The sequence below is a fragment of the Syzygium oleosum genome, unplaced genomic scaffold, assembly GCF_021117445.2.
Source record: "Syzygium oleosum isolate NSW1041296 unplaced genomic scaffold, Sole_v2.1 Sole_v2.01, whole genome shotgun sequence".
Taxonomy (NCBI): Eukaryota; Viridiplantae; Streptophyta; class Magnoliopsida; order Myrtales; family Myrtaceae; genus Syzygium; species Syzygium oleosum.
The window spans coordinates 11,620,306-11,691,929 of record NW_026607485.1 but is presented as its reverse complement, the minus strand read 5'-3'; the positions used below and the strand labels follow the sequence as shown (position 1 = coordinate 11,691,929).

General features: G+C 41.2%; 4 protein-coding genes and 1 pseudogene across 6 annotated transcripts in view; 3 read left to right on the top strand and 2 right to left on the bottom strand.

Annotated features, from left to right (window-relative positions):
- Positions 1-1,064: 1,064 nt before the first annotated feature.
- Positions 1,065-3,302, bottom strand: LOC115688956 (transcription factor MYB13-like; annotated as a pseudogene).
- Positions 3,303-30,600: 27,298 nt separating this feature from the next.
- On the top strand, positions 30,601-34,651 carry LOC115688957 (actin-depolymerizing factor). Its single transcript, XM_030614923.2, has 3 exons — positions 30,601-30,850; positions 31,474-31,739; positions 34,155-34,651. The coding sequence occupies exons 1-3, from the start codon at positions 30,836-30,838 to the stop codon at positions 34,303-34,305; spliced, it is 432 nt and encodes a 143-aa protein (XP_030470783.1). The 5' UTR covers positions 30,601-30,835; the 3' UTR covers positions 34,306-34,651.
- Positions 34,652-38,686: 4,035 nt separating this feature from the next.
- LOC115688944 (phosphoenolpyruvate carboxylase kinase 2-like) lies at positions 38,687-39,986 on the bottom strand. Of its 2 annotated transcripts, XM_030614906.2 has the most exons (3): positions 39,145-39,986; positions 38,984-39,025; positions 38,687-38,861 (listed from the first exon to the last, which is right to left on the bottom strand). In XM_030614906.2, exons 1-2 carry the CDS (start codon positions 39,956-39,958, stop codon positions 38,997-38,999), a joined length of 843 nt encoding a protein of 280 aa, XP_030470766.1. In that variant the 5' UTR covers positions 39,959-39,986; the 3' UTR covers positions 38,687-38,861; positions 38,984-38,996. The 2 variants fall into 2 exon arrangements, with proteins under 2 accessions (XP_030470766.1, XP_030470765.1); XM_030614905.2 differs by lacking the exon at positions 38,984-39,025 and having other exon boundaries at positions 39,145-39,984.
- A 7,937-nt stretch (positions 39,987-47,923) lies between these two features.
- LOC130137850 (phosphoenolpyruvate carboxylase kinase 2-like) lies at positions 47,924-49,520 on the top strand. Its single transcript, XM_056310331.1, has 2 exons — positions 47,924-48,748; positions 49,163-49,520. The coding sequence occupies exons 1-2, from the start codon at positions 47,926-47,928 to the stop codon at positions 49,222-49,224; spliced, it is 885 nt and encodes a 294-aa protein (XP_056166306.1). The 5' UTR covers positions 47,924-47,925; the 3' UTR covers positions 49,225-49,520.
- Positions 49,521-68,435: 18,915 nt separating this feature from the next.
- The window catches only part of LOC115663322 (phosphoenolpyruvate carboxylase kinase 2-like), a 21,253-nt gene continuing 18,064 nt past the window's right edge, over positions 68,436-71,624 (top strand). Inside the window, exons 1-2 of one of the 2 annotated variants that reach the window (XM_056310585.1) lie at positions 68,439-69,297; positions 69,712-70,069. In XM_056310585.1, coding sequence (XP_056166560.1) covers positions 68,472-69,297; positions 69,712-69,773 — 888 coding nt within the window. In that variant the 5' untranslated portion in view covers positions 68,439-68,471 and the 3' untranslated portion in view covers positions 69,774-70,069. Of the gene's footprint in view, positions 69,298-69,711; positions 70,070-71,624 lie in introns of those variants that run through there. The other variant, XM_056310594.1, reaches the window with a different exon arrangement.

Below are 71,624 nucleotides of genomic sequence, written 5' to 3'. Positions count from 1 at the left end.
GCGGCGCCGTTTAGGATGAGAGAGAGAGAGAGAGAGAGAGAGAGAGAGAGAGTGGTTGAGGGAAGAGATCAGGGCGAGCTCCATCGTCTCCTCCTTCTGGCGACGATGGTGGTGTCACAGTCGCTACTAGCCTAAGCGAACGAACTCGTGATAGTCAACGCATTTTGCTAAAGCATATGCTGTTTGGTTGACCTCCACTGGGCCAACCATTTGTAAAAACACTTATACAATTGACTTTGTATTATTTTGACAGCCGCAAATAATACGAATAATTTATATATACATGTATATAATGCAAAAATTCCCTTACCATTATTATCTTAAAAGGTGGGAAGGGGCGATTAACGCTAGCGACTCTCTCCGAGCAAAACCTAAAAGACCAACACCCATTAGAAAATGTCAGATTATGCAATAGTTATCATGTATCACTCGTGGCTCGAAAATTCGAGATTGGTGAGCCCGTTACCATAGGCCCCACCAATATTGCAGTAGCAGAAAATTTCTCAATACGAAGTATGTAGTAATAACTAGGTAACGTAGCGCAAGTCATTCAAATATTCGTCTACGACGCTAGCTAAATGAAGAGTGGGATTAACAATTTTCAATACACCTCGAAAATTGAGGAATTGCCCATTTTAACAAAGTCGCTTACTTCAGCTAGCAAATTTCACATTTCCTAAACACATTTAATAAGGCTTAACAAGGACCCAATTGACACTCTTCAACATTTTCCTTGTATTAAAGCGTGCTCCTATAGCAAATTGTTAGTCAACCACGCAAGGAAATTGTTAATGTTGTTTTTTTTCCGATGTAGCCACGTGTTCGGAAATCCAACCTTAATGTTGTGAATACGCGTGACAATAAGCGTCTCTTAGACATGGTTAACATGAACCGATAATCATTTCAATTAGGGGGAGGAGATAAAAAGAGGCAGGATCGTCCTTAATTTATGTTCCTAAACCACCAAGATAATCACGAATAAGAGGCTGGCAGACTTTCTTTTTGCGCCTAAGGTTGGCATAATTGTTTGGGAGATTGAGATACGCGAGGCGACTCTTCATGAATTCGAGAGATCAATATGCAAATTTTCCACATACTTTTCTCCTCTCACGCACTATTTTTCTATGCAGTCTTTTACTTTTAATTTGTTAATGTCAAACTATATATATCTTGCAATATCCTATGTCGCTTCATTCTAACTTCTACACAACACGACACCTACGTAGACATGCTCCGACAAATCCACACCTTGGTCCAATTCGAATCCATCGAGTCTCGTCAAAATAGAGATGACGAGATCATTTCTTCCCTTTGGACTCCAAGCAGACTCTCTTGCTTCCGACCGCCGCGGAGGTGGGGTGGCGCTGAACCGGTCGTACGTAAATCTCGTCCCTCGTGCTTATTAATCTCTGGGAACAGCAGTTCTTCTGGACCTCCAGCTCTCGCCAAAAGATCGTACCAGAAATAGTTGGTGCCGTCGTCGATCATCGAATTGCTATCACCGCCCCACAGTTCAAATCGATCCGTTACGTCCCATGGGAATTCAAATTGTTGCGCTTCATTGGCGTGGCCAAAACCTGATGGCATGCCTTCGAATTCAGGCCAAAAGTGCGAGTCGTTAATAGTTTCGTCCAAGGGACATTTGACTTGCTGAGCTTGATCGTCACTGCTAATTAATCCTGCGAAATCCGATGGCAAGCTGACAAAGGAATCAGTCAAGATAGGATCCGACCAGAAATCCAGGACGGATTCGACGGACTCGGTCAGGTTTTGATTAATAACGAGGACATCGCGGTTGTAGTTCGGTTCCACAGTGGCCATCACGGGGCCGTGGTGTAAGAAATTTCGCTAGAAGATCGTGGAGGCGATGATGTACGAGCATACAGCGGGCTCTCGAATCCGGGCGGTCTCGAGCAGTTCGAATCTTCTGGTTCCGGTGGGTCATTGACGGTGCTGGAATTGATGGATAAGGCGTTCGTGGTGGCAGGGGTGGTGGAGGCGGTGCTCGGGTGGTGGTTGGCTTGTTTCTGTTTGACTCTCTTCTTCAGGTGGGTGTGCCAGACGTTTTTTATCTCGTTGTCTGTACGTCCAGGCAATTTTGCTGCAATCGCTGACCACCTAAAACAATTTATACACAGAGAATCTGGTTTTAGACATCCTTAGAACAGCGAGCGTGTTCACGCTCATGCTGACGAACTGAGAATGATGCGATAAACTTTTGTTAGGAACAACTTATTTAATTTAAATATACTTCCTAGATTCTCTACTGCTGATGTACCTTTGATCCCTTCACACCCAAAACAAAGATGTTCAACACCCGTGTAGCTTTAATCTTAGAACGTGACATATCGAGTGAACAAGCTACTAGGAAAATGGTTTTCATGTTTTTTCGACTTTTTTATGATAGAGAAGCTCCCTTTATATAGAGGAAAACCTCGGATCCCTACTAAAAAAAGAAGAAGGGCCATAATATTCTTCAATTATCCATTTGGTTGGTGAGTTACTCATTATGGACATCATCACCGATGTACAAATTTAGTTAAATAGAAATGCACGTTTGATGTCAATATCAGTAACCCACAAATTAAAAAGCCGAGGAAAAATGCAATAAGTGCTCGATATTGTTAGAGATTTCTTTTTTCCCTGTAGTTGATTAAGAGTCCTGTGTTAATTTGTGGGTACATAATGTGAAATAATGAGTACCTATTTCCCAGCATTTCATGCAACTTAATGATGGAATCGTCTTCGTCGGAGCTGAAGTGGCCCCTCTTTATGTCTGGCCTCAAGTAGTTGGTGCACCGAAGCCTGCAACTCTTCCCACATCTCAATAGTCCTAAACGAATGACCAATAAAAGACAAAAAGAAAAGAGAACACTTTGAATGAGATTGATGAACATGTCCATTAATCAACTGTAATCCCAACACACGAATGGAAACAGTCCATGCAGGAGACATTCAGAGCACAGCTGCTAACGAACGGTCAAAGCGTGCATGCATGAGCATGGGACCCCACGCACGGGACTGTTTCTCGTATAGCCACCAAGTAGTTTCGCGAAAGGAGAAGCTCCTGATCGAATTCATGCGAATGCGTGCGAGCGTTTTAATTACCAGCGTGCTTGGGAAGAGCTCGCCAATTAGGGTGGCCATTTTTTTGGACGTAGGAGATGAGTATTTGGTCTTCTTCAGGTGTCCATGGCCCTTTCTTCAGTCCTTCCCTCCAACAGCACGAAGATCTCACCATCCTCTCTCTCTCTCTCTCTCTCTCTCTCTCTCTCTCTCTCTCTCTCTCTCTCTCTCTCTCTCTCGAACACACAGTCACTCGCTCAAGAACCCTAGGAGTGCTTTGGGAGGCTGAGGATGGGTATTTATGCACTTTTCCATGGAGTGGCACGTAGGGGCAGAAGTTTGAAATGTCCAAGCACACGACTAATGGCACAGGTGCTTTGATGGCAGTTTCCTAGAAAATTTATGTGTATGGTGAGGAGTTTCTGTCTGGGATAGTGGGCCCTTGCCGCGCAATGTTTGTTTGATCCGTATCCATTCGTTTGGGTTCATCTCGGCCATTGATCTGTAAATCCTATATGTGAGGTTCGTGTGCGACCATGATGGAATTGGTCATGCAGATCTGGGTTCAGACTATTCTTTCCTCAGGCTACGCACATGCTCAAAAGTGAAATTAAAGACGAGACGAATTTAGCAAGTGCATTCGAGACATTTATTATGTAAATTTAAAGGGAAATATCGATCTCTACATTAGAACCAACATTGTGTTGGGAAAACCTCCTATGATGTTTTGAAGTTGATAAAAACATCTTCTTGTATCAAATATTCGATAAATGCAAATGTTGTCTTGTCTCAGTTTGAACCAAAGCAAGGAAAGCTCTATCGTCATTGATATAACCTGGAGTATGAAGTAAAAGATTGATGATGGCCGAAAGGACTTTAATGGAGGTGAACAAGTCAAGGAACGAGAACTTCATGAGGACTTGGAGGTATCATGACAAGGTGAATAGCTTATACAGTCATGGTCATACTGAGGAAGATATTATGGAAACCATCATGCAACTGTACTACTGGCCAGAAGACTTGATAGAGTCATGCATTGCTGATAGAAGCAGCTCACTATATCACATGAGAGGAACATGTGTATTATATAATTGCGAATTCTAATTTGAAGAATCAGACATTTCGTTGACTATAATGCAAAAGTCTTTTGGAATATTGACAGCTATTCACATGCCTGCAATTCTGTAGACAAACATAAGAAGGGAAATTTAATCCGTTGTTGATAAAATTGCTAAGAAGGATAATGTCCTAATATAAGCAGGTTTATTTGTGGAACAATATTGTCACTAAGAAGATTTGATTGTATGGACGATCAGATCTCCCCGTGACTATGGAGTGTATCTTCAACGGCTAAATTGATCATCTTAAAGATTTTCCTATTGCTTGTGAGGATCTTGACAACTATATAAGAAGACCAACATACGCTGAGGAAGATATGATTCGCAAGAACATTGACAATTTGAGAAAGCCTTATTCTCTAAAATACACATATTTTTATTGCTGAGCAAGTAGTTCATTGTTACCGAGAGTCATTCATTGATTGTACTGTGACAAGTGTACAAATGTTGTAGTGGTGCGTGGAAATTAATAGTATGATCTACTAGTTTTGGGTAAAAGTTGCACGAGCTACGTTATAACTTCTTAAGGAATTACTAGTATAATCAAGTCTATCGGTGTCTGTTAGTTTGAGAGAATGGACGTGGGTTTAATCAAAGTCGAACCACTATAAAGATTTACTTAGGGAAAAGTGTCAGAAAAGTCCTAAACCTATTGCATTGGTGTCAATTTAGTCATAAATCCTATAATTGTGCCAATTTAGTGCTAAACTTTTTGACCTAGAGCCAATTCAGTCATTCAAGCTAATTTTAGCTGGATATTGCTGACATAGACGCAGGCCGGCGCTGACGTAGATAATTTTTAATAATATTTTAATATGTTTTCGAATTATTTTTTTCTCTTTTTCCTTTTTTTTTCTTTTTTTTCTTTTCTTCTTCCTCTAGCAGGTCGGCGACAGGCCAAAGACGAGGGCCGATGAGATCGACCTCACCTGCCGTCCACCATGGCAAGGCTCGCCCTCACTAGGGGCGGGCAAAGCTCAATCTCGCCAGGGGCAGACGAAGCTCGGCCTCGCCAGTGGTCGACGAGGGTTGACCTCGCTTGCCATTGGCGAGGCCGAGCCTCACCTGCCCCTAGCGAGGTCGAGTCTCGCTCAGCCATGGTGAGGCTCGACCTCACCGGCCCTTGCCTCTAGCCGGTTGCCAGTCGGCGACCCGCTAAAGGAAGAAAAAAATAAAAAAAAAAGAAAGAAAAAAATAAAAAAAATTCGAAAAAAATATTAAAATATTATTAAAATTTTTCCATGTCAATATTGGTCGGTCGGTGTCCGCGTTAGCAATATCCAAAAAAAAATTAGCCGAAAGAACTGAATTGGCTCTAGGTCAAAATGTTTAGGACTAAATTGGCACAATTAAAAGATTTATGACTAAATTGGCGCCAATGCAATAGGTTTATGATTTTTCAGACACTTTTCTCACAAATCTTATATCTCTCTCTATTTATTTATTTCCATATTTGTTTGATAGAAGCATACTGCACTTATTCGCTTGCTCTTGCATAAATTAAATTGTTGATGTATTAATATAATTGATTTTAATAATTCCACAAAATCTGTCAAGTTTAATTAGATAACCTATTCACCCCCTCTAAGTTATATCTCTAGCCATAACACAACTCACGTCATAAGGAAATCCAGTGGATTGAAAACTGTACATTTTACTTATTTTGTTATAATAAGTGTAGTGAAGGAGCAATACTTGCACGATCCCGATGCACATGAGCCCAGATGATCTAAGCCAGTGCAAGATATCTCATGAATCTCTATGTAATTAGGCAAACGTGTACTTTTAGGTTAAAAGAAAAGGTGTTTTCCAGACATCTTACAATGATGCGAGAAAACCCTGATCTCTCTTTATCAAAAACCAAGACTAGGGCTGAACAATCTGTTCTATTTGTTTCTGTCCTTGAACATGTCTATTGCTGGACCAACGAGGGTATCAAATCACTTGAAAAAAGGTGACAACCCGTGCTGCACGAGAAGACATGTGAGGAAGGGACAAATTATTTGTTTGCAAGTACTTTCCGTTTAAGTTTGAAACTCTCGCTTCTTATTGATCAACTTTTTCAATGTCACTATCTCGTTGCCAATCGTCCTAGATAACATTTTCTGCATGTCAATGTATAGAGGAATCTAGCATAACCTTATGTGCATTCATCTCCCAAGTAGAACAACATCACGGGCCAATGAATCTGGTCAAATTGAATGGACCATTCGTGTTCACCATCTACAAACAAATGTCCCATCTACAAATTTAGTTGTATAGTCTTTGTCGACAGTGCCAAACTCATGCCCGAAATTCGGTTGGACGAATATAAAATCAATCATTGAGTATCCACTGTCGTTAGGCATGTGAGGTCTGATTTCAAGATAATCATTTGTCACGTTGAATTCATGGAAAGTCATAGAGATTCAACGAAAGAAAATGAAATGAGATTGCAAAGAATATAATAAAATGACCTCGCTATGATATGAATGATAGTTCAGCCATACCCGATATTGCTAAATAAATTAGTGAGCAATGAAGAATATTAGGTGATGACATATGCTCGGTTGAAGTAGCCCAAAATGATCTTGACATTAAAAACTAACAGTCACGCATTATAAAAGACAATAAAATAGGGGAAATTACCAAAAAAGTCCTAAACATATTGCAAATATGCCAATTTAGTCATAAACCTTTTTCATTTGGTCAATTTAGTCCTAAACCTTTTGAAAATTTATCAATATAGTCCTTCCGGCCAATTTTGGCCGGAAATCGCTGACATGGATACCAGCCGTTCTGCATGGCATCGTCGGCGCTAACATGGACAAATTTTTAATATTTTTTCTAAATTTCTTTTGAATTTTTATAATTTTTTTCTTTTTCTTTTTTCTTCCCTTTCCTTTTTTTATTCCTTCATCCTCTATGGTCGTCGGCTGGTGAGGCTCCCCCTTGCTCGTCGAGCGAGACTTGCCCTTGTAGGGTGGAGGTTGCCTCGCCGGTATCGAGTGAGGCTCGCCCTTACTAGAGGCCGGCAAGGGTCGGCCTCGCTTACTTCAGGCAAGGCTCAACAAAGGCTTCGGGTGACCTCTATCGAGCCTCACCTGAAGCTAGTGAGGCCGACCCTTGCCAAATTTGGCGAGGGCGAGCAACGCTCGAGCAGGCGAAGTCGACCCTCGCTAGATACTAGCGAGGCAACCTCGCCCTTGCAAGGGAGAGCCTCGCTCGGTGGGCGAGGTCGACCCTCACTGGCCCTCGTTTGTGGTCGGTCGCCCGCCATCGAGGAGGCCGGTGACCACAGAGGATGAAGGAAAAAAAGAAAGAAAATGAAAGAAAAGAAAAAAAAAATATAGAAAAAAATAATAAAAAATTACAAAAATTGTCCATGTCAGAGCCGGCAGTGCCGTGTAGGAATGGCCAGTGTCTATGTCAGCGATTTCCAGCCATAATTAGCCGGATGGACTATGTTGACAAATTTTCAAAAGATTTAGGATTAAATTGGCTAAATAAAAAGGTTTATGACTGAATTGACACAATTGTAATAGGTTTAGGACTTTTTGGATAATTATCCGTAATAAAACATACAGTGAACCAAACAAAAGTAGATGTTATCATTAATCAACACTATATAAATTTATTCTGTGGACGACATGATAGATATTATCAATCATTACGTAGAAAATGTCTTGATTCTATCATGAGATCTATAAATTAGAGTATTTTATGATATACTGTCGTGACCGACCTCCGATTTTTAACATAAAAAGGGGGTCTCACCTGGTACACGCTGAGTCTAGGTCTGGGATTTAACTCGAGTTCTCCCAAGCCCATATCATATCACGACTTAGGGTTTAGGTTTTTAACGTTTTTTTTTATATCAAAAAGTCACCACAAATCGGTTTGGGGTGGGTCGATTAGGCACCCAAGTAAAGTGACGGGAGAATCACTCTACTTTTACGAACCAAAAATTAAATGAGTTCGGCAACTTGATTACACTAGTTGGGTAACTAATGCCCTTTCGATACCTTTTTACCCTGTTCATTTAGAAAATATTTATCAGGCAGTTTGGATTGATTTTAGGACCTATCTCCTAACATGTGAGGTGATCAAACGAGTGCACAATCATTAATGATTAACGGTCAAGATAGATATGCAGCCTAAGGTTCTAACTCTAACTAAGGCAACAACATTCAAAGCACAATAATTTATACAATTATATCTCAATTAAGACCAACATGTATAATAAAACAACAGTAGTAAAAATAACACGCAAAATATTACCGTATAGCCCTATAAACTTATCCGATTTAAACACAATCATTAATCAAATAATTCATATAATTTAAAGAAATATTCAAAAATACCGATTTCTAAACTATTTCCTAATTTTAAAAGAAGAATAAAAAAATATATTTTTATTTTTTTAAAAAAAATATTAATATAATAATCATCGGGTCGGGTCGGTTCCCGCATGCAAGAGAACGCGGGGACACCGGCCGAGCGGGATTTGGTCTCCCGCCGGCTGACTCAGACCAACTTTGGCTTGAATTTCACCACTAAGGACCACCACGAAGCCCTCATAGCCACCTATCTCGCCGTCCGGCCCATCCGCTTGCCGGCCGGTGACCAAAACCAAACCTGCTTCATTAAGGCATTTCAACAAACACATGGGACAAAAACGAGAGATTTTGACCTACTTCGAAGCTCCGGCGTCATCTGTCAGCTTGGACTTACCTTTGGCGACGATGTACGGGATACGGGGAACGACGGTATGGGCCGGGATTCGTACAAAACGGCCGGCGTGAGTCCCGACCAGACCGTGCTAAAAAACAGGGGAAAACAAGGAGTTAATAGGACCGGGAGAGCTCACCAGTTAGAGGCGCGCCTGGGATGGGTTTCTGGTTGATCCACAGGCAATGACGGGGCTGTTGATGTCCCTTGGCGACATGTAAGTGCTCAAATCTCTCTTTTTAGCTCTCGGTATCTCTCGATATCTCTCTGATCTCTCTACTTTGCTCACTGTGCTCTGTTCGCAACCGCTCCTCTCCTCTCTCTTCTCCGGCTTTTATAGGGGATGTCAGCCACCTGCCCCGTCCCAAAAGTCGCGGCCTTAATGGCCTTGCGCCGACCATAGCCTGCGCCACGACTTTGGTGGCCATCCTAAGCCAATGTAGGGAGGGAAAGTCTTGCACCTCTGCTTTTTGACTTCCATGGTCACCGAGAGGGGAAGAGGAGAGAGAGAGAGACCGGGAAAGGGAGAGGGATGGGACTGGCCATCAATGCCCTCCCTTTGCTGCTCCCTTACCTGCCGAAGACTTTGTTTGATGGGGACGGCGAGGCCTCTCGATCGTCTGTCGGCTCGACGGTTAGAAACAAAGCCGGCCAGAGGACGGAAGGGGGAAGAAAGGAAGGAAGGAGAGGCCGGGCCGGGGGGGAGGGGGAGAAGAAAGGAGTGGGCTGGGCCAAGCCCAGCTCTCGCGAGAGGAAAGGAAAAGAGGGGGAGAGGGCCAGTCCTGCGAAGGGAAAAAAAAGAAGGTCGGGCCGGTCCGGCCCAATCCGAAATTTTTTCTTAAAAGTTTTTTTAAATTGTTTTTATAATAATTATTTTTGAAAGTTAATTAAGATATGCTCTAATAGGCCTTATTAATGCAAATGTACCTAATGTCCATATGCAATGTAATTAGATAAAAATATTTTTTTGTTTTAGGAACTAAAAATTAATTCCTAAATTTTGCATAATTAATTTTGGGTAAATTCATAAAAATAGGTGTCAACAGCTGCCCCTCTTTAAAAGTGAGCTCGCAGAGGTTGCATTCAAAAATAAAATGACACCTAATTTTGGTCCATGCATGCTCAATGAATGTTATTTTTAGCGGGACCATGGGTCCCATTTTTTAATGATGAGATATAAGATGATGCATGCTAAAGTAAATAAAAACATACCTAAGGTCATTTACCTTGCCAGGAGACTAGAGTAATTCCAGATAGTTGATATTGTATGTCTAGGATCCGAACCTATCTTCGATCGCTTTGACGGGGAAGATCGTTTGTCCAGGACTCGAACTTATCTTCGGTCGCCTCAATGGGATTTTGTTTGTCTAGAACCTGAACCTATCTTCAGTCGCCTTGACGGGGTTTTGCTTTGTCGAAGTACCTGCATCTTATCAAAGGTACCTGAAAAGGCTTGATGTGAATAGAGGGGGTCAATCCCATGTTTAGGGGGGATACATAACAATCGTAGGTACCTGGTGAACAGAGGGGTCAGTCCAATGTTTGAGAGGTACCATAACAATTGTCGGTGCATAGTGAATAGAGGGGTCAGTCAAATATTCGAGAGGTACCATAATAATCGTAGGTACGTGGTGAACAGAGGAGTCAGTCCAATGCTCGAGGGGTACCATAACAATCGTAGGTACTCGGATTTTTGGAACCGAACATGGGTAGAAAATACTTACCTAGACACGTTCTTGCCTCTTAAGGGCATGTCTCCTGTCAGACAAGTTTTCGTGCAAAGAGCATATGCATTCATCGAAGAAATAGACAATTAAGGCTATTCTAGAACACATACATCTTTTGAAATATCTTAATTGCATCTCACGTAATGAAAAATGCTTTTCTTTTTCAAAAAACACCTGATTTACCTTCCGGGTGGTTTGAAAAGAGTTTTGATGAAATATATGGGATTTCTTACCCGAAGGTTTGATAAATCATCTGCTAAATAACCGACTTTTCTCAGGACACATCACTAGGGTTGGTAAAGAGGGCTTTTCCGATGCCCGAATTTTCGTGGCGTACCACTGGGGAGTAAGGAAAACTTCGGAACACGAAAACATGCCGTGTCAATTCCACTTGTGGAACGGGAGCGCCAGTTTGGTATCTGAACTTTTTTGGGATACACTGCTGGAGAATAAGAAGGGACCTGAGTCACAAAATGACGTTAAGTCAATGAAGGGACACAGGCCATAGAAGCATGCTGTGTCGATCCTGTTGAGGGGACTTTAAGCTGCGGAAGCAGTGTCCATGAAAAGGGGAACTCCAGGCTGCCGGGGCATGTCGTGTTGTTCTGCTGGGGAGAATATTTGAGAGTTTTTGGGACATCTTTGGAGATACTCCAAAGGTCAGACGCTTTTTGAGTCTTTGATGACATTTTACCTGTCAAAGATGATTAGAGCAAATATGCATGCCTTCATAAAGGATATAGACAAGTTAGGCTATTCCAGAATGCGCATTTTGAAAGCTCATGATTTTGCCATGTTTGCATCGCCACATATCTACCGAGGGTAATTATCAATTGAGATAATTTCGCTCATAAGGTGGACTTTTCAAGATGCTAAATGAGGAGCCTTCAGTTAGAAAGGACTTTCCACTCGCTTTCATTAAAAAATGGATTGTTTGTCCCGACTATTAATGTGGGAATATTGTAAACACTCAATCCGACCGTCATCACATCAACAAGGGTCCGATTTTCTCGTAAGCGGTACGATATTACCAATCTGAGAGGTCTTTATCAAGGTCATAATGCAGGCTTGGTCAATGGCTTAACAAAGGAGACTGTCCGAGTCAAGGTCATGAAAGAAAATATTCTGCAATCATCTCCGGGTTTACAAGTCAAGAACCTGCAAAATGAGATAGAAGCGGTCTTGTTCGCACTTCCTCGAGCGATATTTATAAACATTTGAAATTCTAGGGATAAGGACACTAGGAGTGCCATAACTTTCGTATGACGCTCACTTGAATGCCATAACTTTTTTTTGGCTCACTTGAGTGCCATATTGGAGTAAAATAGATTATTTGAGTGCCACTTCCGGCGAAAATAGATCACCTGAGTGCCATTTTTGGCAAATGAGCTGACGTGGATTTTTAATTAATTTTTCATCCGACATGAATTTTTTTAATGTTATTTTATTGATTTTTTTAATTTTTATTTTTCTTTATCTTTTTAGTTTTATTTTTCTTTCTTATTTTTCTTTTTTTTTTCAAGTTTGGTGAGGCCGCCTCACCTGCGGCCGCTAAGGCTCTCGCCAAATCTAGCGAGGTCGCCTCACCCGCGGTCACGAACGCCCTTGGCGAGGCCATTGCAGCCTCACCGGCCACGGGTGCGGCGGCGAAGGCTCTCGCCAGATCTGGTGAGGCCGCCTCGCCCGTGGTCGCGAAAGCCCTTGGCGAGGCCATCGCGGCCTCGTCGGCGCGGGCAAGGTGGCGAGGACCTCGCCCACAGCGGTGAAGGTTTTCGTCAGATCTGGCGAGGCCGCCTCGCCTGCGGTCGGCGAGACGGCCTTCGCGGCCTTGTCCACTGCCGGCGAGGCCGCGACGGCCTCGCCCACTGCCGGCGAGGCCGTAACTGCCTCGCCAGGGCCTTCGCGACCAAGGGCATGGCGGCCCTCGCCCAATCTGGGCGAGGCCTTCACAGCTGGCGAGGGTCGTTGGTGACCCTCGCCGGAATTGAAATTTTTTTTTGCAAAAATAAAATATAAAAAAATTCAAAAAAATATATTAAAATATTGTCCACGTCAGCTCAGGCGAAGCCATATCAGCTCCGACGAAGCCACGTCAGATTTTCTGGCTGCCAAATGGCATTCGGCACTCGAGTGATCACTTTTTTAAATTTTTGGCACTCAAGTGAACCAAAAAAAAATTATGGCACTCAAGTAAGCACCGTACAAAAGCTAAGGCACTTCTAGTGTCCTTATCCCGAAATTCTACGTTAATTCAAGCGCCCTAGTCAGGAGAGACGTCATGAGGGACGTAACGTAGGCTTGGCTCATAGGTTGAGAAACGAAAGGATCGTTAGGTTCAAAAATGTGTGTAAGGGTGAGAGTTGGTGATGATCTCGGCATTGTCACCAATCTTTTTCTCCACCGTTAGGATCCTCTTGAAAATTCCCCGGGGTAATTTCAAGCTCTTTTTTCTTGGACTTTTGTCTAACAATTGCGAATTCGCTTAGGGATACAAGTTCCTTTGCTTTTTGTCTATGGGCATTGACCTTACTTTTACCAGGTACACTGCTTTTTTATGCCCATAGTTTTCAATTTTTCGGTTTTTTTTTAATTACGTGCGTTAGCCTTGCTTTTATCAGGCACTTTTCTTTTTTCACACCCTTAATTTTCATTAATTCATTTTATCATTTTTTGCTGTTCTTTTTGTGTTGTCAGGAACTAACCTAGACAAGTTTGAACAAAAGAATATTATTAGGCTCTTGGGGTCTTTTTCTTCATTCGGTACTCCGGACCACGATGCTCGAACTGTGGTGGCCTTCACCTTGCCCTAATATAGGGGATGATCACCAACTGGGTTCGTACGAAATAAAATCGCCGGCTCAATTGGGTTAGCAAGGGATATAAGTGCACGTAATAGAAGAAAAATTGTTCTTCATCATTCTAGGGCACTTAAATCATCGTGAGAGTTCATTTGTAATAATAACATTTGAAGATTGATGCAAGTGAGAGTAAGAAAAATTTTATCCATTTTTCTCACATCGTGCTGCCGACTTATCTCCAGTTGCCCTAGTATAGGGTGGTTCATGACAGGGATGATTTGAAAGGAACCTCCAAGTATATGGGCTCAAAATGGTTAAGCAAAGGATCAGTGGTAGTATATGGGGCAGAGAAATGAACTACCTTTCGTCACTTTGGCTACCATACCTTATGCGAGAAATCCCTTTACCTTGCAGACATGTAATCTTTTCACTCATCTCGCCGGAGATCAGTACATGGAGATGTGCATGGACTAAGGATTGCCTTTCGTCATCTTGACACATCTCGTTCAGCATACCTGAGCAATTCAACACCATTTGTCGAATTGTCAAAATTTTCACATGAAATTGATGAATTAAACAGGTAAAATTACTGTGCAAAATTCTTTTCCAAAAGACATGCGATGCATTTGGGGGAGGATTAAGCATCTATTCGCTTTAAATTGATTCCTCTTTCTTTGATTCTTTCTACTCTTATGAAAAGAGTTTTAAGGGAAAGAGATACTTACCTGTGTTGCAGTGGCGGCGAGGCAAACCTGCAAGGCAATAAGAGAGACCATGTTAATAAACGACTCTCTGAAAGACATAAATTGGGAACGATACAACATTATCCTTTATCTCCCTTCATTTGAGTTTAAGCTAATGACTCCTTGAGTTTTTCTCGAATGTCGACAATTCCTATTGAGAATAGCATGAGCCGATGTTAGCGATGAAATGACCGAGGGTAAATTGAGAACGATAGCAAATTACCCTTCCTACATTTTGTCCTCAAAACTAGTAGAGTCTTTTCTTTTGAAACTCCTTTCATGGTTGGTCTTGAAGTTCAAATGAAATCCTCTATAGCTAAGGGTGCTCCCAATTAGGCGGTCTTATTCTTGGCGCATGCTGTGTCAATGCGGTTCCGGCACGTTGATGAGCTTCTAAGAAATCCTTTGATTCTTGACCGCACATGGCATGTGCAATTGCTTGCATAGGGATCTTCGCAGCAAAGCTAATTTCTATTTTAAATGTCTTTCACTGATATGGACGTGACTACTGTCGAGACTTCTATGGTTGTCAGAATCGGACTTGACGCCACTTTGTCATATGCAATGTCCTTCCCAGTTAAACTCGCTACCAGGGGTACCCTTATCAATAACTTTTCTGCCAATTCCCTTGTTATCAACGGGGATATAGAAGTTATTTCAAGGGTTATACCTCTTCACGGCATCAAAGTTGACCGGGTTGGAGAATTGACGTCCATCCATCTCGGTCAGAATCAAAGCCCCTTCAGGGAGTGCCTTTTTCACGACATAGGGACTCTTGTAGTTTGGAGTGAACTTTCTCAGGACAAGATCGCTTGCTTCGAAGTGTCTTGGGTGGACCTTCCGATTGAACGACCTGGCTACCCTTTGTTGATAGTATTGGCCATGACAAAGAGCCTTCAGCTGCTTTTTGTCAATCATATTCAACTGCTCCAGTCTTTGCTACTTCCACTATGCATCAAACAGTTTTACTTGGGATAATACTTGCAGCGATGGGATTTCTACTTCAACAGGCAGGACTGCTTCCATGCCGTATATCAATGAAAAAAGGGTTGCCCCGGTAGAAGTCCAAATTGATGTTCGATATGCCATTAATGCAAAAGGTAATCTTTAATGCTAATCTTGGTAGTTCTCAACAGTTTTGGCTAAGATTTTCTTGATGTTTTTGTTGGCCGCCTCAATAGCTCCGTTTATTTGGGGACGGTAAGGAGATGAATTCAAATGATGGATCTTGAATTCACTGAATAAATCATCAATAAGTTTGTTATTTAGATTCATCACATTATTTGTAACAATGGCCTCAGGGATGCTATAGCGGGCGATTATGTCGCACCTGATGAATTTTGCCACGTTTCGGGCGGTGACGTTGGTATATGATGTGACTTCGATCCACTTGGAGAAATAATCAATCGTAACCAAGATGAACCGATGCCCATTTGATGCTTTCGGATTAATCGGGCCGATCACATCGATGCCCTACATTGAAAATGGCTATGACTCAGATAACTGATGTAATTTAGTTGGAGGGGCATTTATCCTGTCTCTGTGGATCTGACAACGGTAACAATTTCGAACGTGTCGAATGTCTCCGTAGATCTGACAACGGTAATAATTTTGAATGTGTCGAATGCAATTGCTTTCTAGAGAAAGCCAGTAATAACCCAATCTTGTTATTTTCCTGGCAAATATATGTCCATTCATATATGGACCGCATACCCCTTCATGCAATTCTTGCATAATTCGCGTTGCTTCAGTTGCGTCCACATATCTTAGTAAAATAGAATCATAGGACCTCTTGTATAAGTTCTCACCACTGACAGAGAATTTCGTCGCCATCTTCATTATGTATATCCTGTCCGCAGGGGTAATCCCTTCAGGGAACTGCTGCTTCTTGATGTAGTTCATGATATCGTAATACCATGATTTACCATCGGGTTCCTCGGTCACAACCATGCAATGGGCCGGTCTGGTCAGGACTTCAATCTTCAGAGGTTCTATTTCTAAACCATTGGTGACCTGCAACATAGATGATAGGGTAGCCAATGCATCGGCGAATTGGTTATGAGATCTAGATAGGTAGTCAAACGAGATCTTGTTGAATTTCATCACCAATTCTTCCAAATAGTCATGATAGGGTACTAGCTTAGCATTCCTAGTCTTCCATTCACCCACAGTCTGGAGGATGATTAAGGCAGAATCACAAAACACTTTTAGTTTGGTTATTTTCATGCCAATTACTACTTGCAAACCGAGAATACACGATTCATATTCGGCTATATTGTTGGTGTAGGGAAACATCAATTTCGCGGCTACAGGATAATGTTGCCCATATAGGGATATCAAGATTGCCCCGGTGCCAGAGCCAAACAGGTTTACTGCTCCATCGAAGAACATGGTCCACGTATGTTCTTTTGCCGATAAAATGCGATCATCTGGGAGATCATCTTCATGTGTTTCTCCATGACATTCAGCTAGCATATCAGCGATCACTCGACCTTTCACTGATTTCTGCGATGATGTTTGGATGTCGAATTCCGAAATTAGAATCTACCATTTAGCTAATGTTCCCACCAACGCCGGCCAATTAAGCAAATATCGGATGGGGTCATTTACGAGAAACATTTGGTGGTGCAAAGTATATTGCCGGAGCCTATGTAACACCCACACCAATGCGACACACTTTTTTTTTTATTCGGAATAATTCTGTTCCGAAATGGTGAATTTTTAACTCAAATAATAGATAGCCCGTTCTTTTCCATCGTAGTGGTTGCTCTGGGCCAACAGGGCTCCCAACGATTCACTATGGGTCGTGAGATAGAGAGTTAGAGGATGTCCTGAGACTGGCGAAACTAGTACTGGAGGATTCATCAAATATTATTTCAGTTTTTCAAACGCTTCCCGACAGTCTTCATCCCAGCTGATTTGAGCATCTTTCTTGAGAAGTTTGAAGGAGGGTCGTGCAGTGTTAGGTGTAACTTGAACTCTCGTAGCCGGCTGAATAACTTCTTCAGGGCTTCAACGTTGTCTTTTCTGTATTTAGTCTTGGCGATCATGTCATCGACATAGACTTCAATTTCTTTGTGCATCATGTCATGGAAAAGAGTGACCATAGCATGTTGGTATATTGCTCCGGCATTCTTCAAATCAAAAGGCATGACCCTGTAGTGGAAGGTCCCCCATGGAGTGATGAACGCCGTCTTTTTCTTGTCTTCGTCATTCATCCTTATCTGGTTGTACTTAGAGAATCCATCCATGAAAAAGAATAATTCGAATCTAGCAGTGCTATCCACAAGGACATCTATGTGGGGGAGTAGAAAGTCGTCCTTCGGACTGGCCTTGTTCAAGTCACGGTAATTAACACAAACTCGAATCCGACCATCTTTCTTCTTCACTGGCACGATGTTTGCTACCCAATCAGGATATTGCGAAACCTCGATGAACTCTACTTTCAAGAGCTTCATCACTTCTTTTTCAATTTTTTTTCGACAGTTCGGGTTTGGTTCTTCGTAACCTTTTCTTCTTAGGAGGCATGTCGAGATTGGTAAGCAAACTGTGCTCGACAATCCAAGGGTCTAGACTTGGCATATCAGAATAAGACCACACGAAGACGTCTTGATAATCTTTAAGGAGAGCGATCAGATGTGTGGCCTTCTCTTCGAGGAGGTTGGCCCCGATCTTCACTTCTTTTGGATCGTCAGTACCACCCAAATTGATGGTAACAGTGTCCTTGATTGTAAGGGGATTGATTTTTTGATATTGCTCCCAATTTCTTCGGATTTCAGTAGGATCATCATTTGAATCGTCAGAATCGCTACTGCCAGCATCTACGGCATCCGGCTGGACCATACTAACTCCCTCGCAAGTCGCGAGATTATGCCTGGAATACAGGGTAGATTGATCAGAAAAACAAATGGGGTTACGAGCATATATATCTTTCCATTGTTCTTTCTCTTAAAACATTTTTGAAAGAAATAGTGAAATGCCTTTGATTTTCGAAAAGTTTAGAAACGACGAAGTATGAGGTAGCTCAGGCCTCAGAATACTTTTCTTTACGCGGCTGATATCATCAACGGCCGGTTTGGGATACTACATCACGCCTTCAAAACATTATTTATTTACAACCCATGGATTTACAATCTCAGGAGAAGGAGAGTTCAAAAAGACATTTTTTCAAGTAGAAACGACGACAAAAAAAAAAAACAAAATACAAGGAGAACCCCTTTTCCAAGGATTTATGCAAAAAGGGGGAGAGAAATTCTACTCAAGCGGGCTTCAACCATTCTCTCCACTAGTCCTTCGTTTATCGCGCTGACGAAGAAATTTTCAAAAGTATCATTCTAGAAGTCCGACTCATTGCCTCCTCCCTTCACTACTGTCAACCGGTCCATGCCACCTCATTCATCCACGATATTATTCTGCTGCTCGTCAAAAAAGTTTGACGGTATCTGGTAGTTGACGTAGAAGTCATACCCACCACTGAGCTCGCCCAGGGTATCCATGATTGCCTTCCCTTTGCGTGCTCTCTCAGCAAGTTCAGGGGTGGTGACACGAATGCTAGGCACCACCAAGAAGTCGTTCCTACCATAGCACAACCAGGGAGCACGGAAAGTAAATGCCCCAACATCCAATAAGTCTTGGGTTTTATTTTTAAGGGCGCTACAAACATCTAGTGAGTGATCAACTTCTCCCGAGTGATAGTCACATGACAGGGTGGGATCATAATTGACGAAGTACTCAGGAGTAGCATGTCTTGACTTCCTTGTGATCATCCTCTTTAGCAAAAGGACAGAAAATATCACATCCATAAATTTGGGGACTGGGGAGTACTATCGCACGTCGCCTTGCCACTGTAGGAGTTGGATATCCTACCATGTCGTGTCAGAAAGGACTCTCAATGGTGGGCTTTCTTCAGGACCATTCACCTGGGTAACCTTTTCTTGATTGGGAAGCGACAACGATATGTCAGGGATTTAGGCAGTGATATCCATCAAGGATATGAGCAAATTTCGCAATTCGTCTACCTGATACTACAAACATTCAAACCAATCAATTGGGTTTCTACTTGTTTCTGGGGTCGAGTCTTCGTGAATGTCACCTACGAAGATATCGTCAAATAGGATAATCTACTCGTCTAGGTTTTTCTGTCGACCGATAGCAACATTTACGGGAAGTGTCGAGGAGCTTGGGTGACTTGAGCATTCGACATGATGTTTGAACCTATCGTCGGGTTGTCTTGAGAAGTTGAGACAGTTTTCTTCATCCTACAATAATCTAGCAGGCGGCGTGAAAGTTTCTTGAATATGGGGAAGCAGCAAGTTAGCTCGGCCCAATCCGTGCCCCTTATTGACCTGTAAGTTTCTTTCGCAATATCCTAGACTAGAGGTATGGTGATTCCTGGCGGCTTGGATAGGCTCTCGGATGCCCCGGCCTTCTTTGCCGAGTCCTCAGTCTAAGGTGAAGCCATTCCCTACTATAACCTTTCCTACCGTGATTGCAGCTTTTGATATATTGGGGGCAGGGGTCGAAGCTCCTCGATACCCGTGTACAGTCGACACGAGTTCGATAGACTAATAACTGGATTTCACTTTGCCATTTGATTCGACATACGGGATTGCAGTTTCCTAATAGATTTGATGGTCTTCTTCACTGAGGATTGTAACTAGTTTTCCATTAGCTATAAACTTCACGCTTTAGTGAAGGCTCGAGAGCACGGCTCCAGCAGAGTGAATCCAAGGACGACCCAGCATAAAGTTAAATGTTGTGAGGATGTCCATTACCTAAAACAAAATGCTGAACATGGTTAGGCCAATCTGGATATCGAGGTCGGTCTCATCGACGGTGTCTTTCTTCATCCCGTCAAATGCTCAGACGGATGTTTTGGAGGCACGGAGCTTAGACGGGTCTATATTGAGATGGTGCAAGGTTGCTAACGGGCAAATATTCAAAGCAGACCCATTATCGATCAAGACTTGAGCCACATGGGAGTTCTTACATATAACAGAGATGTAGAGACCCTTGATATGCCCCCTACCCTCGGTAGGGAATTCATCGTCCGAGAATGCTATCTGGTCCTTCAATAGGATGGACCATACGAATTCCTCTAATTTGCCATGCTCAATCGTTTTAGGGACGTTTACTTCGTTGAGCACTTTCATCATAGATTTTTTATGCTTCGCGGATGTTTGAAATAGTTTTAGCAAAGAAATATAAGCGAGCAACTTGCGTAGTTGACCCACCAAGTTGTATTCACTGGCTTTGATGATGGCCATAAATTCCTTGGCTTCTTCGTCAGTAACTGGCTTCAGAGGCTACGCATAAGCTTGGGCATATGTTCGTCCTGACCTTGTGACTAGGTCAATGTCCAGTTCGTAGGACCATGGGACTGCCTTGTCATTCTCGTACTAATAAGGCTCAGGTATCTCGATCACTATGTGCTCCTCAGTTAGGGCAACTTCAATCGTCAGTTCCTCCTCGTTATCTGGGTTGTCAGCCAAAGGCTCGCTCACAGGTGTGGGGATAGATTCACTTGTTTCAGAATTCAATGCCGGGAGTTCTTCATCCCAGTCAATGATAACTTGGGAGATGGTGGTCACTATGCCGGTATGGTCGGCATACACAATCAGGCATGCTTGCGTCATCTTAGCAACTTTTTCCTTTATCAGGGCCAGGGGCAGTACCTTATTAGCATGATAGTATCTTGCTTTCACTATACCGTTATAAACGTCAGTATTGTATACCCTTACGTTCTTGATTTGACTAGTGTCAAAACTAAATATGGCATTAATTTTGTTCTCATGCTCCAGTAACGGGTTATTCTGGACATTTGTCTTGGATGTTTGAAACGAGAAAGCCTTGGTGTCCAGCAAGTTCTGTACTCGGTGCTTGAAGGTATAACAATCGTTCGTCGAATGTGCTACCTCACCTATGTGATAGTCACATTTATTAGACGAATCGTAGTTCGGGAAGCTCTCTGAGTTGAGCCGATTCGGCTCGGTGGAGAGAAAATTTTTCTTGCGAAGTATGGCCAGGACCTGAGAAAGGGATTTAGGTAATGGAGTGAACTGCCTTTTCTTATATCGCTTTAGGGGCTGATAGCTTGAGGTCGGCTACTGCTCACCGCTCACTTGAACTGTCGAGGGAGGATGAACGGTCTGGGTGTACGCGATGTTCCCGTCTGTCAAGGGCTCCTTCTCCTTCCTCATGCTGAGTCTCTTGCTTGTGGAGGTGGGGTCCGTGAACCACCCGTCGCACAATCCCATCTCAATTCGTTTGCCTACTGGAACAAGCCGATTAAGGGACTCAACAGTGGCATCAACCAGGCGGTGTCCATATTCATATGGGAGAGATTTAATGAATAGCTTCATTTGTTCATGGTCAGTAAGTTCTGGGGTGACCTAGGCGGCCAAGTTCCTCTATCTGGTGGCATATTATCTGGTGGCATATTCTTTGAACAACTCACTTTTCTTCTTCTCAGTTTCGAGGTCATCACGAGAAAATGTGACGTCAAGGTTGAATTGGTACTGTTTAAGGAATGCATCAGCGACGTCATCCCAAGATTTGAAGGAATTTATATCTTTTGACATATAGCATGTCAAAGCTGGTCCTGTCAAGCCGGCAAAGCGCCGGCAAATCAGAGCTCGGTTGTGACCTCCCTCCCTGAGTTCAGTTGAGTTCATCGTATGTAAAGGCCTGAAACTCGAGCTCGGCCGATTGATCCAAAAGTGCTCCGACGAAGTTGAGACCACCAGCTTGGAGTCCAAGTGTTGAGGAAGAATTCCACAGTCGCCGATTAGCTCGAAAACTACGATTTGACCTCATTTGAAGAAGGTAAAATCAGTTTATGCTCACAGTTTAGCAAAAATTCCAGAATAGGTTTTGAGCTTAATCGTGCATGTTTCTTTGTGATTTTTCAACTATAGATGCTTAAAACATGTTCTGATCACATTTTCATTGTTTGATTTCATTTTGAATGATTAAATCTTCATAAACCAAGTCGGCCGACCATTGATGACCCTCGCCGGAAACCCTGAGCGTCGCCGGAGTGCCTCCTGCAGCCAATGGCCGCTCAAGTTAGTAGTCTCTCACCTTGATTGATGTTTTGATGATGTTTTGGATCGATTTAGACGGCTAGGGTGTTCTGTAGCTTGATCTGTGCAAAAGATGGGGTTGATTGAATCAGTGATGGTTTAGGATATTTGGTCGGTTTTTCGCCGACCGGCGATGGTCCGGCGATGAATCAGTAAGTTGAGGCTGATAGGAGGTGGCATGAACTATACATAGAACTAATCGAAATTGTAAAAGGTCGTCGGAGGCTCACCGGCGGTCTTGATAATGATCAAAACCAAATCATGCTCACCAAGTGTTCAGTGAAATGCCAAAGAGAAGATAGGCCAAATAGCGCCGTTTTGGCATTGTGCTCACCGGGGCGCTGGCTGGCGCTGGTACCGGCCGGTTCGACTTGGTCGAACCGGCCTAAACCAGTCCGGTCCGGTTCAACCCTTGGTGAAATTTTTTTAAAAAAAATAAATAAAGAAATGAAAAATTAGAAAATCAAATAAAAATCCTAAAAAATTCTAAAAAATAGTAAAAAAAATAGAAAATTAATAAAAAAAACTCGAAAATTCAATAAAAATTTCAAAAAATTCAAAATTTTATCAGAAATTCAGAAAACTTAATAAAAATTGAAAAATTTCTAAAAAATCATAAAAATTCAAAAAAATTTGAGAAAATTTACAAAAATATGAAAAATTCAGGAAAATTTTAAAAAAATTGGAAAATCCGAAAATCTATAAAAAAATTTAAAAATTTCAGAAAATAAAAAAATCTGACTTCGGGAAAGAAAAAAAAGAAATTCTAAAAAAAAAGAATAAAAAATCAAAAATTTCAAAAATTCACATAATGACCCAAAAATATTGTGGCCAACTTTTGCAAGTGTAATTAGAATTTTTAGAGGTGCCTATACGGCATTTTTAGAAAAACCCTAAAACAGCACACATCATTGAATGAATATGCCTTTAGGGCTTTACTAGGCTTTTGGTGCTTTGAATTGGTTTTCATTTTAGAGACCCAAATTAGGATTGTATTGTTTGTTTGCAATTGATTGTGTTGCTTATATTGATTGATTGATTGAATTCCCGCGATTAGGATGGTTAGAATTAGTGGATAGACCTCGGAAACTCGTGTGGCACGTTAAACACATCATATCGTTTTAGATACCGAAAGGGCGTTAGAGATCTCAATTTGAGATCATTAGCGTAACCAAGTCCCCTTACTCAGAATTTCTGGTTCGCAGAATTGTGGTATTTCTCCCATACCTCGATTAGGTTTCTAGTCAATCTATCAATAATGACTAGTGGCGACTCCAAATCAAAACTCAGACTAAATAAAAAGATAAAAAAAAAAATCACAACCCACTGTCACATGAGGTATAGTTTGAGAGCGGCCCCTGTTTGTCTAGTGATGGGATGTATGTGGGACGTTTGAGCGAAATATCTGCATCGGACCTTAGTAGCTCATTTGGGGACAGTTTCCCCATTCATGACAAATGGAAGTACCTCCTTAGCGTGCCAAAAGCGCGGTGCGACAGTACAGAAACATATCGTTCCCTTCGTCTCCTATTTTCTTTCCTCCTCCTCCTCGATCAGCCTTTTAAATTATGAGCCTGTAATCGAATTGCAAAAGTTATAATTATATTCCTCGGTACTTCATTATGTATTTTTTTATTGACTGTTATGGTATTTTTTGCAGTTGATCAAGCCAGCCAATGTAACCTCGAGAACCACTCAATGAGCATGGAGCCATGCCCGACATTCCATGGTGCAGTTTTGCTGGATGCGCATCAACGGATGATTTTATTACGAGCATTTATGGGTATTAGTTGAGTCGAGAAAAAAAAACATTTTCATAAGTGCCTTTTGATGCTGAATCTGCTGATGAGTGTTGGGAGCTCGCAACAAAAGTCTGATACCTTCCGCTTGGGGAGATTACTAAGAGAAAGCCTAAGTACGGGCTTGTTAAAATATTCAATTGGAGACATCTTCACTAAAAAACTTAAGTCAAATGAGTTATGGGCCAACTATGGTATATTAACTGTTTTACACCACACAAATTCTCCGATGTGGGATTTCTTTAATACAACTAACACATGCATTCTAACAATCTCTCATTTATGTGTGAGTTCAGTGTCAGGTCTGCTCCCTCTTAGTCCTTATATAGCAAAAGCCTAATACCTTTTGCTTGGGGAGATCGTCAAGAGGGAGTCCAACCTCAAGCCTGCTAAATTCACCAGTTGGATCCACATTCACTCAAAAGTTTAAGCCAATGAGTTATGAGCTAATTATGATAAATTAATAGTTTTACATCACACCAGTTCTTCAATGAACAATTTTTTTTAACACAATTCACAAATGCATCCTAATAATGATACTCCTCTGATTTGGATAATTCATGTGGTTGATCGGGTCGGGTTGTAACATCCTCAATTTCAGTCCTTGGGAAATGGCTATGATTTAAGTTTGGTAGTTTTCCAATTGGAACCAATTTTTACTCTTGTTCTGGAAAATCCAATTTCGGATCCTTTGTACTCCTTCGTTTTGTTATTTTTGTGGAGACTTTTTTGATTAGAATTTACAAACACTTCCTTCTTGAAAGTTTCTCTAAACATCTTGAAGTTTTACATACTTTAATTTCATAATTTTTGGACTTGATATGAGTAGTACGACAGCCTAATTTCCAGACCGTGTAAAACTGCCCAGAATGGGTATTTCGGTGATGTTCACACTTTCTTTATTTTATACAAGCTTTTCTGGGCCGATTTTGGAAAAGTTTCCTTCACAAAAGTTGTTGAGAACTTCTTTTTCTATAACATATATAAATTTGGAAATTTTTAGAGATGATTTGGATTCTGGAAAGAGCTTACTTTGAGAAACAAGAATTCTGTTCCAGCGAACTATTTTTAGTCTGTCTTTGAGCTACTAAAAATGGTGTTTACAGAAAGATTCAGATTTTGTGTTCTTCATGAGAAATGTTTTTTAAGGCCTTATTTATGACATGTTCAAATTTAAGAATTTTCGGAGTCTATTTACTATGTTTTCAAGTCCAATTTCGTGAATAGTGTAAAATTATCCGGTTTTGTCAGATTTCAAATATTCATCAATTTCTATGTGAGAACGTTGGAATCTCGACTTAATGTCTTCTGGTGATTTAATGTGTTCATTCTGAGCTTTCAAATGAGTTATGCTAAGCTTTAATTGGAGGTCAGCCAAGGGAGAAATGCCGAGAGAGAGGAGAGTCGACCAAGAGGAGAGAATAGCCGAGAGAGAGGGGGAAGGACCGAGAGAAAGAGAGAGGAGAAGAGATTTAGGCCATTAATTGCTTAGATTTTGCTAGATCTCCTCATCATTTTATTTTGGTCTATGTTCATTAATGCCATTAAATGGCCCTTGACTTAGAAGCCCTATTCATGATGACAAGCCTTAATTAGTTGGACTTTGGAGGCACCATCATCATGACATGCATTAATGGCCATTATTACTCTTGACTTTGAGGCCCTTAATAATGAAAAGCTTTAATGGCCTTGAGTAGGGAGCAAGAAAGAACTTCTATAAATAGGAGAAGACACCACCTGTATGGCCACCCTCAAGCTCTCTCACGTCACTCTCTCCATTCTCACGCCATCACCGTCTTCTTCTCATTTCACGCCCAAGAAAGAGAGACCCACCGAATCTTCCCTTTCTTTGTTCGGCCAAACAAGAAAGCTCACGCCCAAGAACAGATCGAGATCCCACCTTCCACGAGCTCAAGACACGTGACGAAGATCACCCGAGATTCGCCGAGACTCCCGTGTTCCTTTCTTGTTCTAGTTCTATTTCATAGAGTAAGTAAACTTCCTAATATTGGGAAAGGAAGTTGTGATGCATTGTGACACGGTTTGCTTGGATCATTTCTCGATCATTTGGTTGGTCGTAGTTGGTTCAATCCCTTGATTTGACCATGTTTCATGTTTGATGTTTGTCTTGAGCTAGAACCGAAATTTGGCTGGTAAAGTGCACACGCTATAGCCATGCGTGGTGTTCTCTTGTATGAACTTTGCTATTGATCTGCCATTGATGCGGGTGCGGTAAGAGCCGACTTATGTTAACGGCGATCCCCTCATCCTCGCTTGATATTAGTAGGTTTACTTGCTGAGTCTCCCCGACTCATCCCTCGTTGTTTCCTTTTCAGGTCCGAAGAATGGCGTCTCCCCTGACCCGGTTCGACAACCCCGTGAAAATGAGAGCCGAAGTGCTCACCGTGATAGATGCTCGAGAAGGTCGAGCCTACTGCCGGATCACGACGTATGTGATGGTTGATGAGGGCCTAACGGACTTGGTGCCTCACCCGTACGTAGCATGGCATGGCTACACTGATGGAGAATGGGTTGGACCCCTACGTGGATTCAATTGACCTTTTGGCGGTGTAGGTGGGCCGGCTCTGGGGCATGCCACAGGTGGGGTGTGGATCGGCCATGCGGATGGGAAGCGGGGAGGAGATGTGGATGGAGTTAGAAGCGAGAAGATGAAGTAGAGGGAATAGGATAACCCAAGCCGAGTTTTGCTATTCATAGTCAGCTAGGAACGGATGAGCCTCTAGAATATGCGTGTGAAATATGTGTTGTTTGCCATGGCCCGAAGGGCTTGTTAAAATATGTTTGCATGCGCTGTAAACATAAGGTTTGCTCATGATGCTGCTTATCTAAATTCCGTTGTTGTTCTGAATGTGATTGTCTCGAAATTATGTTTCCGCTTGTGTGTAAAGAAAGATAACAATGAATAGGACGTCACGTTAATGACCCCGAGGTGAGGGTGTTACACGGGCCGACTTGATGAGCCTAGGCTCGTTTTGATTTAACCCAAATTTGCAAATCACCGAGCTTTCTAGCTGAAATTCCAAAAGCAAAAAATCATTTAAGGGCTCAATCTATTTTTAGCCCACCACATTAGGTAAATCATGACCCTTCTTTATACGGAACCTTCTGGTGAACAATTTATGGCATCAGATTTCAACGGCCCATGATCTTCCAAATTTAGGCCCATTGCCAAATTATGGGTACTTTCTCACCCAATAATTTCTGATGATGAATGATTGGAAATTTTGTTTTTTTGGCAATTTCTGAAAAGTCAATGCACAAAGTCAATCTCCTCTTTGCATCTGCTAGAAATGATCGTTGGCTTGATGATTTTCTTTTGAGAAAAGGGTCTGGTGGGTTTTGATCGGAGGAGATTCAATACAGGTGACATTTCGCTTGCAAATCAAAGAAAAAGTATCGTGTATATAAACTCAAAACTATTCCAAGAAGAACAAAAAAGAATAATGTAATTTAAATTCCACGTTTAACGTGCGTTTGGTAACCATTTTATTCCCAGAAATAATTTCTGAGTTACCAAACGCACCCTTAAAATCTTAAAATGACGACCCAACAAAATCACGCTGGCCTAGCCTTTTCACTCCTAATTGATTTCTAAAAAGTCCATACATTCTTATGGCAATTTAATATAATTTCCTTAAATAACTTAGGTCACATTGTTTTCTTTCTTTATTTTGAAAATTTTCATTTTTCTACGCAAATTGATAATGTGAAGCAACATCCTATGCTTAACGTCATATCCACGTAATCAGAACTCTATCATTCTTTTAAGGAAAAAGACTACCAAAAACCTCAAACTATGCCACCTGTGATACATTCACCCTGAACTTTTTTTTGTGACACCAAAAACTCTAAACCATGCTATTTGTGACACATTTATGTACTTTAGTCCATGGGCATTTTCGTCTTTTTTGCTTTTTCTTTTTTTTTTTCCTTTCCGACGAAGGTGGCCCTTGCCGACGTCTGGCGAGGGTGGCCCTTGCTAGATCCGGCGAGGGCCGCCCTCGCCGGCGTCGGGCGAGGGTCGCCTCGCCTGGGCGAGCGAGGGTGGCCCTCGCCCGACTCAAGCGAGGGTGACCCTCGCCGGCGTTGGGCGAGGGTCGCCCTTGCCAGATCCGGTGAGGGCCGCCCTCGCCTGAGTCGGGCGAGGGTCGCCTCGCCTGGACGAGTGAGGACGGCCCTCGCCCAACTCAGGCGAGGGCAACCCTCGCCCGATGCCGGCGAGGGCCACCCTCGCCGGAACGGAAAAAAAAAAAAAGCAAAAAAGACGAAAATGCCCATGGACTAAAGTACGTTGGAGTAAATATGTCACAAATAGCATAGTTTGAGGTTTTTGATGGCACAAAAAAAAGTTCAAGGTAAATGTGTCACATGTGGCATAGTTTGGAGTTTTTGGTGGTCTTTTCCATTCTTTTAAAGGTAATCTTAACTCCCTTTTCGAGTTAACTTAGAACTCAACAAATGTCTTTCGCGAATATTACTCAACATAAACTTACATGTTTCGATTAGATGCAATGAAACAAATTCAAAATGTTGTGAAATCATTTTTTTATGGAGCTCTCATATAAAAAGTCCCTTCCAATACTGTTAGCAGTTATGATTACGTCACGTCAGTCGTGACCAAATTCCACCCAAATACATGCTCAATAATGTGATTTTCATGAAACAAAAATTTAGCAGTAATAAAAAAAAATAGAAAAAATTACAAATGAGGGCTTGAAGTGTCGTCATTTTCTTAAATAAAAGCTTAAAATAAACATTGTCTTAAATAAGGATTTGAAGTGGCAATCTCAATCTCAAAAAATGGACTAACCTCCCTGAAGTCAAGGGCATTTTCATCTTTTAATTTTTTAATTTTTGATTTTGATTTTTTGTTTTTCCTTTTGTGTTTTTTTTTTCCATAAAAAAGCTCAAAAAAAGAAGCTATAGTTAAAAGAAAGAAGAAAAAAACAAAGGGGGATGCTTGGCAGTGGCCGCCACCTCATTGCCGGTGGGGTGGCGGCCATGGCCGATGGGTTCGTCGGTGCCTCATGAGGCCGACGACCCTCGCCAGAACCGAGAGGGTCAGGCAACCCTCTCTCCTCGGCCTCTGCCTCACGCTAGTAAAGAATACAGTACTAACTCACTTCTTGGCCTTCTTCACTGGCGTCTTCACGCTCTTCGGCCTCTTCACTGGTGTATTCTTTAGCTTCACGTTGGTAACCTTTTTCACAGCTTTCTTCCTAGGCATCGCCTTTGCCGTGGGCTTCAACTTCAGTTTCTTTGTTGCCTTTCTCTTCACGCCCACCGTAGCTTTCGGCTTCGTAGCTGATTTAGGCGTGGCGGCAGCAGCAACCTTCACCTTGGGAGCTGCTGCCTTCAACCCAAAAAAAAAAAGCCCTATCCCAACCTCGTCCCCAAGCTCTTACTTGCTCCCAAAGAATTTTGAGAACCCGAAGCTCTTTTAGAGGGCGGTCACCCGCCCCTTGGCCTCTGCCTCACTCCCTTTCGGGCACGCGAGGGGCGGCTTTAATGTGCTTTGTCAGCGACAACAAGGGAATGGCCGCTTGACGAACGCCGGAGCAGCAATGAGGAGTAGCGGAATATGAGAGTCAAGAAAGAAATTCAAAATTTTGAAAGCGTTTGCTAGGGAGGTTTGCTGTTCTTCTTTGGAAAGAGGAGAGAGAATATGTGAAAGAAATAAATGTGTGGAGAGGATAAGAGAGAGAGCATGGGGGGCTAGGGCTAGTGTATGTAGGCTAGCAAAAGAGAGAAATTTATTTTTTGTGCTTCAATTTGTTTGCTGGCAAGTCTTACAGCTCCACGTGTCGCTTCCCGAATGGTTGGGGACCATGCTGACGTGGAGTGTCGCTTCCCGAATGGTTGGGGACCATGCTGACGTGGAGTGCTTGGACCACCCAACATTTCCTCCTCACTCACACACACTTTGGACTTTACTTTTCATCTCTGTCTTTATTCCTAATCATCCCAAATTAGTCCTCTGTTCTTTTCAATAATCTAGGGGCATGAGCGTAACGATCCGATTACTCAGATGCTCATGAAACACCCTGCAACCACCATTAATCGGTTAGTTTCGGGCCTTTGATCTAAGCAGGTGAATTTGAACCAATTACGCCGATCATGGAGATTAAGCTGGCCGGAATACAAATTTAATTTTCATGTGTCCTTTTTATTTGTCCCTAATCATGAACTTCTTTTCAGAATTTGATGCCAACCAATCGCAAATTTCCACGTCAAATTGCTCCCACAACAATACAACAAGAACTTTTACTCATTTCAACTCCAACTCATCTTCGACAAAAAAAAAAAAAAACTCCAACTCATCCATTCTACCAATAAAAAAAAAAAACTCCATCATCTCTTCCGATGCAAGAGATCGATCCAACGGCTTAGGCTGAACCGGCGATTCTGGTCCGACCGCACTGGATACGCACCCTGCCTTACATTTGTCCCCGAAAAGAATGTCGACACGACACGACAGGTCGTACCCTCTCCTTTTCCTTTGAAAAAACTCGAATCTCGCGCTTCTCCCCTTTCCTCACCTGCACACCACCACCACCCACCACCGTCCAACGAATATATCTCTTTCGCCTTTTCTTGTTTTCCAGTTGGTTGATGATGATCGAAAAAAATCCTTCCTTTCGATAATTTCTCCTCTTCCCAGTTGCTGATTTTCCTCCCCATTTTTCCTCCATACGCTCCCTGCCCCGCCCCCCCCCCGACTCTCTCTCTCTCTCTCTCTCTCTCTAGCTACAGTGTGGTAGGAGCAGCCATGTCGTTCAGAGGGGTAAGCTCTCTGTTTTCGCCGATTCTTTTGATTATGCATGCCTTGCTCTCTTCGCTATGTTGGTTTCTCTTGTTAGATCTAGTTCGTTTGGTTCTTTAAATTTGTAAGCTGCTCTTTGTTTCGTTTTGTCTTGGGTTTTGCTTTGGTTTGGACTTGTGCTACGATCCCGTGGAGCATGACTTTGCCGGGCTGTGTCCTGATCTTGTTGATTTGAGTCTGGGAGTGTCAGTCGGCTTCTGAACTTTGTTGGGAAAAATCGTTTTAGCTTGGAATAGCCTTCTTTTTTCAGAAGAAGAGATTCCCTTTGGGTAGCATGGAAGGTGTCTTTAAATCGAGGGGCTCTTGCGCTGTTTATCTCATTATCGTTAGGTTATAATGTTCTTGTTCACTTTGTCTGCGTGAACTCTGTAAAAGCTGAAAAAAGATGCTGTGAAAGCCGTGACGGTTGCTGCTAGAACCATCAGTAAGACGATTTCTATGCATTTGCATGTACATTGGTTTGGACTTATCTTTCAGGATCGTGGTCTTGTTAGGATTATAAGGAAGATATTTCGGTATCTTGTACGGAGTTTTTGTTAGATGGCTATTGAAGAGGGGAAAAACTAATAATTTGTGTTGATCAGACAAATGCTTCGTCTGGAATGGGTGTTGCTGAACACAGCAAGACAACTTATCTGGAACTGCAGAGGAAGAAGGTTCACCGCTATGTGATTTTTAAGATCGATGAGAAGAAAAAAGAGGTTGTGGTTGAGAAGACTGGGGGTCCAGCTGAAAGCTATGAAGATTTCACCTCCTCTTTGCCAGAGAATGACTGCCGATATGCTGTCTATGACTTTGACTTTGTAACTTCTGAAAACTGTCAAAAGAGCAAGATCTTTTTCATTGCGTGGTGAGTTTCTTCCAGCTGCTTATTTGAAATGTCATGGATGACCTACTTCCATGACCGTGCATTCACTGCATTACCCTTCCAGCCTTTTCCCTGTGCCACAATCACAATACATGGTCTTAGGTCATTTGTTTTTTGGACTGAAAGTGCTGAAAATTTATGCACATGTTCATTCCTGCGTGGGTTGTCTAAGCATTTAAATAATTGTCTCTCAAGCATTTTTCTTGTCTGGATTTGTTGGCTCATACGCTGGTCTGCTTTGTGCCTGCATAGGTGTTAGAGATTTCAGATTTTTTGCTCAATCAAATATTATTTATGAATCAGTGCATCTTAATTGGTGTAAATTTCTTTTGGACAACATTCTGAGTGTGGAAGAAATTATTTGGGTTTGTAATCTCATTCAATTTTTCTTGCTTGCTTTGTAAGATACATTCTTGTCAAACTAATATAATTTATTAGTCTCGATTTGTATGGGTCTCATACTAGCTTTTTCTTGATTATGTTTTTAAATGCTGAATGACATATGTAAATGTGGTACTTTTAGCTTAGGTTTGCCCTATGCATCTAAAGATTCTAAACCATGCGGATTACAATTTTTTCTTGATGAGCATCACAAGTATAACAGTCAGCTCTATCAAGCTAGGAGCACTCCATGCTTATCACCTTTGTGGGTTTGCCCCTCTTTATCCATGGTGCTGCATGGTTGAATTCCTTAATTTTGGTTTAGGTGGTTCCAATTATTTTGTGTTGTCATTCTTCTGTGCACGGACAGGGGCATGCATGGGGGGTCTTTCCAATGAAGAGGATGTTTCTTTGTTTCGAGTAGACTTCAATTCTTGTGTGTTGGAGGGATGTAGGTGACACAATGCCTTTAGATTCTCTCTGCTTCTCTGATCTGTGTTCTTTCTGAAGAATAGCATAGAGCATTTTATGGTTTCCAGTCAAATGCTTTGTCCAATGATATGGGGTTATAATGGGAGGTTCCTTCCCAAGCTAATAGTTCGTTATCAGTTGAAATGCCGTATTTCTTCCCTGTGGTGGCCTAGGTTTTGCTAGTTACTAAGGACTTCACTCCATTTCCTCTTTCTTCGGTGTACATTGAAGGAAGATTTGATACTAGATAGAGGGTAATTGTCTGAGAACAACTATTTAGTGGGAAAATACTTGGTTGTTTTTCTTGTTGTTAGATGTGTTTGTTAATAGTGCCTTGCTCTGGTATGTATAGTGTTTTTCAAAGTAAGTGTTCTATTCTTGGTTTTGGAATTAGAATGGTCTAGCTATGCACTGATTAGGTCTGGCTTTGAAAAGAATAGGAAAAGAAGCTCTTTTGGAGGAGAAGATATCTTTATTTTTATTCTCTTGAAAATCTAACATACCTTGCTTGAGGCATTTCTTTATCCAAATAGGATTGCGCATAAAATTTTTATTTTAGAGTGCATATACTTGTAATAAATTAAGAAAGACTGATAAAGATGTGTTACTTTTGTATAATGTAGAACTGTAACCATCCTAAATTCGAACTGTACTAGGATGATGTTAAGTACCTTTGTTTGCCACAGGCAACATATGCAGAACCCAGGTCAGACAGAAATCACAAGCGCATTTACCCATAGGAGGCAGACTTGGGCACCCATGTTTAAACCTTGCTTGAAGCACTTTTGATTTGGAAATTATTTTCTCCCACTGGAATAAATTATTTAGAAAAATAGCACTGTAAATCTTGCTGAGCTTGGTCTAGTGAAATGTGGTGTGGTGCATCATGGGGAACATCATTGGTTCAAACCACCTCACAAACCACCATTTTCCCCCCCTAGTTTTCCTTATGTTAGAACTGGATTGACACAGTTGAACCGAGTTAATGCCGGTCGATCCTATTTTTGACCACTTCACTTCACTGGTCAAAATCAGATGGGATTTCACATTAGTTCCCGCAAATAGTAGGACCAGCTGGTTTAGTCGAGGTTTTTAGACAGCGGCTTACTCAGGTGTCAGAATTATTTCTTCATAATTTGTAGTTATTTTGGTTTGGCAGTGTCGATCTGTTTTTACAGTCGATTTACTATGTTCTCTTCTGGAAAATACTGTTCAACCGTTTCACTTCTAGATTGGCCAAAATCCATTATGTTTCTACATTGATCATTTTTCAATGACTGCCTTCTGAGCAGTTTTATCGTGTTGCATATGCATCTGATGCCATATGCATGCTTTCTGTAATAACATGTGCTCGCGGCAGTTTTTTTGGCAATTATCTTTCCCTTGTTCTGTTTTCTTTTTCAGAATATTTTGACATTCTTGCCTTTGGATTCTGGTCAGAGCAGAATTGTCATTAATGTCTTGGACCCTTTCTATGATGCCATGTACATAATTTATATCATAAACATTGCCGGTCGATACTAAAAGTCTGCCTTTTTCATTTAGGTCCCCTTCTGTGTCTCGTATTCGCGCCAAGATGCTGTATGCAACGTCCAAGGACAGGTTCCGAAGGGAGCTCGAGGGCATCCATTACGAGATCCAAGCAACCGACCCTACCGAGATGGATCTCGAAGTTATCAGAGAACGGGCAAACTAGGGGTCGCTTTACTCTCGTGCAAAAGAAAGAAAAGCCATGGTCTATTGTTTACTATTTGCGACCCATAGTTTCTGATCATGTGCGATATCTCTCCGACACTAAAAGTATATGTAAGACAAACAACTAACTCTCTAAATAATCGGCGCCTGAGAAGACTGACGAGGAGCTGCTCCACGATACATCCCAAGTTACGGGGAATGCGAGCTTCTGTAGCTGTGATGCTGCTCGGGTGAAAATTGCTTCTCGAGTGAAAATTGGTTGTGCGATATAATATTGATGGCAAGTGATATGACTTTGCTTGATGTTGATGCAAATGAAATGCTACATTGTCATCAGCTTTGTTTTAGGTTTCTAGTGATGATTACTGGCACTCCTAGAAACTATAGTTTCCTCAATGAAAGACATGCAACATCTCCAGCCACCATTCATCACTGATTCCAGCAAACACTAAGCTCATTTGTCACGTTGGTGGATTCTCATGCCAAGTTAAGCAGTAGATCTTCTCAAAGATATTCATGCTAAAAGAAATGGCAATGGAACCTTTCCAAGAAAAAAGATGGTTCAAATGTGTAACTTCGAAATGAAGATGATACTTCGCAATAGAAAGTTACCGTGCGACCTCGCCATTTACGTCGAAAGCGCCAACTAGTAGTGTGGGTGCCCTCCCGATAGTTGATAGTTGGAGTAACAACGAGAGATGAATCTTCTCCTAGACATTGTATGTGTATCGATGATAACGATGCTAATTCAGGATTTTCGCATACGAGATTGACCCCAAAGCTTGAAGCTCGAGATACATTTTGAACAAGTCTGGGACGGTCGGATTACGGTGTTTGCGTAGTCAAATAGATCTGCAGCGCCTGATCTCACGTGTTAGTGCGACAGTCTTCAATTTTCTGCATCCCGCAAGGTGAAGTGATCACTTGAACCTATCGAAAAGCCACCGCAACGCATGGTTGCAACTTGCAATTCGACTCTTGACCAAGTTTTCTTCGAGAAAGGGGCTACGTTCTTGGTTTTTGTCTTCTAAGGTCACCGCTGGATAAGCTCCCACGAACGACAGGACCGACCCGCATCATTTTGTCGTCTTGGCTGCGACCAGAAGGCGTAATGAATGATCACCCAACTTTTGTCCTTGGACAGGCGATACGATAGCAACCCGATCAGGATGATCTATGGAAAGATTTCATGCCAAGAAGACCATGCGTCTCTTTCTATCTCTCTCTAGATTGATTATTTGAAAATTTGGTAGGAGGCAGGCCATGCAAGGAGTGAGAAAGCAAAGGACCCATCAATATTCAATACCAACGCTTGATAGCTGATACCATCAGTTTCAATCTACGTCCCTATCCAAGAAAGATAAGTTAAACCGCACTTTGAATCCGGACGAGGCCTGCCAATTAAGTTCCTACCTAATTTTCTTCGGTTCCACTCACGCTATTGATAGGTCATCCCACCGTTATTTTTTTAAGTATGTTTTGCCAAACGAAAGTATCACGAATTAAACAAGAGAAACCCACCATTAGATACGAAACACAAACCGGACATATATATGTTTAGACACACGTGAACCCACATCTTTTTTTCTTATGTTTTTTTTAAATATAGAGGCATGGGATAGAAGGCCGGTTACCTATAGACCCATCATCTTGCAATTTGCATGCAGTGGTCGAGATTTGAACGACTACGAATGTTAAAGTTCAAACTATACTCGACTCGAGTTGATCATCAATAAGTAAATTCCAATCTAAACTCAAGCTACAAGTTCGAACTTGACCCCACCAATCCACTACTCACGCTTGAAAATAAAAAAAATTACAATCAAGCTCTAGTGATCTACAACTTGATTTGGCAACTTCTTTTTAATTTCCTAATAATAAAGAAGGAATCCAATGTATCTTTGTCAGGTCACAACCTCGATTTCTCTATGTTATCTTCCGAAGCAACATGTCGAAAAAAGTAAAACAAAAACACGACAAAACCTAGTGCCTCCCAGAAAATGCCTGTACTAATAATTGTTATAATAATCTCAATGATGCAAATTATTGGACGGCTCCAGCAATACGAGACATAACTGTTCTAACCGCTAATGTGACGGTTGGTTGATGATCACCCGTGAAAGAGAGAAACAGGCCTCCGCATTTGTCTTCACCAAACAGTCCAAAACAATATGACGTCATAAATACTCCCGAGTTGAATCGAACATCAGAGATCTTCTGAAGACCGTCTGACTATAGTCGTCTTGAATTTTAGAATCTAGCGTGCACGCGTGAGTAATAATACCAATATGTGTACAAGGCAAGTGGGTTAGTCACGGTCATGCTTATGGGGCGATTTTGTCACTTAATGCCTATGCTTACGCAGCAAATCGACCCGGAAAATGACCGGAAATTATAATAACTTGCGACGTCGTTTTCTTTAATGTTTCAATTTAGCTCCTACCCACAAAGAAATTTTTTTCTGATCAAGATATTCGATTAGGGCACAGAAGGTTCCATGAATGCTTCGTTGGACTCCCCACATGAGTGTCCGTTTTTTTAATAGCTTTGATAATCGGAGGTTAGGATAATGTATTGAGATTCCTAGTCACTTGACCATGTGATGATGGGGTCATCTCTCAATTTTTTGTTCCTAGCATGGTGGTATTTGCCCACCGATTTATGATGGTATTGCTCGATTAGGTACCCTCCGGCCTTAGAAAGGATTCTTAATTGATGACCCGATATATCGTTTAGCTGGTACAGCGAAAACAATAACGATGATGAGGATGAGGACGACAGCAGCGATAGTAAATTAGTAGGGAAATGATTAAAGACAAAGGTCGGATGTCGCTGTCGAAGAAGTTTACGTTTTGTATCGCTTAAAATTATTACGTCCAACAGCATACCTTAGTCTATTTTTTTTTTTACACCGGACACAACGTAAGCTGGTTCTGCGTACGATGGGATATAGAAAGGATCCGGTCCATTTTATAGTACCAAATGAACGGCAAGTAGGAGGAATGAGGGAGACTTCATCATTATATTTTCACTAATACGAGAAAAGTGAGAATAAATAGGAAACGATGGATTCAACCTTGAGAAAGGTAATTCCATGAATGAAAATATTTATGGCACGATCGCAACTACATGACGATATATCGCCTATTTGAAACGAATTTTTATCAGCTCTCTCATTAGTTCTGATAGATAAATGCAAATCATCCCGTATATATGCATGGAGTAATGTGGAAGACACCGTTTGGAGATTGATCGGCACGACTCCTGTAATAAATTCGAATTGAATCGGAACCAAACGCTAAATTATATACCCCACGGGATGTCTATAATCAACGATTGGGTGTTGTTTCGGCCGTACAATTTGTGTGAGTTCTACCCAAATTTCATTTGAGTGTGGAGGAGATGTAACCTCACGCTTCCGAGGCACCCATGAAAAGGGTCTACTCGTTGCAATCAGCGTGTGTAAAAATGCCACGAGTTCGTTTCGTTCTTCCTTTGTTTTGCTTTGTCAGGGTTTTGAACCCGGGACTTTGACGTACCTACCCTGACCTCCCAGCCGCCGGGCCGGATGCCTCATTGGCATGCAGCGAGTTCCTTTTACGGTCCTAAAAAAGCATTCAACCAATCGCGTTAACTACTTTCTTTTCAGAGGGAACGGTAGACTGGGGTGCCATTATACTCCCACATCGCAATATAACACATGTATTAACTGAATATTGACCGTCGGATCTAATAATGTGCGGATCTCACGCGAGTTTCCGTCGTTTCTAACAATCCGAACCCGATAGAGTGGGTGTGTTATAGGTTTATCGAACAAGTTTCCTAGAAAGAAAGGGGCCATCACTTTCTTTTCACTTCTTATGGGAATGGCATCACTTTCATGGTGGTGGGCAAAAACACCAGGCGGAAAGTTCTCCGGGAAGTAGGAAGGTGGTGATAACTACGGAGCGGAGTACGGAGCCCGCAAGGTCCAACTTTGTCTTCGTCCCACTGCCCTAAAACCGGCAGGTAAAAAGTATATATTTATCGCGCATTAAAAATGAAAAACTATAGATATATATATTATTTCATTACTCGAGAGAAATATTCAAAGAGCAAATTTTTTTTTTAAAAATAAAACCACATTTAAAAATTCAATAATATCTCCAAACGTAGTAGCGTCTTGAACGGAACTACATCGTATCTCTTTCGTATCCTTAGAATATCCGAACGACCCGATTACAAAAAAAAAAAAAACAAGAACCGAACGGAGATCAGATCACGACCACAAGCGCGATCCGAAACTGCACCGGCGCTTCGCAGTTCAAGTCTTCGTTCGATCCGCTCAGATGAAGAAAAAAAACAGGGGAAAGATCTTGGTCGCTTCCGGAGAATCGTCTGACAAAATCGCAAGAAGCTTCCTTCCCATGAAACTCAAATCTCGACTTTGCAATTTGCACACCCTTATGGCGCCTTTGCACAGTGAATGACTATACACAGAGTAGAAGGTCTTGTCTTGAGTTTAGATGATGAGATCTGTCGCTTCTGCTCCTCCGAAGCTGATCACCCATGGATGCCCTGCATGAAGCGTCGTTTCAAACGTGGGAAAGTTAAAGGATTTCATGATCGCAGCCAGGATTAGATGAACCGTCATGGGTCGTAGATTTAAAGCTGGCTTGATGAATATGACATGGATTTACCCGTTTAGATGCTTTAAAAGATCACTAATTGAAGGTGGGTCTCTGCAAAAATGGAAGCTTCAAGATTGGTTTTTTTCACTTCGCTGAAGAGTTAAAACCCACACAAAGAACGAGAAGTCTCTGACTAAACGGGCTGAGAGAAAACGCAGGAAGGGACTCACTGAGGACTTGATCGGCGGAGAGCCTTCGGGAAGCGTCCCTGCACAGCATCTTCCTGAGCAGATCCTTCGCCGCCGGCGACACCGACCGGAAGGCCCGCGGCGGGAACCTCAGGTTCGCCCTCAGCACCGCCCCGAATATCTCCGCCGCGCTCTCCCCGTGGAACGGCGGGAACCCCGCCAGCATCACGTACAGCACCACCCCGGCGCTCCACACGTCCACCTTCTCCCCGTACTCCCTCCCCGACACCACCTCCGGCGCCACGTAGCACGGCGTCCCCACCAGCCCCCTCAGCGCCGCCGCCGCCCCTGCCGGCTCCCCCCCGCCGATCACCTCCGCGGAGCCGAAGTCCGCGAGCCTCAGCCGGCCCCGGGAGTCGAAGAGTATGTTGTCGGGCTTGATGTCCCGGTGGACCACGCCGTGGCGGTGGCAGTGGGCGACGGCGCGCATCAGCTGGGCGAGGACCCGGGCGGCGTCGGGCTCCGGGAGGGGGCCGGCGGAGGACACGGCGCGGTGGAGGTCGGGGGAGTCGCAGAGGTCGAGGACGAGGTGGAGGTGGGAGGAGTCCTCGTAGGCATTGTGCATGCGGAGGACGTTCGGGTGCGGGGGGAGGAGGGACAGCACCTTGGGCTCCATGAGGAGGCAGTGGGAATCGAGGTCGTCGCCGGAGGCGGCGGCCTTGTCGATGGACTTGACGGCGAAGGAGGGGGCGGCGGAGGTGGGGCGGAGGAGGGGCTCGCAGCGGCGGACGACGCCGAAGCGGCCGTGCCCGATCTCCTCGCAGACTCGGTAGTCTCGCGTCAACGCTTCGGTCATCACTCTCGCTGCTGCTGCTGCTGCTTCTTCTTCTTCGTTTGGTGTGATTTGCCGGTGTTTTTCACCTGATGGGACGCAGGAGAGAGGTCAAGAATAAGATGTTCGGGTTGGGGGGAATATTCTTGAGAGGGGATTGGGGAATCCGACGGCTGTGGACGGATTTGATGGGGATATGAACTTGGGGCCGTGGGATGGGAAGAGGCCTCGATCGTTTGGATCGAATATGGCGAATGACTCCACAATGTTGCTCGTTATTCGGATCCCGATTCGGATGTTTTTGGTGTTTCCGTACGTACATGGGATGGTCCTCTCTGGATTATGAATTTGTGATCGAAAATTCAAAGGCAGTTATGACGTTGCTATCGAGAGAAGGGGAGTGTGGAACTACTACTACTTTAGCATGTTCTATGTTTTAAATGAGGCGATGAAAAGGATGTGGTTTTGAAAATCTTGGATAATAATTTCAAATTTTATCGCGTCGAACATTTAATTTATGGGTTAGAATCGATGGACTATGATTAATGATGTGTTGCAAACTTAACTAAATATAATTTTGGGCCATGTCCATGTTTGGAATCCATGCATTATATGGAAAATTGGTCGATTGAAATTGCCTTAGGCTAATTCCCTCCACCTGGAATTGTAGGGAAATATGAGATTTACCTTTTCTATTATCCGTTCAGTTTCGAACTTCAAAATCAATGCAAGCTAAACTTTGAACTCGAATTTGTAGATATCTCGCATTCATTTGAAAGCTTAGTTTAACGATCATATTTTGGCAGAAGTTTTGAGTAAAGAGTTGACATTGGGAAAATCTAATTCTTAGGCTTCGAAACCAGCGTAAGTGGGTAAGACCTTTCTTTTTTTGATTTGGTTTTATCCTATTTCTATTTTACAAGTCACTATGTGTACTATGTGCTATGTGCATGTTTCAAAACCCCGTTTTCTCACTCGCGCGCCTCTACCCCCAGCCTCCCTGAGAAGGCGGAGAATCAAACTCCCAACCTCCCTCTTTTCAAGTGGGAAGGGTGGCCAATCCCCAGTGATTAAGTGGGTAAGACCTTTAACGAGCTTTGCGATGATACATAGTTTAGAGTTTACTTGGTATAACTGTAACTGTGCTACATCAAAATTGTGCAGCAAAAGTATTGTAATTTTGCTTGTCAGTTAATAGAAGCTTAGCTCAACTCACTAGTTGAAGTCGAGTAAGGGTAGTTACCTAAACTGCGTTGATTATGAGATCCCTACATTGAAATCTTCCACCAAACGCTAATGTGCATTAGGAAGCACATTGAAGAGGAGTGCTGGGGTTTCTCTCTGTGACATTTCTTGTTGCAATAACTATGAAATATTGAGAAAGTACACTTTTCGGGATTGCTTGGATTAATCTAGTGTCAGGAAATACTCGCGAGATTGTGTTGTCGGTACTTGTAATTCCCTAGATCATAGTCCTCGTGGGTGTAAGTACTGTTTCGAACCAAATTACATAAATCTATTTTATATTTATTTTCTATTTCTTTCTTACTTTTCTTTGGAACTATCTCGATTGTCATTTGTTAGTCTAATGCACGATATGCTCAAAGCCTAATTTTTTGTAACGATAACTATTCTCGTCTTGTTAGACTATGAGCTCACTCGAGATGATTTTATTTTTTGTCGGGTAGACACTGACGATATGTTATCAGAAGAAGGACATGTCCTACCTATACACATTTAACTAGAGTTATGTTCGATTAGCAAACAAGATTCAATTTCGAAGGAAGTAAAGATGGTTGTCACATGTCAATGCATGCTTAGTTCACGAGATTTATTTGCGGAAATTGAATAAGCGAAGACTATACAACTTATTCAATACGACCATGACCTCGTTGGAATTCATCAAGACAAGTGAATAAGTCGCTCTTGTCCCTATGCAAAATTTGTCACGTCATGTACGAGTTCAAGCTGGTTTTTTAGTTCAAGATACCTAGGAAGCATAAGATCTCATATTTGCTTCGTTGGTCTCCATAGGAGTTTGGTCGTGAAAGCAACCCCCAGCGACAATATTATCTTATATAGTACATTCGCAACTAAAATATTATAAGATAAAGATGACAATCGTGCTTATAGAATATGAGTACGGCAAGCACACATAAAAAAACATAGAATATGAGATTCTTAGTTAGCTGACCATGTGGTAAACTTGGTGGTATTGCCCACTGAATTGTATGGGAAACATTGATTTTGCGAGACATCGATCATATTCAATAACAGAAGAACTTTAAAACTATAAGATATCACGAAAATTATGTGAGATTGTGAGTGGCATAGGTTTGACCAATATGAGGATTCGCATGTGCGAGATGGGTGTTGGCCAATGTTGGCATCAAAATTCGTGTTTGCCATGGATGGCTAGTATCGAGGAGGGGAACGAAGATTGATATGCTAGAAGCGATTGATGTACATGTGGCACAAGTAGTTGGCAGACACATAGTAGAAACAGTTGGTATGCACGTGGCAGAAGCAGCTAGCATGATGCCAAATGAGTTGGAAGTATGAGAAAAGTACGAGGACGGTTACTATCTCGTCAAATGTTATCCTTGAAATATGAAAGTGATGAAGATAGAGGTCAGAGACATGACAAAACGGTTTGGCATACGTGACCAAAGAAGTTGGCATACTGTGGGAGCATGTCTGGATCATTGGGAATGCTCGAGACTATGGAGAACACGTCCAAAACACGAACTACAAGTCTTAGAACGTGGAATTAAGGATCGAGAGGCTCATGGCAATAAGGAGCGTCCAAAACCGATACCAACCCGCGGGAATCGCGTCCGAAAGTTGGGGAACGAGTTTTAGAATATGAAATGAGACCCTGGAGAAAATGAGTTGGCTAGTCACAAGGCTCTATCGTAAATGTTCGATCATAACTTACATGATATGCAAGGGTTTATGCTTAAAAATATGGGTGATGTGTTTAAACCAATGATTGTTTACCTATATAATGATTTTTTTGTTTTGTTGAACCAATATAATGATTTGAAACAACTTATTAAAGCACTTTTAGTAACTTTTGGCGGTGGCGAGGGCTTGGTAAGTAACAGGTTTAGGTATTATCCTAGGTAGAGCCTGGTGGTATGCCAAATACAAGCCCAGAAACTCTAGTATGAAAATCCCTTAGCCTAAATCTATTATACGGATACCAATTCATTCTAAATTTTTTAATTTGGCCAATTTAGTCATAAACTTTTTAGTGAAATTTCAATATAGTCATTTTGGTCAAATTTCTCAAGCAATTGTTGACGTGGCAGTCTAATCATCGCCAGTCATCTTATGTGGCACATCGTTACATTAGCGATTTTCAGCGAAATTTTACTGGAAGGACCACAGCGCAAAAGCTTAGGATTAAATCGGCAAAATTGAAAAAAATTAAAACTGAATTGTCATCCGTACAATATATTTAGGACTAATCGGATAATTTCCCCTCCAGAAAATGACAATTCTAATGTGGTGAATGTGCGGTCCATCGGGCTAAATCAAAATGCTGATGGTGTGCCCCAAAACGGCCTAAAATCAATTCAAAAATCAAAATCAAGTTGGTAGGCTACCAAACTCTTTATCAAATGTCAGCCAAAAATTGATAGCTATCTAATGTCGACCTTCTAGCCGGACCATTGTGGGGATAACCCAAGGATAGAGCGCCCGAATCTAAGAGCAAGTGAGCCCAATTTATGTTAATCATAAGATCATGTGGTTCCCATGTGGGGTTCACAATATTTAATGACCGAAATAAAGTGGGTTCACACGATCCGGATAAAACAAGCAATTTTGCTAATCAAAACCAAATCTGCAAGGAGAACACATCGAATATTTACCTTTGGAACGACCCTCGGAGGCTATCAAATTAGTGCCATGTTAACTAGTTAACCGAAAGTAAAATTAACATTTTCGGGGAAGATCTTTGAAAAATGAAGAGGTACACATTATAAGAAAGTTATTTGTTTCAACTGAAAATAATATTGCAATTTCAAAACATATTAATAAGATTATAAGTGCCCTGGCGATGCTTTTTGATATTTTTCATCTAATTTTGGTGTTTGGGTGAAAGCTCGGGATTGAAAAAGTAGCTCGTAGAAATACTTGCCTGGACCCAAGTCCGCTGAATTGTATCTATAATAGCCATTCATTCGGTGGGATCAAAAAATACTCTAATGAACCCGAATTTGGAGAAGAAATTTGTGGAACGGGAGAGGCTTTCGGCATCATGAATCTAAAAAAAAAAGAGAAAAACCGAAATCTTAAAAGTATCAAAAAGAGACCGTCTTTGCTCGTAACTCTCACCCACACTTAGACCTGTCAAACGGGTAGATCGGATAAAAAATGATCCGATCCAAATTGACCCATATCCGATCCATAATACTAAGATACTTCCATCAAATCTAGGAAACCTCATATTGAAACTCGGAGTAAGTGAGTGAGCGCGAGATCGAGCGAGGGCGAGAGAGAGTGAAGAGTATTTTACAGATGTGAGTTGAGTCTAAATAAATTGTGAACCTATTTAATACCCATATTAATTTTTATTTTATCATTATAAATTCATTTATGATCCATTTACGTAACGTAAGTAACTCATATTGTCATTGCATCGCACGTAGATCTCCGGAAGCCGACTCTTTGCTTGCTCCGAAAGCCAGAAAAGAAGCGAAAGGCCTCTTGTTGTCTCGCGTCTCTTTTGCCAATTTCCATCGCCACCTGTTCCTCTCACACGCCAGACAATTGGACAGCTTCTTCGTACGCAATTCACATCATAGCCAAAAGACGTTTTTCTTTTGTGAAATAGAAAGTATATGGAAATGTCACTCGAAATGCGACATGGGCGTTCTCGTAAGTTCGATTCAAAAGCGAAAGACTGTGTTCCTATCTCGTTATCTCCAGTGTCTCTAAGTGCAGCCCATTATCACATCCATTTGTAGGCGTCGGATCAACTGCTTATCGCACGACTGTACCCCAAGTCCAGGATCCATGTTCTTGGGAAGCTTCTTGCTGCAAAACAGACCCACCGTCGGTGAAGTGGAATTCGCGTGCTGAGGTCCATAGTCAAGACCATCTAACCAATGGTTGAGATGGACTTAGCTTAGTAGATACTCGATGCGGGCGCAGACAAGCGTTTCTCTTACTATTATCATGTGAATTCGAATGGATATGCTCCGTTGGGCTGAGTGGTCCTCGTGCAATTCAACAGATTACATGGCCTCCATATAACATTGCTGTGATTTAATTGTCGGAATACATTGAGCCTGCGCTCGATGCGGGCGTAGACAAGTGTTTCTCATATTATTATCATGTGTTCCTACGTGATGCAAGGTTATGCAAAAATTACTCTTAAAAGTCATGACATTTAGTTTGGTGGATGATGAGTTGGTCCACGCAACTAAGGACCTTTAATAATAAATCACGCATCAAATAATGAATGAACATACGAAATTTCACATAATATCAAAGCAAAAAGTGGGTGACGAGGATATCAACATATTTTAAAATATAAGATTGCATTCTGATCTCATAATATAGACTTTTCAAGTAGATGTACGAGCCAATTAGGTAGCGAATGATAACCATTCTGTTCCAGAATGAGTTCCTGAAACAGAAATAGATTTTTCTATTTCTGGTTCAAGGATGAGTTTCTAAGAAAAGAAACCCGATTGATAACGACAAAAAATTTATATTTCTGGAACAGAAACCCGTTTGATAACAGCACAAAATTTCTATTTCCAGGAACAAAAATCCATTTTTTTAGAAATGTAATAAAAATAATTAGAAAATCCAAAAAATTCCTAAAAATCTCAAAAAAATTCAAAAAATCCAAAAAAAATTGAAAAATTCTAGAAAAATTCATCACAATTTCCAAAAATTTAAAAAAAATTCAGATTTCTGGAAAATAGGATATTTGTTGAATTTTTTCAAAAAAAATTAAAAAATCAAAAATTGCAAAACTTCATAGAATGGCTTAAAATACCTGTAGCCACCTAAGTGAAATTTAAATTTTTTTAGGTGCCCAAAAAAAATCAAAAAATAAAAAATTTCAAAACTTCACAGAATAGTTTAGAATACATGTGGTCACCACTTTGAGTGAAATTTAAATTTTTTAAGGTGCGCAAAAAAATTCAAAAACTCAAAAATTTCAAAACTTCATAGAATAGCTTATAATACCTGTGGCCACCCACCTTGAGTGAAATTTTAATTTTTTGAGGTGAAAAAAAAAGCAAAAAATCAAAAATTTCAAAACTTCATAGAATGACTTAGAATATCTGTGGTCACCCACTTTGAGTGAAATTTAAATTTTTTTAGGTGCCAAAAAAAAATATAAAAAAATAAAAAATTTTAAAACTTCACAGAATGACTTAGAATGCCTCTAGCCACCCACTTTGAGTGAAATTTAATTTTTTTAAGGTGCCCAAATGGTATTTTTGATTTTTTTGATTTTTTAATTTTTTTCGGCAACTAAAGAAAATTAAATTTCACTCAAAGACGATGACCACATATATTTTAAGTCATTCTGTGAAGTTTTGAAATTTTTGATTTTTTGCTTTTTTTTCTTTTTTTCGGCACCTAAAAAAAATAAAATTTCATTCAAAGTTGGTGGCCACAGGTATTCTAAGCCATTCTGTGAAGTTTTGAAATTTTTGCTTTTTTGTTTATTTTTATTTTTTTCCGGTACCTAAAAAAATTAAATTTCGCTCAAAGTGGGTGGCCACAGGTATTCTAAGCAATTCTGTGAAGTTTTGAAATTTTTTATTTTTTTCGGCACCTAAAAAATTTTAAATTTCGCTCAAAGTGGATGGCCACAGGTATTCTAACCCATTCTGTGAAGTTTTAAAATTTTTTATTTTTTGCTTTTTTTATTTTTTAGGCACCTAAAAAAAATAAAATTTCGCTCAAAGTGGGTGGCCACAGATATTTTAAGCCATTCTGTGAAGTTTTGAAATTTTTTCTTTTTTGCTTATTTTTATTTTTTTGGTATCTCAAAAAAATTAAATTTCGCTCAAAGTGGGTGGCCACATGTATTCTAAGCCATTCTGTGAAGTTTTGAAATTTTTTATTTTTTTATTTTTTTCGACAGCTAAACAAATTTAAATTTCGCTCAAAGTGGATGGCAACAGGTATTCTAAGCCATTCTGTGAAGTTTTGAAATTTTTTATTTTTTGCTTTTTTTAATTTTTTTCCGCACCTAAAAAAAATTAAATTTCGCTCAAATTGGGTGGCCACAAGTATTTTAAGACATTCTGTGAAGTTTTTAAATTTTAAATTTTTTTATTATTTTTTATTTTTTTTGGCATCTGAAAAAAATTAAATTTCGCTCAAAGTGGGTGGCCATAGCTATTTTAAGCCATTTTGTGAAATTTTGAAATTTTTGATTTTTTGATTTTTTTTTTCGGCACCTAAAAAAATTTAAATTTCGCTCAAAGTGGGTAACCACAGATTCTAAACCATTCTGTGAAGTTTTGAAATTTTTGATTTTTTACTTTTTTTTCCCGCCTCAAAGATTGTGACTTCCATATGAACATGTATTTTGAAGAAAGAGTTTTTTAAAAAATGATTCTCATTTTTGGTCTAGAAATATAAAACCTACTTTTTTTTGTTCTGATTTCTAGTTCAGAATCGGTTCTGGAACAAAAAGTTATTCTAGAAATAGAAAAATGGAATTGCGTTACCAAACGGGTTTATGGTCCAAAACTATTTTTGGGAACAGAAAATCAGTTTTGGACAGAACCAAAATGATTATCATGCGCTGCCTTACATTCTTCATGCTAAAGTCACCGATCGACTCCATTAAATCCTCGTCTTCTATGGGGCCCACTTCGGTTAGATATACCAATCAAACGAGCTTTGCTTCGGCGATACAGAAACCTCGGCTCCAACATTTTGTACCTAGTTAGGGAATCGTTAATGCCGATCGCCTTAGTACGACAAAAAAAAAAAAGAAAGTAATGACCGAAGCGCTGAAGCGAGACTACCGAATCTGCGAGGAGGTCGGGCGCGGCCGCTTCGGCGTCGTCCGCCGCTGCGAGCCCCTCCTCCGCCCCACCTCCACCGCCGCCACGCTGCCGCCCTCCTCCCTCGCCGTCAAGTCCATCGACAAGTCCACTGCCTCCGGCGACGACCTTGGCTCCCACTGCCTCCTCATGGAGCCCAAGGTGCTGTCCCTCCTGTCCCCGCACCCGAACGTCCTCCGCATCCACAATGCCTACGAGGACTCCTCCCACCTCCACCTCGTCCTCGACCTCTGCGACTCCCCCGACCTCTACCGCTCCGTCGCCTCCGCCGGCCCCCTCCCGGAGCCCAACGCCGCCCGGATCCTCGCCCAGCTGATGCGTGCCCTCACCCACTGCCACCTTCACGGCGTGGTCCACCGTGACATCAAGCCCGAGAACATACTCTTCGACTCCCGGGGCTGGCTGAGGCTTGCGGACTTCGGCTCTGTGGAGGTGATCGTCGGGGGAGAGCTGGCGGCGGCCAGGTTGAGGGGGCTCGTGGGGACGCCGTACTACGTGGCGCCAGAGGTGGTGGAGGGGAGGGAGTACGGGGAGAAGGTGGACGTGTGGAGCGCCGGGGTGGTGCTTTACGTGATGCTGGCGGGGTTCCCGCCGTTCTACGGCGAGAGCGCCCCCGAGATCTTCGGGGCGGTGCTGAGGGCGAACCTGAGGTTCCCGCCGCGGGTCTTCCGGTCGGTGTCGGCGACGGCGAAGGATCTGCTCAGGAAGATGCTGTGCAGGGATGTTTCCAGAAGATTCACTGCCGATCAAGTCCTCAGTGAGTTTCTTCTTTCCTTTTGGGTTTCTTCGAATCATTTAAGTTCTGTTGTTGCTGTAATTATTCATCAAGTGTTTGAATGAACTGAAAAATTCGATCTTGAAGCCGTATCATCAATTCTTAGATTCACCTTCAGCTTCAGTTAATTTTCCCGGTCCGTGTTATGGTGATCCTTTGAACCATCAATCCATTTGGGTGGTGTTCTTTTCCCAGAAAAAACTCAGAAAGAATTACTGCGTCAGAAAGAAACAAAGAACTCACAGATGAAAGATGAGCACTGTATCTGTGGGGACAATGTGTACTATGAAAATTGATCTGGACCCGTTGCAATCTGTCTTATCTTTAGCTCAAAATCGATGGATAGTAATTGTTTATGTTTTAACTGGATAAGTGATGGTCATGATGATGATGCAGGGCATCCATGGGTGACCAGCTTTGGAGGAGCAGAAGCGACCGATCTACAAATCTTAACCTGAACGGAACGAACAGCTTTTGGCTCGAGCATTAGTAAGAAGGCACGCGTCTACTATGTATAGTTTGTGAAGGGAGGGTGCTTGATGTGAATATAAATAGGCATGAAGGAGGGGAGGGGAAGTGACTGGGGGCTTCTCAAGAAGGTTCTTGTTGTGATGTAGATGGGATTTCCTGAAGGAAGTAAGCCACTGTTTACTCTGTTTCCTTTGAGGGGGATTGCGTTAGTAACTTTGTATCTTGTAAGAGGTTAGGCTCCATGGAAATTTCGCAGTTAAGGAAGACTTTGTCTGGTTTGATATACTCTGCTGTTCTCTCTCTTTCTCTCTCTCTCTCTCTCTCTAATATGCAGCGAGTATTATCTCGCAGATGGAGACAAATTTGGACTTGCTCAGATTCCTCCGTACCGTACCACTGTTCCGTAATTTATCGCTTTCCTATCTCAAATATATTGCTTACATGCCAAGTGTCGAGTCTGCCTATTTTATCTGAATCCATTGGCATGCTTTCTATTTGGTAGTAGGGTGGGATTGTGGATTTTGCCCATGTAATGCTTGATTTGCAAAAAGATTTTGAATTTAGGGCTCCATTTATTTCGCAAAAAATATTTTTTTGTATTTGGTTGCTTAGGAATATGAGTCAATGGAAAAAAAAAATTTTGTCACTAAAAAACCTATGCTTAAATTTAGGAAAATGATTGCCTCTTTGAAAAAGTCGAAAAACATATTCCAAAATATAACTAAGTATCAGCACATGGATCCGAAACTCTACGTTTGGACATGAGAACTCCAACGCTAGTTTCCAGGTCCTCGACATTGAGGACCAGGTCTCCGGCGTTTGGGCAAGGATCCATCGAGGCTCGGGTCCCCAGTGTCCACGTCCGGGTCCATCTAGGCCGAGCCCAAAGCACTGGTGCTCATGCCCTCGTGCCCGATGACCCGACACCTGAGCTTGTATGCATAAAGGCCGTGCTTGAGTCCTTGATGCTTGAGCTTTGGTCCCCGGCACTAAGGCCCGGGTCCACAAAAGCCGTGCTCAGGTCCTTAGTTGATAAAACGTTCGGTCTAAAAAATATTTTTATTAGATTGAATTTTTTATTTTTATTTTATTTTCTTTCTTTTATTTTTACTTCTTCCTTAGCTGATCGGTTGTCGGCCATGGCGACCAGGCACAAGCAAGGGACTAGCTCGCCTTAGGCTGGCGATGCTTAACCTCACCAGATTTCGGTGAGGTCGAGCTTGCCTAGCTTGCAGGATCGGAGGAGGCTCGAGCTTGCAGGATCAGAGGAGGCTCGAGCTCGCTGGCCTGAGGCTCGAGCTCGCTGGCCTCGAGTAAGCTTGACCTAGTCGGAAGCTGGCAAGGTCGAGCCTCGCCGGCCTAGGGCGAGCTCATCACATGCGTATGGCCGGTCGCGGCGATCTCCATGGCCGGCGACCATCTGAGGAAGAAAGAAAAAGAAAAAGAAAGAAAAGGAAAAAATTAAAAAAATTCGATGGTAATTTTCCGCAAGGAAAATCAAATCAGATATGAAATAGCAGAAAATATTTTATAGTTCATTTTCTTATTTTAGCCAAATATCGAAAAATATTATTATTTTCTTGGAAAATGACTTTCTAGCAACCATTTTCCAAGACGGTTACATTTTCCACCAAAAAAAAAAGTCTAAAGTAGTATTGATTTTTTCAAGTGAACTTGAAACATATCATAAGTATGTAGCACGTGCAATAGGTAATGGTTTTAGAGTGAGGAATGATAATACTTGAAAAAATGTTAAAGGAGAAATACCCAACAGACTCTTATGTGTATTTGTGAGGGGTTTTCTCACTACTCATGTAATCAAGAAAAAAAATATGAGAGACTTGAAGTTAGACATGGTTATTTTGCTCGTATTAGATTTAAGGTTTGTCGTGACCTAACCTCTCGCAGGGTGCACCACCTAGGGGTCCGGTTAATGAATTACTAAGCCTAAACTTAGCTCGGACTCTCCTAAGCCCATACTAATTCGCGACTTAGGTTCAAATTATTTAACATGCAAGATCATTTCAATTATGAGTCGCCACTAATCTATTTTTGGTGGGTCAATTAGAAACTCAAGTAAAGTATCAAGAGAATTATTTTACTCCTAGGAATAAGAGATTATGAATTCGAGGACTTGATTACGCTATATTACTCTGACGCCTTTTCGGTACCTTTCTCTTCTATTTCAAAAATAATATTTGCAGGCAACTTATATTGATTTTAAACATATCAACTAACATACGAGGTGATCATGCGAATACGCAACAAATAATATAACACTCAATAAAGCAAAGCAGTAAATAAATTGTAAAGATAAAGAGGAAAACTTACCTCGATGTAACGAAAGCTTCTGTAATGTTAATTAGAAAATCACATCAACAACCCTAATATAATTTCTAATTAACACGCAATTTCACTCAAATCCTTTTTTAGGGTTTTCTCCGATTCAATGAAAACTAAACTTTATGCAATGCATTCTATGTCTAAATGACATGCAACATACGATTTATTTAAATGTCCTAATTCTAACAACAATTAAATGCACTATCTCTAATATGGCACGCAAATGAACCTAGACGTACAATTTCTAATGACACGCAAACAATGACACATGGCAAGGTATGAATGACGTGGCAAGATGACATGCAAGCATGATGCAATTAATCTATATGACATGCATATGATATTTTTGTATTTTTCATGAAATTCGAAATTAATTAAATACTTTAATTTAAACCTACAATCTATCCTAAAAACGAAAATCTAATTTATTCTATTTTTGTATTTTATTAAATTCGGAATGAGAAAATTACTCTAAATATGCAATATTATATAAAAAATAGATTTCGAATTATTGACTAATATTTTTTTGATTTTTTTTATGGAAACACAATCAATTCAAGTCAAACAACAACAAAAAAAAAGGAAAAATAGCAATCAAATTAACACGACACCAAATCAATAGTATCTATATCCATTTAAATTTAGAAACAATAAATTAACGAATCATATCTCGGGAATAAGGATCGGATTGGCCAATTTTTCACACAATCGCGAATCATATCTCAAGCGAGAGATCGGATTGATGATTTTCCGTGCGATCGTGAGTCATATTTCAGACATGAAATCGGACTGACGATCATATGCACGTTATGAAATTAGGAAATAATTTATAATTTAAATTTTACTCGGGAATTTCATGGATACGGCAGTATCGCTCAAAGATTCACACACAAGATTGTAATATCTTAAATAAGTAAACAATATACTCGAAAATCAAATTAGATGAGATTTTTACCTAATTTAAATATTTGCTTTTCAAGTTTGGACCAGAGGATGTTAGCGAACTAGTGATGCTCGATGGTGAAGCAGCTAGGCCGGGAGGAGCTTTGACGTGGTCGCGGGTTTGGTTCTCAGAAGTGCTCAACAGTAATTGTTGGAACTCTTAGGCTGCGCATGACAACGATTCTGTGCCCGGGAACAGATTCTACTGAGAAATGATTCTTTTTTATTCTGTGCCCGGAATTGATTATGAGCATTTTAAGGCGTTTGCTAACGGCCCAAAATTCCATCCCTAGAATAGAAAAAAAACAGAAATGCGTTTGGTAACGCCACAAAATTTCTTTTTATTAATAATATTTTTAAATATTTTAATATTTCTTTCTTTTTTTTCTTTTCTTTTTTTCTTTTCCTCCTTCTTGGCCATGGCCTGCTCGTCGGCCATGACTGGTAAAATATTTTTTTTATTAATAATATTTTTATTAAGAGTATTTTTTCTTTTTTTTGGCCATGGCCTGGTCGCCAGCCATGACCGGTAAAATAATTTTTTTATTAATAATATTTTTTATTAAAATATTTTTATTTTTTTTGGCCATGGCCGGTAAAATATTTTTTTATTAATAATATTTTTATTAAAAATATACATTTTTATTTTTTTGGGCCATGGCCTGGTTGCCGGCCATGGCCGTTAAAATATTTTTTTTATTAATAATATTTTTATTAAAAATATATATTTTTATTTTTTTTTTCCATAGCCTGGTCATCGGCCATAGCTGGTAAAATATTTTTATTAAAAATATATATATTTTTCTTTTTTTTGGCCATGGCTTGTAAAATATTTTTTTTATTAATAATATTTTTATTAAAAATATACATTTTTATTTTTTTTTGGCCATGGTCTGGTCGCTGGCCATGGCCGGTAAAATATTTTTTTTATTAATAATATTTTTATTAAAAATATATATTTTTTCTTTTTTTGCCATGTCCTGGTCACCGGCCATGGCAGGTAAAATATTTTTTTTTATTAATAATATTTTTTATTAAAAATATATATTTTTTCTTTTTTTGCCATGGCCTGGTCACCGGCCATGGCGGGTAAAATATTTTTTTTATTAATAATTTTTTTATTAAAATTTTTTTATTAAAAATATATATTTTTCTTTTTTTTGGCCATGGCCTGGTCGCCGGCCATGGCCGATAAAATATTTTTTATTAATAATATTTTTTATTAAAATATTTTATTCTCGTCAGATCCAGCGAGGGCGGTCCTCGGGCCGGACATTAGAAGCTACATTAAAAACCAAGAAAAGGAAGAAGAAAAAAAATTGATTCTCAAAATTGTTTCCAGAATCAAGAAGCTACTTTTTTTTTTTTATTCTTGAAAACTGATTCTGGGAACAATTTTTGACAAAATTGTGCCCATAATCAAAAAATTAAACAAACGCATTTCTGTTCCCAAACTGATTCTGGGAACAAAAGAACATAATCAAACACTGTTTGGCAAGTTGTTATGCGCAGCCTTAGTGCATTAGTGGTGGCTTGGCTAGTCACGAGAACAGGGCACCTGGCCTGCAAAACAAAGCAATGTGTAAAAAGGTTGTCGTGGCTGAACAGAGAGCGTCAGAATTGCTACAAGTCGTCCAGTAGTGAGGCGGCAAAAGGATTAGCGTGCTGGAAGTGCTGCTTCACGGTGGGGACTCGCCGGAAGAACGGGAACCACGAGCTACCGGGAGAGAAATCGGGCGTCCGCCAATGGAACCAAGGTACAATAGCAAGGAACGTTGATTGGGGTAGGAATTCACTGGAGGTTTGACGACAGCAATGAGATCACTAGGCAACACGTCGACGGCGTTGGGAAGTGCGGCTAAGACGATGTCGGGCCGAACCGTTGTGAGAAGGAGTAGTGGGGTCGTCGCGGTACAGAGTAGCGACGTCGATGAGCACAAGCGACGGCAAACAGGTCACGGACGCGAGGAGGGTGACTCAGCCACGTAAGGTGTCTCGGCCAAGGCTTGGTCGCAAAATCACTTCTTTCTTCTTCACAAGGTATGCGTCTTTTCGTGAAAAGCTCCCACAGATGAAACAATTCTCACTCTCGTGTGTATCTTGGTGTGAATAATGTTATTGATCGGAAGAGAGAAGAAAAGAGCCCCTCCAGTTCTTGTCTATACGTGATCCTTTTATAGGTAGGGAAGACCTGGGCTTTCAGGGAAAGAGTAAATCTACTTTCCTCTTAGGAGTGTTTTAGAATATATTATATTCTAGCTCCTTCCATTATTGTGGCCTGCCTTTTCTTTCTATTCACGCCAATGATGCACGAAGACCACCTTGATATTGATAAGAATGTATGCCCCTATATTGACCAAATTCCACTTTCCTCTTTTGTATTCTTTATATTGTTTCCCCTTTGAACGGAGATACAAAATAAACCAAATCTACTGATCCCCCTCCCTTTTCCTTTTATTTATTTCCTTCCCCTTAACCAAGAGGATCACCGCCTCAAGTATTTGAAAGATCATGCCCATTTCGAAATATTCTGCTAATTGACCAAAATTTTGGTAACATTAATTTCTAAATTGAGCATAATATATTTTTCGCCCATATACTTGATTCAATTAATTCTATTTCATAGATCCAAACAAACTAATTTGGCTCAAAACCCCATCCGCACCAGTTCAATAAATGTCCAAACTATATGGGTCTAATTAACTATTAATTAAATGCTCCTAATATCTATATGCACTTTAACTAATTTTTTTTATTTAGGGACCATGATCGATCCCTAATTTTTTATGCAACAAACGATTGACGGGGTCGCCAAAATTTAAGTGTCAACAAAGTTGAACATGGTGTTTGTGAAGTCATGCAGCATGTTCCCAAGCATAACCATGCATTTATACCGGAAAATCAAAAGCACTTGATCAGATGTGGAAGAATGACCACTTATACTTGGAAGGGTGTACAAGCATTCATGTAGATGCAACCACCATACATCATGTCATTATGAATTATGAATAGATTTTGCCCGTTTACTAGTCAGGTATTTACATGAAACTCATCTTTGATCCCAGTGTTGTTTCATTTTTGTTGCTATTCTAACGTTAATTGATAATTGTTGCTCATCTATAGATGTTGGAATTTTGAGATAATATCTATTCGGACACATTACTTAGTAAGTTATAGCTTTTTCCTAAATATATTATTTATTCCTTTGTATGGGGATCATCAAACTCTTTTCTGTGAGAATGAGCTGTAAAATATATTTATGATTGTAATTAGCTAGAATCAAGGATTATAGTTAGCTAGTTTAGAGGATATATTTTTTAAGATTCTTTCTTTCTTTGTATATATATATACGCCTCTAGGTCATTGTAAACAAATAAAGAAGAAATACGGAAAAGTGAGGAATGTGGTTTTCTTCCTCGAAATATCTTTTGTGTTAACATGGTATCAGAGCCAAGGGTTTACTCTTTTTTTTTTTTGGCTCGCTTTCTCTATTGCGCCGTTCAGCGTGCGTGCTACTCGATCTTCTTCATCTTTGTCACGATTGATTCTGGATCCATGGAGGATCAAAACCCTACCGGAGCGATGATTCCCCATTAGAACCAAGGGGGGAATTCGACCACGGAAGCTCTTTTGGAGAATCTTACTGCCAGATTAACTCAGATTCTCACTCAGAACCAGACGCACCCTCCTCCTCCATCACCAACACCGCAGAATGATTTGGCTTCATCTCAGATTGCAATTAAATTGGATGGAGCCAACAATGGATTATGGTCTCAGGTTGTCGAGATGTATATCACTGGTAAAGATAAACTGGGATATATCAATGGAGACCTTCCTCAGCCACTGCCTACAGATCCTGGCTTTCGGAGGTGGAAAACAGAAGACTCGACTGTGAAAGGATGGCTTATCAACTCCATGGATTCGGCGTTGATCGGCAATTTCATTCGCTTCCCAACAGCGAAATCTGTCTGGGATGCAGTTGCAACGACTTTCTTTGACGGAACGGATGCCTCTCAGGTTTATGACTTGAAGAGGAGTGTTGCTCGGATGCGACAAGGAGGAGGACCAATTGAGGCGTACTACAACAATCTTCAAGGCTTGTGGAGAGAAATCGATTTTCGCCGTCCGAACCCAATGCGGTATCCTGAAGATATTGAAAGATACAATATGGCTATACAAGAAGATCAGGTATACATATTTCTTGATGGGTTGGACGACCGTCTTGACAAGGTCAGAGCAAATATTTTGCAGATGCAGCCGTTTCCTACTGTTGAAGAAGCCTATGCGCGTGTCCTTCGAGAAGACATGAGACAAACTGTAATGCTGACCAACAGTGACACAGTACATGATTCGGCAGCCATGGTATCTCGGGGGAATAGGACGAATGTCAAAGCAAATCAAGAACCGCTGTTGCAAATAGCGAAGCCAGGAGTTACGCAGGAAGGGGGAAAGCCTAGCTCGGCAATACGCCAGAAAATTTCTCCGGGGGGAGGTTGCTCGAATTGTGGTAATTCTAAGCATACTAGGGAGACGTGCTTTAAGCTTCATGGGTATCCAGATTGGTGGAAAGAGTTGAAAGCTCGAAAGCAAGCAGAAGGAAAAGGGAAAGCTTCTTTAGCGACTGCTGAGCCTCAGCTGTCACTGATACCTCACGTTGATCCTCAGAATTTGATGTCAGGAGGTAACCATGGAAGTGCTTTGGTTAGTTCTAATCAGATTGATTGCAATCATTGGGTTATTGATTCGGGAGCTACTGATCACATGACATTTACTCCTGATGACTTTGTTCATACTTCAGAACCAAGACGTGAGAGTATCTCAAATGCTAATGGATACACCTATCCTATGACTGGGGCTGGAGTTGTTGCGATTTCTCCTGTTTTTTCTCTTCCTAACACCTTGCTTGTCCCTTCATTATTGACCAAATTGATTTCGGTAGGACAAGTTACTGAAGATTTGAATTGTGCTGTTATAATGTATCCCCATTTTTGTTTGTTTCAGGATATTCTCACGAAGGAGATAATTGGGCGTGGTACTAAGAGAGGGGGGCTGTATTATATGGATGACTTCAGTTCCGGGAGTGCAAATCATGCTAGCGGTACATCCATCAGTAGAGAAAAACAGATTTGGCTTTGGCATTGACGGTTGGGACATCCGTCATTTGGTTATTTGAAGCGATTATTTCCTGAATTGTTTTTGAATTTGAAGGATTTAGATTTGCAATGTCAGACTTGTATATTGGCTAAGAGCCATAGAGTTCCTTTTCCTATAAGTTTGAATAAAAGTGAAGCTCCTTTCTCTTTGATACATTCAGATGTTTGGGGTCCATCTCCTATTATTGCTGTTTCGGGTTGTAGGTGGTTTGTGATATTTGTTGACGACTGTACTAGAATGACATGGCTTTTCTTGATGAAAAGTAAGAATGAGGTAGCCAAGATATTTAGAAATTTTCATATTATGTTACAAACCCAATTTAGTGGACAGATCAAAGTTATAAGAAGTGATAATGGTGGAGAGTACATGAATGAATACCTTAAGGAGTATTTTCAATAACATGGCATGATCCATAAGTCATCCTGCTCTCAAACACCTCAGCAGAATGGTGTGGCAAAGAGAAAGAATAGACATATCCTTGAGACAGCTCGAGCTCTGTTGATTGAAAGTCATGTGCCTCAGAGATTTTGGGACAATAGTGTGACTACAGCTATCCATCTCCTCAATCGGATGCCGTCTAAAGTGTTTAACTTTCAGACACCACTACAGACTTTGTCTACATATGTGCCTTTACCTTCAGTCCTGACCATTCCTCCTCGGGTGTTTGGATGTGTTGCATTTGTTCATATTCCGAAGAATCAACGGACGAAACTTGATCCTTGTGCACTGCGATGTCTGTTCTTGGGGTATGGTACACACCAGAAAGGATATCGTTGCTATGACCCTTCTACCCGGCGAACCTATGTGACTATGAATGTCTCGTTTGTGGAAGCTGAATCCTTTTATCCGGGTTCCCATTCTTCCTTTCAGGGGGAGATACAGATAGAAAGGGTGAATTGGTGGGAGTTTCCTGGTAGTATATTATCTGGAGGGGTGGAGAAAGTATCGTCTGAAGGAGCAGAAGAGCATGGTAGTATATTATCTGGAGGGGTGGAGAAAGCATCATCTGAGGGGGCGGAAGAGGCATCGTCTGGGGGTGTGGAGAAGACATCGTCTGAGGCGGTGGTATCATCTGAGGGTGGCCAACTTCTACAGAAGCAAAATCACAAAGAACAGCTTCCCTCTTCTCCAGTACCCGACTCAACTCCTGAGAATATTCCTGAGATAACCTCTCCAACTCCTTCTTGTATCTTTGATGAACTTAATACTTCTGTGGGATATAAATTACCTGCTAGACACAATCGAGGTAAGCCTTCAAATAGATATTCGCCGGATGCTAAAAAGAAGAGATGTACATATCCTATTGCAAATTATGTGTCAACCAAAAGGTTGTTAGGCCCAGTAAAGGCATTTATATCGAACGTGTCCGCAGTTCGTATTCCAGAAGGGGTACAGGATGTTCTGAAAGATCCCAAGTGGGTTCAAGCAATGGAGGAGGAGATGACTGCATTGAAAAAAAATGAGACCTGGAAGCTAGTAGATTTACCCAAGGGAAAGAAGACTGTTGGATGTAAATGGGTCTTTTCTGTGAAGTACAAAGCAGATGGATCGATTGAGAGGTACAAGGCAAGACTAGTAGCAAAGGGGTATACGCAAGCTTACGGAATTGACTATCAAGAGACATTTTCTCCGGTTGCTAAACTTAATACTGTTCGAGTCTTGTTGTCTCTTGCAGCTAATTTAGACTGGCCATTACACCAGTATGATGTCAAGAATGCATTTCTTCACGGTAATCTCGAAGAAGAGATTTATATGGATGTTCCACCAGGTTATTCTTCATCCTCACAGCCTGAGGCGGTGTGTAAGTTAGAGAGATCATTGTATGGTCTGAAGCAGTCTCCACGAGCATGGTTTGGCCGGTTCACTTTGGCGATGAAGAGGTATGGATATTCCCAAAGTGACTCAGATCACACATTGTTTCTAAAATGACATCAAGGGAAGGTAACAATGTTGATTATCTATGTTGATGATATGATTATCACTGGAGATGATTTGATAGAAATATCTAAGCTCCAAGAGAAACTTTCTGAGGAGTTTGAGATGAAAAATCTTGGGGGGTTGAAATACTTCCTAGGGATTGAAGTAGCGAGGTCGACAGGGGGAATATTTCTCTCACAAAGAAAGTATATGCTAGATTTATTGGCAGAGGTGGGAATGTTGGACTGCAAACCTGCAGACACGCCAATTGTTCAGAACCATAGACTTGGGGAGTATCCAGATCAAGTGCCAACAAATAAAGAAAGATATCAAAGGTTAGTTGGCAAACTAATTTATCTATCGCATACTCGTCCTGATATTGCATATGCGGTGAGTATTGTTACCCAGTTTATGCATGCCCCAAGTGAAGATCATATGAATGCAGTGTTGCGTATACTTCGTTACTTGAAGTCTTCTCCAGGACGCGGTTTGAAGTTCTTAAAAAGGGGTCATCTTGAAATCGAAGGATTTACTGACGCAGACTGGGCCGGGAGTGTTCATGACCGAAGATCAACTTCAGGATACTTCACTTTTGTGGGAGGAAACTTAGTTACTTGGAGAAGCAAGAAACAGAAAGTAGTAGCATTGTCAAGTGCAGAGGCTGAATTTAGAGGCATGGCCAAAGGGGTGTGTGAGCTCCTATGGCTTAAGAAGTTAATGTCATAGATCGGGTTCGCTCCTAAAGCCGAAATGAAGTTGTTTAGTGATAACAAAGCTGCAATTGATATCTCTCATAATCCAGTTCAACATGACCGTACCAAACATGTTGAAGTGGACCGTCATTTTATAAAGCAAAACTTGGATGCCAAAGTGATTCGATTTCCATTTGTACGATCTGAAGATCAGTTGGCAGATATTCTGACGAAGGCTGTATCAAGCAGGATCTTCTACAGCTCACTTGACAAGTTGGGCATTCACGACATCTATGCACCAACTTGAGGGAGAGTGTGAGAATGAGCTGTAAAATATATTTATGATTGTAATTAGCTAGAATCAAGGATTATAGTTAGCTAGTTTAGAGGATATATTTTTTAAGATTCTTTCTTTTTTTGTATATATATACGCCTCTAGGTCATTATAAACGAATAAAGAAGAAATACAGAAAAGTGAGGAATGTGATTTTCTTTCTCGAAATATCTTTTGTGTTAACATTTTCAACGTTCCCGAGATGAATGAAATGAATGATTATGGAGCCATTGAGCAGGCAGTGGGAGTCAAGGTCATTGACGGAGGTGGCAGACTTCTCAATGGACTTGACGGCAAAGGAGGGGGCGGCGGAGGGGCGAAGGGGCGGAGGGGCTTGCAGCGGCTGACGACACCGAAGCGGCCACGCCCGATCTCCTCGCAGATACGGTAGTCTCGCGTCAACGCTTCGGTCATCACTCTCTCTGCTGCTGCTGCTGCTGCTGCTGCTTCTTCTTCTTCTTCGTTTGGTGTGATTTGCCGTTCTTTTTCACCAGATGGGACGCAGAAGAAAGGTCAAGAATAAGATGTTCGGGCGGGGGGGAATATTCTTGAGAGGGGGTGGGGGAATCCGACGGCTGTGGACGGATTTGATGGGGAGATGAACTTGTGGCCGTGGGATGGGAAAAGGCCTCGATCGTTTGGATCGAATAACGAGAATGACTCCACAATGTTGCTCGTTATTCGGATCCGGATTCGGATTCGGAGGTGGGGCCGTGGGGGGGTGTTTCCGTACGTACATGGGATGGTCCTCTCTAGATTGTGAATTTGTGATTGAAAATTCAAAGGCAGTTGTGACGTTACTATCGAAAGAAGGGGAGTGTTTAACCACTAGCCTTAGCATGTTCTATGTTTTAAATGAGGTGATGAAAAGGATGTGGTTTTGAAAATCTTGGATAATAATTTCAAATTTTATCGCGTCGAACATTTAATTAATGGGTTAGAATTGATGGACTATGATTAATGATGTGTTGCAAACTTAACTGAATATAAATTTGGGTGACGTTCATATTTGAAATCCACGCATATCGGTCGATTGAAATTGCCTTAGGCCAGTTCCCTCCAACTGGAATTGTAGGGAAACATGAGATTTACCTTTTCCATTATAGGTTCTGTTTCGAACTTCAAAATCAATGCAAGCCAAACTTTGAATTCGAATTTGTACATATCTCGCATTCGTTTGCAAGCTTAGTTTAACGATCATATTTTGGCTTAAGTTTTGAGTAAGGAGTTGACATTGGCAAAATCTGATTCTTAGGCTTCGAAAATCAGCGTAAGTGGGTAAGGTCTTTCTTTTTTTGGTTTGGTTTTATCCTATTTCTATTTTACAAGTCACTGTGTGTGCTATGTTCTGTGTGCAGGTTTTAAAACCTTACTTTCTCACTCACAGGTCCCCATTCTAACTCCCCTAAGAAGGTGAGGAATCAAAGTCCCCATCTCCCACTTGAGAAGTGGGATGGTGGCCATTGGGGCAACATCCGATGGCTAAGTGGGTAAGACCTATAACGAGCTTTGCGATAACATGTAGTTTAGAGTTTGCTTGATATAATTGTAATTGTGCTGCATCAAAACTGTACAGTAAAAGTATTGTAAATTGCTTGTTTGTTAATAGAAGCTTAAAAGCTCAACTCACTAGGTGAAGTCGAGCAAGTGTAGTTACCTAAACCGCGTTGATTATGAGATCCCTTCATTGAAATCTTTCACCAAATGCCACTGTACATTGGGAAGCGCATTGAAGAGGAGTGCTAGGGTTTCTCTCTGTGATATTTCTTGTCGTGATTACTATGAAATGTTAAGAAAATACAAGTGTACTTGAGAAATTGTGTCGTTGGTACTTGTAATTCTTTGGATCATAGTACCCGTGGGTGTAAGTACTATTTCTAACCGAATTACGTATATCTCTTTTATATTTACTTTCTATTTCTTTCTTACTTTTTTTTAGAACTATTTCGATTATCATTCATTAATGGTCTATTGCACGATATGCTCAAAGCCTAACTTTCTGTAACGATAACTATACTCGTGTTGTTAGACTATGAGCTCACTCGAGATGATATCATTTTTTGTTGGTGAGACACTAACGATATGTTATTATAAGAAGGACATGTCGTAGCTATATACATTTAGCTAGAGTTGCGTTCGATTAGCAAACAAGATTTGATTTCGAAGGAAGTAAAGATGGTTGTCACATGTCAATGCACGCTTAGTTCACGAGATTTATTCACCGAAATTAAACGAGTTAAAGACTACACAACTTATTCTACATGACAATGACTTAGTTGGAATTCATCAAGACAAATGAATAAGTCGCTCTCGTCCCTATGCAAAATTTGTCACGTCATGTACGAGTTCAAGCTGGTGTTTTTGTTCAAGATACCTAGGAAGCATAAGATCTCATGTTTGCTTCGTTGGTCTCCATAGGAGTTTGATCGTGATAGCAACCCCAAGCGACAATATTCTCTTCTATAGTACCTTCACAACTAAAATATTATAAGATAAAGATGACAATCGTACTTATAGAATATGAGTACGGGAAGCACACAAAAAAAAACATAGAATATGAGATTCTTAGTTAGCTGACCATGTGGTAAACTTGGTGGTGTTGCCCACTGAATTTTGTGGGAAAGATATGAACTTTAAAACTATAAGATATCATGAAAATTATGCCAATGAGATTGTGATTGGCATAGGTTTGACCAATATGGGGATTGGCATGTGCGAGATGGGTGTTGGCCAATGTTGGCATCAAAGTTCGTGTATGCCATGGATGGCAAGTATCGAGGAGGGGAACGAAGATCGATATGCTAGAAGCGAATGACATATACGTGGCACAAGTAGTTTGCATACACACGGCGCAAGTAAGGCAGGCACATGGTAGAAATAGTTGGTATGCACGTGACAGAAGCAACTAGTATGATGCCAAATGAGTTAGAAGTATGAGAAAAGTGGGAGGACGGTTACCATCTTGTCAAATGTTATCCTTAAAATAGGAAAGTGATGAAGATAGAGGTCAGAGACATGACAGAAGTGGTTTGGCATACGTGGCCACGTTGGCATAGAGAAATTGATACCAGCCACTGTGGGAGCATGTCTGGATCATTGGGAATGCTCGAGACTATGGAGAACACGTCCAAAACACGAACTACAAGTCTTAGAACGTGGAATTAAGGATTGAGAGGCTCATGGCAATAAGGAGCGTCCAAAACCGATACCAACCTGTGGGAATCGCGTCCGAAACTTGGGGAACGAGTGTTAGAATATGAAATGAGACCCTGGAGAAAATGAGTTGGCTAGTCACAAGGCTCTAACGTCAATGTTCGATCATAACTTACAAGATATGCAAGGGTTTATGCTTAAAAATATGGGTGATGTGTTTAAACCAATGATTGTTGACCTATATAATGATTTTTTTTTTTGTGAACCAATATAGTCATTTGAAACAACTTATTAAAGCACTTTTAGTAACTTTTGGGGGTGGCGAGGGCTTGGTAAGTAACAGGTTTAGGTATTATGCCAGGTGGAGCCTGGTGGTATGCCAAAAACAAGCCTAGAAACTCTAGTATGAAAATCCCTTTGCCTAAATCTATTATACGGATACCAATTCATTCTAAACTTTTTAATTTGATCAATTTAGTCCTAAGCCTTTTAGTGAAATTCCAATATAGTCATTTTGATCAAATTTCGCTGGCAATTATTGGCGTGGCGGTCTAATCATCGCCAGTCATCTTATGTGGCACATCGTTACATTAGTGATTTTCAGCGAAAATTTACTAGAAGGACAACAACGCAAAAGCTTAGGATTAAATCGGCAAAATTGAAAAATTTAGGACTAAATTGTCATCCATACAATATATTTAGGACTAATCGGATAATTTCCCCTCCAGAAAATGCCAATTCTAATGTGGTGAATGTGCGGTCCATCGGGCTAAATCAAAATGCTGATGGTGTGCCCTAAAACGGCCTAAAATCAATTCAAAAATCAAAATCGAGTTGGTAGGCTACCAAACTCTTTATCAAATGTCAGCCAAAAATTGACAGCTGTCTAATGCCGACCTTCTAGCCAGACCATTGTGGGGATAACCTAGGGATAGAGCGCTCGAATTTAAGATCAAGTGAGCCCAATTTATGTTAACCATCAGATTATGTGGTTCCCACGTGGGTTCACAATATTTAATGATCGAAATAAAGTGGGTTCACACGATCCGGATAAAAACAAGATATTTTGCTAATCGAAACCAAATCTTCAAGGAGAACACATCGAATATTTACCTTTGGAACAACCCTATGAGGCTATCAAATTAGCGCCATGTTCACTAGTTAACCGAAAGTAGAATTAACATTTTTGGGGAAGATCTTTGAAAAATGAAGAGGTACGCATTATAAGAAAGTTATTTGTTTCAACTGAAAATAATATTGCAATTTCAAAACATATTAAATAAGATTATAAGTGCCCTGGCGACGCTTTTTGATATTTTTCATCTAATTTTGGTGTTTGGGTGAAAGCTCGAGATTGAAAAAGTAGCTCATAGAAATACTTGCCCGGACCCAGGTCTGCTAAATTGTATCTATAATAACCATTCATTCGGTGGGATCAAAAAGTACTCTAATGAACCCGAATTTGGAGAAGAAATTTGTGGAACGGGAGAGGCTTTTGGCACCATGAAACTAAAAAAAAAAAGAAAAACCGAAGTCACAAAAGTATCAAAAAGACACCACCCGCCTGGGTGGCGTCGCTGGAGCGGGCGCTCTTCCTCTCGCAAAAGGTTGAGCGTTCGAATCATGGGCGCCGCAGGGTGACTTAACCGGTGACACGTGTGTGGTAGCTAGCACGTGTCGCCCCCAGGGTTTACCCCCCGGCTGTCGGCCGTGCGAGGGTTTCCTGGGTTACCAAAAAAAAAAAGTATCAAAAAGAGACCGTCTTTGCTCGTAACTCTCACCCACACTTAGACCCATCAAACGGGTGAATCGGGTAAAAAATGATCCAAATCAAATTGACCCATCCCGATCCATAATACTAAGATACTTCCATCAAATCTAGGAAACCTCATACTGAAACTCGAAGTGGGTAAGTGAGCGCGAGATCGAGTGAGGACGGGAGAGAACGAATAGTATTTTATTAATGTGAGTTGAATCTAAATAAGTTGTGAACCCATTTAATACTCATATTATTTTTAATTTTATCATTATAAATTTATTTATGACCCATTTACATAACGAAAATAACTCATCTTGTCATTGCATCGCACGTAGATCTCCGAAAGCCGACTCTTTGCTTGCTCCGAAAGCCAGAAAAGAAGCAAAAGGCCTCTTGTTGTCTCGCGTCTCTTTTGCCAATTTCCATCGCCACCTGTTCCTCTCACACGCCAGACAATTGGACAGCTTCTTCGTACGCAATTCACATCATAGCCAAAAGACGTTTTTCTTTTGTGAAATAGAAAGTATATGGAAATGTCACTCGAAATGCGATATGGGCGTTTTCGTAAGTTCGATTCAAAAGTGAAAGACTGCGTCCCTATCTCGTTATCTCCAGCGTCTCTAAGTGCAGCCCATTATCACATCCATTTGTAGGCGTCGGATCAACCGCTTATCGCATGACTGTATCCCAAGTCCAGGAACTATGTTCTTGGGAAGCTTCTTGCTGCAACACAGAACCACCGTCGGTGAAGTGGAATTCGCATGCTAGGGTCCATAGTCAAGACCATCTGACCAACGGTTGTGATGGACTTAGCTTAGTAGACACTCGATGCGGACGCAGACAAGCGTTTCTCTTATTATTATCGTGTGAATTCGAATAGATATGCTCCATTGGGCCAAGTGGTCCTCGTGCAATTCAACGGATTACGTGGCCTTTGTATAACATTGCTGTGATTCAATTGTCGGAATATGTTGAGCCTGCGCTCGATGTGGACGTAGACAAGTGTTTCTCATATTATTATCGTGTAAATTTGAATGGATGTGCTCCATTGGATTGATTGGTCTTCGTGTAAGTCAATGGATGGCGTGGCCTCACGTGATTCAATTGGCGGAATGCATTGAGTTTCTACGTGAAGAAAGGTTATGCAAAAATTACTCTTAAAAGTCATGAGATTTAGTTTGGTGGATAGTGAGTTGGCCCTCGCAAGTAAGTACCTTTTTCTTTAATAATAAATCACGCGTTAGCACACGAAATTTCACATAATGTCAGAGCAAAAAGTGGGTGACAAGGATATCAACATATTTTAAAATATAAGATCGCATTTTGATCTCATAATTTGGACTTTTAGGCTGCGCATGACAACAATTCTGTGCCCGGGAACAGATTCTGCTGAGAAATGATTCTTTTTTATTCTGTGCCCGGAATTGATTCTGAGCATTTTAAGGCGTTTGTTAACGGCCCAAAATTCCATCCCTGGAATAGAAAAAGAACAAAAATGCGTTTAGTAACACCACAAAATTTCTTTTTATTAATAATATTTTTAAATATTTTAATATTTCTTTATTTTTTTTCTTTTCTTTTTTTCTTTTCCTCCTTCTTGGCCATGGCTTGCTCGTTGGCCATGACAGGTAAAATATTTTTTTACTAATAATATTTTTATTAAAAGTATTTTTTCTTTTTTTTGGCCATGGCCTGGTCGCCGGCCATGACCGGTAAAATATTTTTTTTATTAATAATATTTTTTATTAAAAATATATATTATTATTATTTTTGCCATGGCCGGTAAAATATTTTTTTATTAATAATAATTTTTATTAAAATTTTTTTATTAAAAATATATATTTTTATTTTTTTTGGCCATGGCCTGGTCGTCGGCCATGGCTGGTAAAATATTTTTTTATTAAAAATATATTTTTTTCTTTTTTTTGGCCATGGCCTGATCGCCGGCCATGGCCTGTAAAATATTTTTTTTATTAAAATATTTTTATTAAAAATATACATTTTTAATTTTTTTTGCCAAGGCCTGGTCGCTGGCCATGGCCGGTAAAATATTTTTTTTATTAATAATATTTTTTATTAAATATTTTTACTAAAATATATATATATTTTGCCATGGCCTGGTCACCGGCCATGGTAGGTAAAATATTTTTTTTATTAAAATATATTTTTTTCTTTTTTTTGGCCATGGTCTGGTCGCCGGCCATGGCCGGTAAAATATTTTTTATTAGTAGTATTTTTATTAAAATATTTTATTCTCGTCAGATCTGGCGAGGGTGGTTCTCGAGCCGGACATTAGAAGCTACATTAAAAACCAAGAAAAGGAAGAAGAAAAAAAAATTGATTCTCAAAATTGTTCTCAGAATCAAGAAGTTACTTTTTTTTTATTCTTGAAAACTGATTCTGGGAACAATTTTTGACAAAATTGTGCCCAGAATCAAAAAATTAAACAAACGCATTTTTGTTCCTAAACTGATTCTGGGAACAAAAGAACAGAATCAAATACTGTTTAGCAAGTTGTCATGCGCAGCCTTAAAGTAACCGGCAAGACAATAATCACACAGACGATGCAACATACGGGCCAATTACCTTCCTCCCGCGAAAGCCACGGATCGACTCCCTTATGCAAATTTCGAAATCTTCGTCTTCTATGGGGCCAACTTCGGTTAGATATACCAATCAAACGAGCTTTGCTTCGGCGATACAGAAATCTTGGCTCCAACATTTCGTACCCAGTTAGTGAATCGTTAACGCCGATCGCCTTAGTACGTTTAAAAAAAAAAAGAAGAAGTTAGAAGGCCGTAGGAATCAAGAATATTCCTTTCCACGTCCAAATCTTCGCACTGTTTAGTCTTTTTCAACTTTGCTTGCCGTATCAGAAACCCAACTAGATAAACTAAACCACCATCAAACCTCAAACTTGTCACATAGAGAGGGAGAGTAATGACCGAAGCGCTGAAGCGAGACTACCGAATCTGCGAGGAGATCGGGCGCGGCCGCTTCGGCGTCGTCTGCCGCTGTGAGCCCCTCCTCCGCCCCACCACCGCCGCCGCGCCGCCACCCCCGCCCTCCTTCCTCGCCGTCAAGTCCATCGACAAGTCCGCCGCCTCCGGCGACGACCTCGACTCCCACTGCCTCCTCATGGAGCCCAAGGTGCTGTCCCTCCTGTCCCCGCACCCGAACGTCCTCCGCATGCACAATGCCTACGAGGACTCCTCCCACCTCCACCTCGTCCTCGACCTCTGCGACTCCCCTGACCTCCACCGCGCCGTCGCCTCCACCGGTCCCCTCCCGGAGCCCGACGCCGCCCGGGTCCTCTCCCAGCTGATGCGCGCCGTCGCCCACTGCCACCGCCACGGCGTGGTCCACAGGGACATCAAGCCCGAGAACATACTCTTCGACTCCCGGGGCCGGCTGAGGCTAGCGGACTTCGGCTCCGCGGAGGTGATCGGCGGGGGAGAGCCGGCGGCGGAGGGGTTGAGGGGGGTGGTGGGGACGCCGTACTACGTGGCGCCAGAGGTGGTGGAGGGGAGGGAGTACGGGGAGAAGGTGGACGTGTGGAGCGCCGGGGTGGTGCTGTACGTGATGCTGGCGGGGTTCCCGCCGTTCTACGGCGAGAGCGCCTCCGAGATCTTCGGGGCGGTGCTGAGGGCGAACCTGAGGTTCCCGCCGCGGGTCTTCCGGTCGGTGTCGGCGACGGCGAAGGATCTGCTCAGGAAGATGCTGTGCAGGGATGTTTCCAGAAGATTCACTGCCGATCAAGTCCTCAGTGAGTTTCTTCTTTCCTTTTGGGTTTCTTCGAATCATTTAAGTTCTGTTGTTGCTGTAATTATTCATCAAGTGTTTGAATGAACTGAAAAATTCGATCTTGAAGCCGTATCATCAATTCTTAGATTCACCTTCAGCTTCAGTTAATTTTCCCGGTCCGTGTTATGGTGATCCTTTGAACCATCAATCCATTTGGGTGGTGTTCTTTTCCCAGAAAAAACTCAGAAAGAATTACTGCGTCAGAAAGAAACAAAGAACTCACAGATGAAAGATGAGCACTGTATCTGTGGGGACAATGTGTACTATGAAAATTGATCTGGACCCGTTGCAATCTGTCTTATCTTTAGCTCAAAATCGATGGATAGTAATTGTTTATGTTTTAACTGGATAAGTGATGGTCATGATGATGATGCAGGGCATCCATGGGTGACCAGCTTTGGAGGAGCAGAAGCGACCGATCTACAAATCTTAACCTGAACGGAACGAACAGCTTTTGGCTCGAGCATTAGTAAGAAGGCACGCGTCTACTATGTATAGTTTGTGAAGGGAGGGTGCTTGATGTGAATATAAATAGGCATGAAGGAGGGGAGGGGAAGTGACTGGGGGCTTCTCAAGAAGGTTCTTGTTGTGATGTAGATGGGATTTCCTGAAGGAAGTAAGCCACTGTTTACTCTGTTTCCTTTGAGGGGGATTGCGTTAGTAACTTTGTATCTTGTAAGAGGTTAGGCTCCATGGAAATTTCGCAGTTAAGGAAGACTTTGTCTGGTTTGATATACTCTGTTCTCTCTCTCTCTCTCTCTCTCTCTGATATGAGCGAGTATTATTTAGCAGATGCAGACAAATTTGGACTTGCTCAGATTCCTCCGTACCGTACCACTGTTCCGTAATTTATCGCTTTCCTATCTCAAATATATTGCGTACTTGCCAAGTGTCGAGTCTGCCTATTCTCTCTGAATCCATTGGTTGATTGGCACGTGTAATGGCGGCTCACTATTTAAATTTTGGTTTAGCATCACAAAAAACACAAATCGATAGACTTATGATAAATTTATCTATTATTAAATATCTAAAATTGGTACATTTATGAAAAATTTATTTTTTGATAGTTTAGTTAAATTTTACCGTTAAATTACTGAGTTAGATAACACGTGACAGTTGACGGATATATCAATTTAGGGTTTTATTCCTCAGTTTGTCACAGATTTATTAGTTTGTGATTTTTCGTAGTATTAACCTAATTTAACGGATGGTAAATTTATCACAAGTATCTGTTTGGGGTTGAAGTAAATTTGTCATAGGTGTACCAGTTTGAAAATTTTTATTATCAAAAAATTAATTTGAATTAAATTTATTTCAAATATACCATTTTTCGTGTTCTTTTAAGCCAATAGAAAATGAAGGTCCTTAAACATGAAACTGAGGTTGAAAAATTTGGATGTAGTTATTATCTTCTATACGTGAAATATTCTTTAACTTGATTGAAGCTCTCGAGTCAAATTCCCATCATTAACTGGGGCTTGCCTTGTCAGTATTGGGATGCGATGTGATTTGCATATTGATGGAAATTTCTCGAACTCAATCAACCATCAATTTGGCTGGTGAACTTTGCAATGGCATACTTTCTATTTCGTAGAAGAGCGGGACTGTGGATTTTGCACATGTAATGCTTGATTTGCAAAAATATTTTGAATTCATGGTTCCTTTTATTTCGCGGAAAATATTTCTCAATATTTGATTGCTTAGGAATATGAGTCAATAGAAAATATTTTTCTGGTCAATGGAAAATCTATACTTAAATTTAGGAAAATGATTGCCTATTTGAAAAAGTCGAAAAACATTTTCCAAAATATATCTAAGTATCAGCATTTGAATCCAAAACTCTACATTTGGACACGAGAACTCCAACGCTGATTTCTGAATCCCCGACAATCAGGACCAGGTCTCTGGCGCTCGCGCAAGGATCCATCGAGGTCGGGCCCGGGTCCCCAGTGTCCACGTCCGGGTCCATCTAGGCCGAGCCCAAAGCACTAGTGCTCATGCCCTCGTGCTCGATGACCCAACACCTGAGCTTGGGTGCATAAAGGCCGTGCTTGAGTCCCTGATGCTTAAGCTTCGGTCCTCGACACTAAGGCCCGGGTCCACGAAAGTTGTGCTCGGGTCCTTGGTGCTCAAGCTCGGGTCCTTAGTTAATAAATCGTTCGTTCTAATAAAAATATATGTTTTTTAAATTGAAGTTTTTATTTTTATTTTATTTTCTTTATTTTATTTTTGCTTCTTCCTTGGCTGATCGGTTGTCGGCCACGGCGACTAGGCACAAGCAAGGGACTA

What these genes read in the sequence shown, in the direction of transcription:
- LOC115688944 (XM_030614905.2), bottom strand. Translation starts at nt 39,958, where the DNA reads ATGACCGAAGCGTTGACGCGAGACTACCGAGTCTGCGAGGAGATCGGG. An exon ending in CTCCGCCGATCAAGTCCTCA is followed by an intron (nt 38,862 to 39,144) that starts GTGAGTCCCTTC and finishes CGCTTCATGCAG; the next exon opens with GGCATCCATGGGTGATCAGC.
- LOC115688957 (XM_030614923.2), top strand. An exon ending in AAGATCTTTTTCATTGCGTG is followed by an intron (nt 31,740 to 34,154) that starts GTGAGTTTCTTC and finishes TTTTTCATTTAG; the next exon opens with GTCCCCTTCTGTGTCTCGTA.
- LOC130137850 (XM_056310331.1), top strand. Translation starts at nt 47,926, where the DNA reads ATGACCGAAGCGCTGAAGCGAGACTACCGAATCTGCGAGGAGGTCGGG. An exon ending in CACTGCCGATCAAGTCCTCA is followed by an intron (nt 48,749 to 49,162) that starts GTGAGTTTCTTC and finishes ATGATGATGCAG; the next exon opens with GGCATCCATGGGTGACCAGC.